The following is a 72089-nucleotide window of genomic DNA, read 5'->3' on the forward strand; positions in this document are numbered from 1 at the left end:
GCTTTTGTCTCATATTCACCCCCAAGCGTCAGCTTCACATAATTCTCCCAAACACTCCTCCCAGTGGCGTTTCCATTAGAGGTGCAGTGGAGAGGGAAGACAGGTCCTCTTGAAATGGAGCTTGCCAGAGAGACTCAGAAGTTCACTGTGGAGTTCCCTATAATCCCAATTGCAGGTAGGAAAGGTGTGTGGGCAGAAATACCTTCTCCAAGGCTCCATGTCTAATTCACCCTCCTCTTGACTCCTGGACATGATCCACTTCTGTTTTCCTGTGGCTGTCTCAGCTTCTACCCTCCTGGATAATATTCCTGCTACATTCTCCTCTCCTGATAAGTACTACTTCCCTGCTATGCGGATTAGGTTCCAAATCTGGATCAGAAGAGGAACATACCTCACTCTCCCATCCTGCAAGCAGCAATACCAATTTGACCATCAGGGATGAGAAGACAGAGAGGAGACAAATGTCTGTATTCCAGTTGAACAGAGTGGCTCTGGCTTGGAGCAAGTGGAGAAGAGATGCCTCCGAGGTAGTGCAGAAAGAGGGCAATCTCCAGCTTGGTTCATTTATCCAGTCCCCCACCCTTAACTTGCCCTTTGTTGGCATTTTTTTGCTCACACACTGCCCATATTTCAGTGAACACCCAACACTTCTACTATCCCCTGGTGGTCATGTCCTGCTGTCTGAACAATGATTGCCCCCACACAATTTTTGTCTCCTGTTTATTCCCTAGCAAGAGCAGAGAGGAAACAATTGGTTAAATACCTATTTAAAGTCCCTTCTCCTGCAGTATGTCTGCAGCAACAAGAAAGGGAATCACATGGGATCAAAACCCCATCAGTCCATGAATCATAAACTTTCTTAACAAAAATATAGAACCCGTACAAATGGAGAAAAAACCCCATAACCCAGCCTTCCCCACCCCTGAAAGAGAGATGGGAGGAATGAGAAAAAAAGAAAACAGTGCCAAGGAATATTTACATTGTCAAGAAAAAACAGAAAATGTAAAGCAGGAAAGAGAAATGAACAGGAGGGAGGAGAAAAACTCCCCTCCCACTCCCTTTCCTCCGTCCACATTTGGCACCACAGAGAGACCGGGGACACTGAGCATGGTATGGTAGTTATGGTCAGTGGTGGCCAGCCCACAGGCCTTTCCCTCTGTTAACCACTGTGTTTAGAACCATTACCTGGCAATATAAAACTGTAGAAAAAGAAACAGCAACAAAACTCCAATATAAACTGGAAAATGAAGATACCGTTTGTTCCTGCTGTTCCTGGCTTCCCTGAAGAGGAAAAGAGGGAAAGATTCAGGCAGCAGCACAGAGGTGGACAAACTCCCAAATCCTCTGGGAAAGTCAGCTTTATGTTACCGTGTCTATATAGTAGAAAATAGCAGGTGACCCCTCCCCATGCATGTAGTGCCTAACACCATGTGGAAATATCTTCCCTCCTCTCCCCTCGCAGCTCCCAGGCAGACAGACATGTCAGAGGGAGCAAAAGAAAAATGTTTCAAAGAGACTGAAGCACAGCTGTTGCCGTATGGGTTTAGGTCTGTATCCACAGAGCCTCACCATCTGTACCACAGCACAGCCCGTGTCCACAGAGCCACACCATCCATACCTGAGCACAGCCTGTGTCCACAGAGCCACACCATCCATACCACAGCACAGCCCGTTTCCACAGAGTCACAACATCCATATCACAGCACAGCCCGTGTCCACAGAGCCACACCATCCATACCTGAGCACAGCCCTTGTCCACAGAGCCACAGCATCCATACCTGAGCACAGCTCTTGTCCACAGTCACACCATCCATACCAGAGCACAGCTCATGTCCACAGAGCCACACCATCCATACCTGAGCACAGCCTGTGTCCACAGAGCCACACCATCCATACCAGAGCACAGCCTGTGTCCACAGAGTCACACCATCCATATCACAGCACAGCCTGTTTCCACAGAGTCACACCATCCATACCACAGCACAGCCCGTGTCCACAGAGCCACACCATCCATACCTGAGCACAGCCCTTGTCCACAGAGCCACACCATCCATACCTGAGCACAGCCCTTGTCCACAGTCACACCATCCATACCAGAGCACAGCTCGTGTCCACAGAGCCACACCATCCATACCTGAGCACATCCCTTGTCCACAGAGCCACACCATCCATACCAGAGCACAGCCTGTGTCCACAGAGTCACACCATCCATACCACAGCACAGCCCGTTTCCACAGAGCCACACCATCCGTACCAAAGCACAGCCCTTGTCCACAGAGCCACACCATCCATCACAGAGCATAGCCCATGTCCACAGAGCCACACCATCCATACCAGAGCACAGCCCATGTCCACAGAGCCACACCATCCATACCAGAGCACAGCCCGTGTCCACAGAGCCACACCATCCATACCAGAGCACAGCCTGTGTCCACAGAGTCACACCATCCATACCACAGCACAGCCCGTATCCACAGAGTCACACTATCCATACCAGACCACAGCCTGTGTCCACAGAGTCACACCATCCATATCACAGCACAGCTCTTGTCCACAAAGCCTCACCATCCATACCACAGTACAGTCCGTATCCACAGAGCCTTGGTTCTCATGTCAAAGAACTGTACAGTATTTATCCATATAGCTCATCCATCCTATTAGTGCAGTGGCTATATTCATACAGCCTTATCCTGTATATCAGTCATAATCTTTCTATCAGTGCAACCTATATCTGCACAGCCTTGTGCCCTGTTCAAAACAAACTCTGTATTCACATATCCCATGGATCAAAGCAGATTGTAGCCCCAAAACAACATACATTCTACCAAGATAGATCCTATCCATACAGCCATATCCCTGTCTCAAGCCATTGTTTGTATCTTGGGAGCCACATCCCAGCATCTGAGCAGTCTGAATCCAGAGCCAAACCTTTGTATCAAAAAGATTTAAAGTCCAGAGTTCCCTGAGCCCCCAGCATGCTGTCCAGAACAGGGGGCCATGGGATCAGTCCATGATGGTGGGCAAGGAGGGCTCTGACCTTGTCAAACACCTCCAGTCCTTTACTTCCCTTTTGTTAAAAATGAAAAGTCAGAATGACACGTGTGTCCGCCTGGGAACCTGGGAGAGGTTTTCCTGTCATTTCATTCTCCCTTCCCCTCTCCCATTTGGTAGTGCTGACGGATTCCTCACTGGCAGCATCAATTGTTTGCTTCCCCCTCCTCCTCATCAAAGGACTGCACCCCGGACGAGGTGACATCCGAGACCTTGCAGCTGAGTGCGGCATGGTCCAGCTCCTCCCGAGGTGACAGTGACTCCAGATCCCGGCATACAGCATCGTCCTCCTCTGGAGAGGCCTTCTTGTTTAGCAGCGGGGCCTTCTCCAGTAGTGGGTTCCCTTCCTCCTCTGTATGCACCCCCATGTATGTGCTGGATTCGGCCCCACCACCACCCACTGAGGCAGTCTGAGGGGGCCACATGTCAATAAGCCCTGGGTTCTGGAGCAGGGCCTGTGGTTGCTGCTGCTGCATCTGATGCTGCTGGATGAGGCTACTCTGAATCAATGTGCTCTCCTGCAGGTTGGACTGGGTCTCCTCAAAGTTCTGGCCTAGGTAGGAACCAGTAGCTGGGGAAGCAATGAGGGACTGGTCGCTGGTCTCCCAAGCATCAGAGGAGCCCAGGCAATACATGCCCTGAGAGACATAGGAATGAGGCCAGCTGTCATACTGTGCCTGGGCCATGTGATCTGCAGAAAGAGAAGGGGAGAGAAAAGGGGAGAGTGAAAGGGGGAAAGAAAGAGTGCAAAGGGAGGAATTGGAGAGAGAGAATGAGAAAGAGAGTGAGACAGAATAACAGAAACAGGAAGAGACAGAGGGGGGCAGTGGAGAACAGAGAGAGGGGTCAGGGAGGACAGGAAAAGAGAGAGAGGGCAAGATGGGAGCCATTGGAAATGGCAGACAGACAAATCTGCAGAACCTGCATATAACAGGTGATGCTGGCCTCCCCTGCTGTGCCCAGAAACCCAGGAGAATGGGGTCTGGAGCTTGTCTGCTGGGCCATGACTCTATGGGCAGCTCCATGAGTGGGGAATATTCCTCTCTCTGCCAGATCTCAACTCACGAGAAACGGCAATGGTGACCCCCACAGAGGATAAAGAAACTAGTAGGGATGGAAAAGAACCTGGCAGCAAGGATGGGGGAGGGCAGGGATGTCCCAGGACCAGCGGGAGGGGATAGGGCTCACCCTGGTTCTCCATCAGCTCCTGGTAGTTCTCACTGTAGTTGCTTGCTGGGTTCTCCTGGTTGGAGTTGACACTCACATCCTCACCATCCATGGAGGACCAGGCCATGAGAGTGGCCTCAGAGATGGCAAACTGCTCCATCACCCCTGCGCCAGAGAGAGACAGGGAGAGGCAGTGGAGACATGAGGAGCTCCCCACGTACCCCCACCTCACTGACACCCCTGAAACACTGAATCTACCCATTCCTGCCTCAAAGATATCCCCTGCTCTGACATGCGCCTCCTCGCCAAGCATATCTCCCAGTGAGTCCCCCCGGCCTTCATCTGAGCTGCACCTTCCTACCCCATTTGTGTGCATTCCCCAGCAATTCTCTTCTCCGGCTCTCAGGCTCCCCTTTCTCTCTCTGCTCTCAGACACCCCAGCACCCCAGTGTGGGGGAAGTCAGGACTACCTGCAAGGAATCGGGCCTCCTTCTCGCCATCGCTCAGGTCTGAGTAGGCATCAGCATCCTTGCGCACCGCCTCATGTGTATGCAGCTGTTGCTGGCTGTTACCTTTGTCCCATCCTTGCCACTCGATCATGTGAGCTACACGACCCTGTCCCATAGCCGTTGGCTTCGTGACGTGATCCTTCATGCTGCGGGATATCCCTAAGGGGCCAGACATCAGAAAACAAGCAGGGGCTATTACACAGCTCCACGGCTATTTGTCATTCTATTCACCCTTCCCTGGAAAGGGGCTTCTCCATCGTCCCCTGGACTCCTTCCCTTAGATGGTGCCCCCTCCCTCCCTTCCTGTGGGGCTCAAAAGGCCTATTAAGCAACTCCAGGAGTTGTAATTGCACTCCATACCCCTCCCTGATATGGTTTCCCATCATTTCATGGATGGGGTCCCACTGGGGGCACAGTAAGGAAAGGAGGAGAAACTCAGAAGTGAAAGAGCCTGGAGAAAGAATTCTCTTTTTTGCCCAGCACAGAGTTCGGTGTTAGGGGAACAGTGGGTACAAGAGGCAAATCCCAGAAATGGATGATCTAGGAGACTGAAAAAGGGTCTTGTCCCAGGACAGTCTTGAGGGAAAGAAATTGAAGAGGTCTGAGCATGGGGGCACAGTGAGAAGAGCCGGAGGGGTATGAGACAAACTTGAACTTTTAAGAGGCAACAACTGAGATAGGCCTGAGGCTAGGCAGTTGCGGATCAGAAAGGTCTCGAGTTGGGCAGATCAGTGAGGAGAGGACAAGGTTAAGGGGCAGCAATTAGAAGAGCAGTGAGGAGAGTCCTCAGATTAGGGGGCAGCAGTTGGGAGAGCAGCAAGTAGAAGAGGCCTCAGGTTACGGGGCAATGGTAAGGAGAGGTCTCAGGCTGAACAGAGAGAGAGGAGACACCTGGGTTTGTGAAGCAGCAGCAGCAGGGAAAACAGTGGAGAGAGGCCTAAGATCAAAGGGAGAGGAGCAGTGGCAAATAAACCCAGGTCAGAGGTTCTCACCAGAGAAAGACGACTTAGCCAGAGCCCCGATTCCATAAGCATTGGAGTTCCGCTTCAGCTTGGGGAGAATGGAGGTTGTGTCTTCCATGGAGAGCTGAAAAGAGAGAAAGCATGAAGGTGTGAAAGAGAGGGAAAGATGAAGGAAAAAGAAAACAAGAGAAGGAGAAGAAGGGGATGGAAATGAGAGATCAGTTGAAGAGTTCAGGAAGGCATATAAGGTGTCCATGAAAAGGTTATGATTTGCTAGTTATGATTATGCTATCTGTATGCATGATTCATTTTTGTATTTAGGATTATAGTTATTGGCTCTATACTGTCTGTAATTCAAACTTGTGTTATGCCTCTGGGTGACACTCCAGACAATTTGGCATCAGCACTGCCTAGCCTGCTTGATGGCCCATTAAGGTCCATCAGCTGTACAACTGACCCACTGAGAGAAGGCAGATACACCTTGTGACTCAGCAAGGTATGCAGGGATATGCCTATGGACAGAACTCTAAGGCTTTTCCATGCCATGTGCAGGGTGGCTTGTGCTTGGAACAAAGGAAGCACAAGCCACATGGCAAAAGGACTATAAAAGGCATCATCATCATCTCCATTTTGTCTTCAATCCTGCTTCTGATCTCTGGAGGAACTGTGCTTGAAACTGAAGCTCTTAACAAAGGACTGAACGACCCATCCCAGCTGTGGATGTACTCCAGAGACTTGATTTGAGTCTGCAGTTTATTCCATCACTGCTACAAGCCAGAACCAAGAACTTTGCCATTTCTATATGTAATTTAACCAGTTTTAACTTTCATCTATCTTTCTTTCTTCTTATGAATAAACCTTTAGATTTTAGATTCTAAAGGATTGGCAACAGCATGATTTGTGGGTAAGATCTAACTTGTATATTAACTTGGGTCTGGGGCTTGGTCCTTTGGGATCGGGAGAACCTGTTTTCTTTTACTAGGGCATTGGTTTTCATAACCATTTGTCCCCATAATGAGTGGCCCTGGTGGTGATACTGGGAAGCTGGAGTGTTTAAGGGAATTGCTTGTACGACTTATGGTTAGTCAGTGTGGTGAGACCGAAGTCCTCTCTGTCTGGCTTGTTTGGTTTGCTCAGAGGTGGAGAACAACCAGTCTGGGGCTGTGACAGCCCTGCTCTAAGCAATTTGTCCTGAACTGATACTCTCAGTTGTGTCCTGCCAGAGGCCGCATCGTTACAGGAAGTGACACAGCACAAAAGGTCAGGAGGCAAGAAGCAGTAATAACAGGGGAAGAATATGCTTTTGACCATTTTTTTCTCTCACGTTTTAAATAATCTGTATTGAAAAAAACAAAATGAAGAAGCATGTGTCAGTGATGATTCTCTCTTTATTCTGTCCATTCACAGCTATATATATATATATATGTATAAACAAACAAACAAAGAATAATAATGGTCTCATCCTTGTGACTCCCAGCCATTCCCTTCCCTATGCTCAGCCTCAACTCTAGAGAGAGGGGGACACTAAACCACCACATGAGCCAGGGGTTAATTGGTGTTTGTTTCTCCTAGGAATGCATTAATCCTTGATTAATCCTTCTTCCTTGAGAATGACAGGGTTTGAACTCCCCATGCTCCTCCACAAGAGCTAGTTGTTCCAGCTAAATCCACCAGGTTCCCTCATACATTCCAGCCAAAATTATCAGACTTTGGGGTTGCTTACAAAATTAGGCACCTATGGGCTGATTTTCACAGGGGATGAGCAACCACTGCTCCCACTCCCACCAATTACAGGTGAAGATATAGGTAAACAGCCCTTCTGAAAATCATAAGAGCATAAGAATGATGCTGGGTCAGACTAATAGTCCATCTAGCACAGTAACCTGGCTGTGCAAATGCTCCTTTGCTTCCTCTCATGAAAGGAGGAGGGCTTCAAGGTTTATACTCACATTAATACCATCCCAGGAGAAATCTGTCCGGGTTTGCTATGGAAGAGAAGAAAGAGAATATGTTAATATAACACATGGGTGTAGTGTGTGCGACCATGTATTTCTCTAGTGGCTGGTCCTAATGATTATAACAGCCTGCTACTTACTCACAGATAAAGGAGTTACTCCTTTAGCTCAAGTGGTATGGTCTTGTGCTTTTGGTTCTGAAGGTCCCGGCTTCATTCCCTCCTGATCACTGTGGTGTCTGCATGTATGCGGCCATGGTTAATGACATAAGGGATTGGGAATATACAAAGAAACAGAGAGGGAAAAACAGAGAGAGACAGACAATATATAACCCTCTGATAGGAACCCCCTGCATTCAGATTGCCTTCTTTTGCTGAACATTGTGCACTGGCAATGTCAGATATTTTCAAAGAGGATGAATTTGTCAGGTCCTTATTTCAGGGCAGTAACAAGTGCATAACCCTCTGTGGGAACAGCACTGCCCTCGGACTCACTCAAAGGTGAGTTAGAAAACTGGAATATTTCAGTCGAAAATGGTTCTATAACAGGCTACAAAGCCATTCACTCCTGAAATGGTTAAATGCATCCACACAAAACCAATCTTGCTTCCGCAAACGAGTTCCAAGTGTCCCCTTCTGCCCCTACAGTGCTTGTTCATTGAGGATCTCCTTGAGTTACTTATCTCCTGTTTGTGGCACAACTCCCTAAAACAGGAGTTTCTGGGAGTTACACTCCACAGTTGAAGAAATGCTGAATCAAGATGCAATTCTTATATATTGTTATTTTGTAATGTGTAAAATTGTATGTGCTTTGTACATTAACATGGCATGGCTATTGAATAAAAAGAGCTTTGATCTTCTTGTTTAATGTGAAAGGTCTTGTGACTGCATGCACTGGACATTACACAATGGAAAATTCATGTGTTAAATTACAGAAGCTGCATCATTCAAAACAAGAAATGAAGCAGCACCAGAGATCCTTCCCAATAATTTAACAGCAGTTAACTGTGAATAACCCCCTAAAAAACGTAACGAGAGACTAAAATGCTCTTTGTTTCCCCACAGCAGTATAGATCTGTTCTATGCCAGGGCCTCCCATCTAAGCCAGCACACAAGCAATTCAGATTGAAATGGTTTTCAGACTCGCCCTGAGCTACTTTTCATGTTCTACTCTGGTAACTGTAAATCAAAGCTTTCACTTCTGAAAATTGATGCCCCCAAGTCTCTAGTGCAAGTAAGACTTTTGTGCCTTTCCCAGCTGAGTTGATGACCCCAGACCCTTTATATGTATTCAGTGAGGTTGAGACTTTCCAGTCTTCTTCCCTTGGGCATAGGATGGGCACTCACCTCAGTGGAGGGTCGGTGGATGCTACTGCCATGCAATGAGCTGGTGCTGTCCATATTGATCTGGTCCACATCTTTCAGTCCCTTCCAGTCCACTGCAATCACCTCATTCCCTGCAGGGACAAAACATCCAGTCAGGATTTCTTGATTCCATCTCTTTAAACAGCGCTATAAGGGGTTCTGCTTCAGAATTGGGCAAAGGAAGGAGTGTGTGTCATAGATTCATGACGCTTAAAGCCATAACAGGCCATTAGATCATCTAGCCTGACCTCTGTATATAACAGACCATTCAGTTTCATCCACTGTATTGAGCCCAATAACTTGTGTTTGGTTAAAGCATATCTTTTAGACAGGTATCCAGCACTGATATGGGATGGAGAACCCACCACTGGTAGTTTATTCCAGTGGTTAATCACCCTCACTATTACAATTTTGTGCCTTATTTCTAATTTGAGTTTGTCTAGCTTCAACTTCCAGCCATTGGTTCTTGTTCTGTCTGTCTCTAGATTAAGGAGCCCTTCAGTACCCAGTATTTTTGTCATGTGAAGGTAGTTATCAACCATAATCATGTCACCACTCAGTCTTCTTTTTGATAAGCTCTCTCACTGCTAAATCTATCACTGTAAGGCATTTTCTCCAGCTCTCAGATTTGTGGCTCTTCTCTGCAGCCTCTCCAATTTTCCAACATCATTTTAAAAAATGTGGACACCAGAACTGGATACGGTATTCCAGTACTTATCTCATCAATGCCATGTACAGAGGTAAAACCACCTCTCTACCAGGGTTGGCAATTTCCAGGGAAAAACTAGTTTAGGACAGGGTAAATACTAGCTTAAACCTAGGTTAAACTGTGAAAAATAATGGCATCAGTGGCCAGCAAGTTCAGCAAGCACAGAATGAATCTTTTCAAACTTTGAATACATCCATTCAAAAATGAGGAATAGGTGCAATCTATCCACTACAAAGTTGGTCTTCTGCTATAGGATGTTGCATGGCCAAGTGGACCTGGACTAGTAGTTTGCAACTCTGCATGCTTCTGATTGCTTAATGCTTCAAGCCTGCAACTCTGCATTATTGTCATTTTCATATAATCAAATGTTTTTGAATTCTGTTTATATAATATTGAAAATTGAAATGAGTCATGATCTGTACAGCTTCCTTGAGAAAATACCAAACCAGAATGTATACAGACATTCCAATGTTCAGGATTATAATTATTTATATTAGTATTACACTCACTGCAGATTCACATTTTGTTTGTACAACTGTAAATCTACAGATCTACTGCTTTATGTTATGTCACTATAACTTGAATATGTAACTAAAACTAAGTGGAATGTAGTGTGCATTAATGAAACTGTTTTTAAAATAGAAAATGCCTTAAACTGGGACTAACTAGTTTCCCTCATGATTTTATCAGGTAAAACCCACTTCTGGTAAATACCATGCCATCTCTGCTCCCTGCTCCTACTCACTACTTCCCTGTTTATACATCCAAGAATTGCATGTCTTTTTTTCCCACAGCAAAAACAATCCATTGATCAGTTGTCACTTCCACTGATTTAGAATCTATAATTTACATTTAGAATCATGTTCAGTAGCTTGTACATTGTGATCTCTAAATCCTTTTTAGAGTCATTGCTTTAGAGGATATGGTCCCCCATTCTTCAGGTATGGCCAGCATTCCTTGTTCCTAGATGTATAATTTTGCATTTGGCTGTATTAAAACACATATTGCTTGAATTGGCCCAGTTTACCAAGTGATCCAGATTGCTCTGTATAACTGCCCTGCCCTCATCATTTACCACTCTGCCAATCATTGTGTCATCTGCAAATTTTATGAGCAATGATTTTATATTTACTTCCAGATCAGCGATGAAAATTTTGAAAAGTACTAGGCATAGTACCAATGTTGTAAAACCCCACTAAAAACACATGCCAATTTGATGATGATTCCCCATTAACTACTACTTTTTGAGATCTGTCAGTTAGCTAGTTCTTAATCCATTTAACACGTGCTTTGTTGACATTGTATAGTGCCGATTTTTTAATCAAAATGTTCTGTGGTATTAAATCAAATGCCTTACAAAAGTTTAAGAGCTTGTCTAAGTGCAGAATAAAGAAAGGTGTGAAATTGAAGTGCAATAGCTATTCCATACTAAGTTCCTGTGTGGACCTTCTTATAACACACTGAGGGTTTGGCTACACTTGCAGGTGTGCAGCGCTGAGAGTTAAAGCTGTCTTCACACAGCTGTGTAGGGAAAGCCCTGGAGTGTGGCCACACTGACAGCTACCAGTGCTGCAGTGTGGTCACATTTGCAGCATTTGCAACGGTGTTGGGAGTGGTGCATTATGGGTAGCTATCCCACAGAGCACCTCTTCCCATTCTGGCGCCATTGGTTGTGGGAAGGGGGCAGAGGTTGCGGGTCATTCTGCTTCCTGTCCCAACGTCCTGTGATGCATCGCTTCACATCCCAGCAATCCCTGTTTTTCCGTCCACGTTTGGCGCCATCTTGCCTCTTTCAACGGTTTCTGTGCAGCACGATTTCTGTGGGAAATGAAGCCCGAACTGCTGAGGAGTATGCTGACGAGTCTCGCCAGCACATCATGTTTGGCAGTTGAGCTATTCCTTAAGATCCAAAGTGACAGTGAGGAGTCCAACGATGATAGCGAGTCGCGTAATGCGTATGACATGAAATTGCTTGTGGCATTCACGGACATGCTCAGCACCGTGGAACACCACTTTTGGGCTTGGGAAACAAGCACTGAGTGGTGGGATCACATCGTCGTGGAAGTCTGGGATGACGAGCAGTGGCTGCAGAACTTTCAGATGAGAAAAGCCACTTTTATGGGACTGTGTGCTGAGCTCGCCCCCACCCTGAGGCGTAAGGACACAAGATTGAGAGCTGCCCTGCCAGTGGAGAAGAGGGTGGCTATTGCAATCTGGAAGCTGGCAACTCCAGACAACTACCAATCGGTCGGGAACCAGTTTGGAGTGGGAAAGTCGACTGTTGGAATCGTGTTGATGCAAGTTTGCAGGGCTATTAATCGCATCTTGCTAAGAAGAGCTGTGACTCTGGGGAACGTGCAGGACATTGTGGATGGCTTTGCACAAATGGGTTTCCCTAACTGTGGACGGGCGATAGATGGGACGCATATTCCTATTCGGGCACCACCCCACCTAGCATCCGAGTACGTTAATCGGAAGGGGTATTTCTCCATGGTTCTCCAGGAGCTTGTGGATCACCGTGGGCGTTTCATTGACATTAACACAGGCTGACCCGGAAAGGTGCATGATGCATGCATCTTTCGGAACACTGGCCTGTTCAGGAAGCTGCAGGCCGGGACTTTTTTCCCAGACTGGAAGATCACATTAGGGGACATCAAAATGCCCATTGTGATCCTTGGAGACCCCGCTTACCCATTAATGCTGTGGCTCATGAAACAGTACACAGGGAGCCTTGACAGCAGCAAGGAACGGTTCAACTACAGGCTGAGCTGGTGCTGAATGACTGTGGAGTGTGCTTTTGGCCGTTTAAAGGGGCACTGGTGATCTCTGTATGGGAAACTAGACTTGGGGGAAAGCAGCATCCCCGTGGTTATACCCGCATGCTGTACCCTCCATAATATTTGTGAAGGGAAGGGTGAATGATTCAGTCAGACATGGACCTCCGAGGTTCAACGCCTGGAGGCTGAATTTGCACAGCCAGAGAGCAGGGCTACTAGAGAGGCCCAGCACAGGGCTGCAAGGATTAGGGATGCCTTGAGGGAGGAATTTGAGGCTGAAAACCAACAGTAATGTTTGGTGCCTTGCACGGGAGTGAAGTGCAGTGGTTATAATGTTAGTAGGAATCTGTGTTTGCTAAGCTGATTTGCAGTGCCTGTTTCTTTCCTGGGCTAAGCTATCTTTGACTTTCTGCAATAATAAAGACTCTTTTCAAAGCCAAGAATTCATTTATTGAAAAGAAAATAACTTTATTGACAGACAGACACAAAAGTTTTTGGGAACCTAAAAGGGCAGGGGGTGTTTGGTGGGGAACTGTACAGTCACAGGTTTGTATATGTCCTGTCTGGAGTGCTGTGCAATGACTGCTGCACTTCAGGATGGCTATACTGCATGGTGAGGGGGATTGAGTGCAGAGGGTAAGGGTCGTAGTTCTCAGGGTTGGTTGGTGAACATACAGGTGTTGGAGGCAGCTGGTGATGGTGGTAAGAACCTGGATGCTGGGGAAGAGGGTTTTGAGCTAACATGGGGACACAAGGAAAGAGCTTTGGTACAAGGGCGGTGGGAAGGGGCGGGGGCGGGCACGGTAGTGCTCCGCCTGTATGGCTAAGAGCACCTGGATAGAGTCTGCTTGGTGCTCCAGGATGCTTATCAGCTGCTTTGTGCTTTTCTTCCTGTCCGCTGCATTTCTCTGGCGGATCCTGCTTTCCCTTTCCCTCCAGTCCTGCACTTTTTGATTCTCTGTGACAGAGTGCTGCATAACTGCTTGCACCATGTCTTGTTTGCTTTTTCGTGGCTTCTTCTGGAGGTTTTGTAGTCTCTCAGCTGTTGATAACATGAGCAACCGAGATCTCAAGGTTGCATATGTAAAGGCAAAAATGCAACACTTAATAGAGGCAGCATTGTTTATACTAGACAGTTATTCCCCAGCACTTAAGGAGGGTAACAGTCTTCACAATAGCATAATTTTCCCATCCCAAAGAGACCGCACATAACCCACGGTAGCCCCGAAATGGTGAGTAAGGGGGACTGATTATTTCAGGGCTGTACTGTCCTCGGGGTTTCTGTGCATTGGGGAAAGCAAACAGCTACAGGAGGCACCTTCACTGAACACTATCCCAGCATTTTCCACAGGAGTTTATCCTGGAAGATATCTCGCTGCTGCGGGTCACCTGGGAAGCACGGGAGGGTCTTCTACTGCAATGCGGATTCCGCCCTGGCCCCTATGCAGCTTGCCTGTGTCTTGCAATGGTCCCCCCACCCCTCGCGGCACAGTGGTGCGGATGCATTAGCCTGACTGGGACAAGGACCACAGTGGCTCTCCCAAGAAACCTGCGCAAGCACATTGCCCACGCTCTGGCTGAAACTTTTGAAGAAATTACAGAGGCTGATTACCGCGACATGATAGACCACATCAGTGCGCTGTTCCGCATCTAGGCATACATGCATGCAGCCCTAACCCTCCCTGCCCTCCTGAAAAATTTCAATCCTGAAAATAAAAGCCGCTTACCGGGAACCTGCTCCTGTGTTTGTCCTCCATCAGGTACCAGCTGCTGCGACTGGCTATCTTCCCCCTGGCTTGAGAAGAGCTCCTGGCTGCATGCCTCCTGGGACTCTGGGGTGTCTCCCCCCACCCCAGTACCCTCACTCTCGCTTTCCTCCTCCTCCTCCTCCCCCCGCTCTGAAGTGTCCATTGTGGTCCTCGGAGTGGAAGTGGGGTCACCCCCAAGTATTGCGTCCAGCACTGTAAAAACGGCAGGTCGTGGGGGCAGCGCCGGAGTGGTGGTTTCCCTCGCAGGCTTTGCAGTAGGCACTCCGCAGCTTCTTCACTTTAACCCTGCACTGCAGCATGTCCCGGTCATGGCCCTTTTCCAGCATGGCCCTTGATATCTGCTCATTGGTATCGTAATTCCTACGGCTGGAGTGCAGCTGGGACTGCACAGCTTCCTCCCCCCAAACACTGATGAGGTCCAGCAACTCGCCATTGCTCCATGCTGGGGCTCATTTGCCACGTGGAGCCATAGTCACCTGAAGGATTCACTGATTGCACTCTACACCTGGCTGAGCAAACAGGAAGGGAATTTTTAAAATTCCAGGGGCATTTAAAGGGAGGGTCTGACGCTTGATCACCTGAGGCCAGGGCAGTAGAGTTCAAACTGATGAGTAGAGTGGCTGAACAGACATTCTGGGATACCTCCGAATACCTGTGGAGGCCAATAACAGCGCTTTTGGTGGCTACACTGGTGGAGCAGTGCTGCATCGGCAGCGCTATGGTTGTTATTCCCCAGGTTGAGGTGGAGTACAACCAGCACTGTAGCCAGGCAAATACAGCGCTGTATGTGCCTTGCAAGTGTGGACGGTGACTGAGTTGCAGCGCTGTAAAGCCACCACCAGCGCTGCAACTCTCCAGTGTAGCCACGCCCTGAGAGTGTCTTATTTATGGTTTAGGTTTATCCACTGCCAAAGTGGATTAAACTAAACCACACAAAGGCAGAGTAAGAGTGTTCACACAGCAAACTATTTGAGGAATAGCTATTCAGCAATACCTATTGTGCAATATCTATTCCAGGTTCTTCCCTGTGTAGACACGCCCTAAGCATATTACAGTTACCATGCAGTTACTGTGCAGTTACTATGCAGTTACCTTTATCAATGCAACTTGCAATTTCATCAAAAAATTAAATGAGGTTTGTTTGACAATACTTATTTTCCATGATATCATGTTGACTGGCCTTAATTATATTCCTGTCCTTTAATTCTTTATCAGTTGAATCCTGTATCAGTTTTTTACACTATTTTCCCCAACCTGCAGTTATCTGGGTCATCTTGCTTGCTCTCTTTGAATATTGGCATAACCAGTCTTCCCCATATTCCAAACTGTATTAAAAATGAACATCAGCAGGCCAGAGGTCTTGTCAGCCAACTCTTTTTGGATTTTTGGGTGCACGTTATCTGGGCCTGTTGATTTAAAAATGTTTAACATCCTCCTTAATTAATAATGGCCTGGAAAGTACTTCATCATTCCCATGTGTTACGAGTCCATCATCTTGCTTCTTTTCAAATACAAAATAGAAATATTTATTGAACACTTCTGTCATTTCTGCATCTTTATTAACATTTTTACCACCACCGCATAGTAATGGATTAATTTCTAAGGTTTCTAGGAGTTCTTTGGTTCCTAATGTACTTTAAAAACTCTTGTTATCCTTAGCTCTGCCAGCCATGGATTTTTCCCTGATGTCTTTATCTTTCCTTATACATTTTCTCCACTTTATAGCTTCTAATTTATACTGATTGCTCTCTCATTCCCCTTTTTACCATTTGTTATATATTGTTCCTTTATTTCTAAATACTGCCATCACTTTACCACTGAACCCACCTTTTAGCCAAGTTGTCCTCTTCCTTGACTGTGGAATCATGTCTTTTTGGCCAGCTAAAAAAACTCTTCTTAAAAGCTCCCAATTTTCAGTCATATTTTTCTGTCTAAATTTTTCCTCACGATCAGTTTTGTTCATGAAGGCAGCAAGTGTAATTATAAATATCACAATTAAGAAAGATATATACACTGGTTGGGATTGTCTACTTTTCACAGGTTCATAGATTCTAAAGCTGGAAGGGATCATTGTGATCATTTAGTCTGACCTCCTGTGTTACACAGGTCATAGAACTTCCTGTGATGAGGTGCGCAGCCTACACAAGTGCTGACAGGGTTAATATGGGCCTAAGAGGCCAGTACTAGTACCCGGATGCACTTGGAAGGAGAGCCAGGCTTAATGGAGCCCAACTAGGCAGGAGCAGGCTGGTTAGTATAAAGGCAGGAAGTTGACAGCAGCAGAGGGCTTCAGAGAGGGGAGTTCGCAGTCACTCTCTGGGAACAAAGAGGTGGTGAGGAGGATACTCAGGGGAGAGGATAAGTCCTGGGATCCTAGCCCTGAAAGAAGGGTCAACCCAGAGAAGTTGCGGGGAAGAAAGAAGCCCAAAGAAACAGCAGCATGGAATGGAACTGGCAGAGCTTGGCTGCTGGTTCCAGGGTGGGAAGCCAGTGTAGAGGGAGGGCCTGGGTTTCCCAGTCAGCCACTGGGAAAGTGGCACTGGACCTGGAGATTTGGAATGGAAGACTGTCTAAGATAGTGTATGGTGGACTTTGTTATTCCAGAAGAAGAGGACTATATAGTGACCTGGACAGATGGCTGAGTCATGAAGATGGAGCATTCTGAATCACAAAGAGAGAAGGGCCACAGCCCGAGTAACCAGCAAAAGTGGGTGCTGGACAGGGTGAGTCTCATTCCCAGACCTATCTGAAAGGAGGTGCACTTGCAGTGTGTGAATCTCTTTACCCTTCCCCAAAATAATTCCTAGAGCAGATCTTTTTAAAAAAATCCAATCCTGATTTAAAAACTGTCAGTGATGGAGAATCCACCACAACTCTTAGTAAATTGTTCCAATGGTTAATTACACTCACTGTTAAAAAGGTACGTCTTATTTCCAGTCTGAATTTGTCTAGCTTCAACTTCCAGCCATTGGATGATGTTATACCTTTCTCCATTTGATTGAAGAGTTCTTTATTAAATATTTGTTCCCCATATAAGTTATAGATTGTAATCAAGTCACCCCTTGACAGTCTCTCTTCATTAAGCTAAAAAGACTGAGCTCCTTGACTCTATCACTATAGGGCAGATTTTCTAATCCTTTAATCATTCCTGTGGCTCTTCTCTGAACCCTCTCCAATTTACCAACATTCTTTTTGGATTGTAGACACCAGAACTGGACACAGTATTCCAGCAGTGATTGCATCAGTGCCCAGTTTGAATGTAATCAGGTCATGATCACTGGTCCCCATGGCAACCACAAAACTTCCAGTCCAGTGAGTAATTCATCTTTATCCATCATAATGAGGCCCAAAACAGTTACTTCATGTTGGGTGCAATACCTTTTGTGTTAGACAATTATCTATAATTTACAAAAGTGCTCCCTGCTTGTTAGCATATTGATCACTGTACATTCGAGATACTGTGCCTCTGACTTATCAATATCTCTAAATCAGGTAATGGTGTCTTTATAATATAGAGTGTCACTCCTCGCCTCTTTCACCTACTCTCTTTCCTGAACAGATTGTTATGTTCATGGCACGCACACAGCAAAGTTAAATAGAAACATAAAATACTCTTGCCAGAGGGTGGCAAAGTAACACTACTTTATTGCTTAACATTCAGAACAATAACACAAAAGAACCATGTAACAGAGAGAGACCAAGCAGGCTGCTCCCTAAGGCAGGGAGGCACAATTCACCCCACCTTACTGGCTCTTCGCTGTGTTGCCAACTCCACATACCAAGAAGACACCAGACAAACCCTGAGAAGTCGCTAGATGTAGCTATTTAAGCACTCAAAAGGAGCAAAAAAAGTCATTAAAAAAATGTCCAGAGAATTCAACAGAGAATTATATATCTATATATCTATATCTATATCTATATCTATATATAGATATAGATATAGAGATATAGATATAGATATAGATATCAGGTCTGTCAAGTGATTAAAAAAATTAATCGCGATTAATCATGCTGTTAAACAGTAATAGAATACCATTTATTTGCATATTTTTGGATGTTTTCTACATTTTCAAATACATTGATTTCAATTACAGCACACAATACAAAGCATAGTGTTCACTTTACGCTTATATTTTATTGCAAATATTTGCACTGTCAAAAACAAAAGAAATAGTATTTTTCAATTCACCTCATACAAGGACTGTAGCGCAATCTCTTTATCATGAAAATTGAACTTACAAATGTAGTATTATGTACAAAAAAAAGGCATTAAAAATAAAACAATGTAAAACTTTAAAGCCTACATATCCATTCAGACCTAATCCTTGTTCAGCCAGTTGCTCAGACAAACAAGTTTGTTTACATTTGCAGGAGTTAACGCTGCCGGCTTCTTGTTTACAATGTCACCTGAAAGTGAGAACAGCATGGCACTTTGGTAGTCGGCATAAGAAGCAGGCAGCATTATCTCCTACAAATTAAACAAACTTGTTTGTCTTAACAATTGGCTAAAGAAGAAGTAGGACTTGTAGACTCTAAAGTTTTACATTGTTTTGTTTCTGAGTGCAGTTATATAACAAAAAAATCTACATTTTTAAGTTGCACTTTCATGACAAAAAGAATGAGGAGTACTTGTGGCACCTTATACTAATACATTTATTTGGACATAAGCTTTCATAGGCTAAAACCCACTTCATCGGATGCATGCAGAGTACTCCTCATTCTTTCTGCTGATACAGACTAACATGGCTACCACTCTGAAACCTGTCACGACAAAGAGATTACATAACTGTCCTTGTATGAGGTGAACTGAAAAATACTATTTCTTTTGTTTATCATTTTTACGGTGCAAATATTTGTAATAACAATAATATAAAGTGATCACTGTACATTTTGTATTCTGTGTTGTAATAGAAATCAATATATTTGAAAATGTAAGAAAACATCCAAAAATATTTAATAAATTTCAATTGGTATTCTATTGTTTAACAATACGATTCATTAATCATGATTAATTTTTTGAGCTAATCACATGAGTTAACTGCGATTAATCAGTAGCCCTAACACACACACACACACACACGCACGCGCGCGCGAGCGCTCAGGCAAGTATAGTCACAGAATCATTCACAAGCAGTTCACTAGTGTTAATAAAATCCATTCCATGCTTTTCTTACTACATTCTGTTGCACACCAGAAGCAACTACAACAGTATGCTGTTATCATCAGGAGGGTGCCCTCTGCTCATTGAAAAGGAAACTGCAGCCCTCTGCTTATTGGGTAGGGTGCTCTGTACACTGCAGCTCTTGCCAGCCTGGATTTGAGCCAATTGGTTAGTGAAAGGGAGAGCCCAGAGCCAGAGGGAAGAGGACATTTGCCTCACCTGAGCTTGGTGCTGCATGGAGTCAAGAAAGTACCTCTTTCTCCCCAGGGTTTGATTTCTGAAAACAGGTGAGCAGCTAACCCCAGGCCAAGCCAGGGGAAGGAGTAAAGTGGAGATGAAATCAAGCTAGCTCCACCTTTGATTCTGTAGTAAGGGCTTCATCCCTGAAGGCATGGTGCCCCTGCCCCATTGGGGCACATGGCCCTGTCTCATCCCACCCCACCTTCCATCTGTGCAGCTCTCCTTACTGGCTAACTTGCCTCTCCCGCCCTGCCTGCTTCATTAGCCATCTTTCCCTGCATCACAAAGAACACATATGGATAAAAACAAGCCCTGGCTAATGTGCTGCTCTCTCCAAAGTGCGTCTGGCTTTAGCAAAGTATTTAATTAGCCTCCACAAACTACTTTTCCTTACCTTCAGATTATAGTGATCTTAGCCCAAGAAGCCCTGGAATATGATTCCTTCTGAGAACATGCTCAGTTGAGACGTAATGACATTGACTTGGGTGTGCAAAAGAATGTACACCTCTACCCCAATATAACATGATCCTTGGGAGCTAAAAAATCTTACCGTATCATAGGTGAAACCATGTTATATGGAACTCACTTTGGCCTCTAGCATTTCCATTATTAATAGTTAGCAAACATGCCTGGGCCCTCCCCCATCTGACCCTCCACCTACTTCCCACCCCCGACTGACCACTCAGAACCCCTGACCCATCCAACTCCCCCCCATTCCTTGTCCCCTAACTATCACCTCCAGGGACCCCCCCACTCCTAACCACCCTTCCCAAGACCCCACCCTCATCTAAGCCCCCCTGGTCCTTGTCCCCTGACCGCCCCTTCCAAAGCCAGAGACACCCCATTCTTAATCACCCCCAGGACTCCCACGCCCTATCCAATGCCCACCTTCCCTGTCCCCTGACCGCCCTGCCCCCAGAACCTCCAAACAATCCAACCCTCCCTCCCTTTTGCTCTCTGTTCCCCCCAAGATCCTATGCCCCTTATCCAACCCCTCAGCCCCAGCCCGGCACCCTTAACACGCCACTCAGAGCAGCGTGTCGGAGCCAGACACGCTGATGCACTGATCCACCGGAGCACGCAGCCCTGCCTCCCAGAGTGCTGCTTTACGACACTATATGCAAATTCTTGATACACGCTTTATTTGCCAATACTGCTGTTAGGCTCTGGCTCTCTTTGAAGGTGGTACAAACTTTACCATGCTCAAAGGAAACTCTAGGAGGCACAATGTCTCTCAGAGTTCAGTTGCGCAGCACAGGGGAAACATACCTGTTGTCAGGGGCGGCTCTAGACATTTCACTGCCCCAAGCAGGGTGGCATGCCACAGGGGGCGCTCTGCCAGTCACCGGGAGGGTGGCAGGCGGCTCCGGTGGACGGAGGGTCTGCTGGTTCCGTGGTCCGCTGGTCCCACGGCTTCGGGGTACCTCCTGCAGGCATGCCTGCAGGAGGTCCAATGGAGCCGCGGGACCAGCGGACCCTCCGCAGGGATGCCTGCAGGAAGTCCACCAGAGCCACCTGCTGCCCTCTCGGCGACCGGCAGAGCACCCGCTGTGCTGGGGCCTGGAGCCGCCCCTCCCTGTTGTAAAGTTCTTTGGATGCAATGGTGTTCTCCTTGTCAGCGGTTGCCTTGTTTTCTCCATTGAGGGCAATATCAGGGAGCAGTTGCTGAACTCAAGAGAGTGCAATAACTGCAAACATGCATGGCATAAGAGGGTAAAAGAGGGAAAGACTTTATAGACCTTCCTCAATTTATACAATGGCCATGAACAATCTGGCCCTGTGATGGCAGCAGCTGTGAATGGGAAAGAGCACAATCAATCTAGATAAAGCCTCTGCTCTCACTTCATCATGATGGCTTCAAATATTAGAATATAGAATATCAGGGCTGGAATGGACCTCAGGAGGCCATCTAGTCCAACCCCCTGCTCCTCTAAGGCTGAAACATCCTATGTTTTGTCTCAGTCCAAAGGTTAATGTTAATTGAGGGTTTTTTTTTAGGTTTGAGCTTAATTGATTTTCAGACCAGACATGTAGGAAACACGCAAACTTTCCTCACTAGGAAAAAAATGACTTTGCATGCAGAAAAACTCATAAGTGACCAAGCCATATATATATCTTTAAAACTTGTTGCCTTAAAAACCACACAAGTTACAAGGAATTAAAATTTTGTTTCACAAGCAATTTGTACAAAATATTAACATTAGATTACTAGGTATCTACAAAAATCCTTGGTAATCCCAAAAGCTTCATGCATTTTAACATAATTATTTATCTGCAAATTTGCACTAAAAAGTGCCTTATTTATCATTCATCATTCTCCTGATGACATATTTCAGACACTCAGTCATGGAACAGAAACAATAATATGTGACCAACTGCAAACTAGAAATAGTGAATAGTCAAAGTGAAAAGTTCACGAATGACCCAGAAGCTGAAAATTATTTGTCCAAATTATTCAGTGAACACTTGGGGAAAATGAACACACTGGAAGGAAATCATAATCAGTTTGTGAACATTTTAAAGCACAGAAATTAAATGCAAAAAATAGGGTTGCCAGTTTTGGTTCGAGACATTCCTGGAGGTTTCATCACATGATATAATCGTTAAAGATTAATCTTTAATTCCTGGAGACTCCAGGACAATCCTGTAGAGTTGGCAACTCTAAAATCTGTGTTTACAAACTGTTAATGCTAAGGAGGAAGAGAAGGTAACTTTTGCATCCAAACAGGGGCAGGCTTGGGGGTACCCCTCCTGCCCAAAGTCAGGAATAGTTTCAGATTTGCTTTCATGAGAAACAGCCAAAACAGCATTAAATCATAGACTTAAAGACCCAGCTTCAGCTCTCAAACATTGAACTTAATGGGGTTGCACAAAGGTACCTGGGAGGTGAATTTATCACATGATGTTGGATAAAGTTAATTTTCTATAAAAAGAAATTAGTGTTTGCCTTACAGTTGTGTTTTTTTAGCTTCTTTCCCTTCCTTCCTCAGACTTCACATTTCCTTCTCTATTTTCATGTATCTTTTCTTTCATCTCTTCCACCCTCAATGTTACATTTTTAAGTGCATGAGCTTTAACTTTTCCCTCTAAAACGTTCTTCTCCTTCAAGATGTTTTTCTTTTCTGATTTTACCTTTTTTCCCCTTCACTTGTTCTCTCTCTGTCTTCCTTACCCACCTTTACTCCAATCTCTACTAATCATTACCTCTCTAACCCATTGCTACTTCCATAATTGGTCTTCATTCCTCTCCCAGAACACAGGTCTTGCTCAAACTACATATAAAGTTGATGAGACCTTTTTAAAGGGTCAGTGGGTCACATAGTAATTTGAGGGTATCATCTTCCAAATGTGAGCAAGTTGATTGCCCTGTTAAAATGATAAGCAACCAGAAAATGAAAAGAAAATTGAGTTAATGACCTTTTTTGTTTCTGTATAATGTATAAGGAAGGGCTGAAAGGGTTGTCTTTTTGTTTTGGGGTTATTTGTTTTTTGTTGTAGCTGTTGTTTGTTTTAGAGTCTTCTTGAGGTTTTTTTTTACAGCAGTTTTTTACATTAGAAATTCTGATGTTTTCCTGGAAGACTCTACAGATGACGGGCAAACTAGTAGGATGTAGCATCACAGAAAAGGAAATGAAACCTGGGCAACTGAGATAGGAAAGTATTTTTAGTCAGAATGTTTATTTAAAGCTCTTTTTAGGAGGGAAGGGTGGGTTCTGTTTCTGTTTAACACAAATTAAACTCAAATATCTGACAAACAGTTTGGTAAAAAGATCTCTTTGTTAACAATTTAACACTACCATCCCTTCAACAACTAAAGGGCAGGAAAGCTTCAAGTCCTCTGGTCGTCCATCAAATCAGGAAAAGCCAAAGTGGTGATCCTAGTATTTCTAAGGGAAAGATCAAAGAGATTTTAAAAAAAATTAGACACCATAAAAAACCAAAACATAAAACAAAATAAAAATGGAGGTTGGGCATCACAAACACTTGTTTCCCTTTTCAGCCCACTTTTAAAGTAAAAGTTAAAGTTCCCAAAGCAATGTGAACTCACCCACATTGTGACAAATGTCATGGAACATCCAAGGGCTAGGCTGGATTTTTATATTACTGCCCATTTCTATTTCAGTGGCTCAGGCTGTCACATTTTGTCCCATATGTCCTGCCATGTCTTTCAGTTCTCCTAGACACATACAGGGATTTTCTTAGTGGGTCATTTTTTTTTTCTTTTTCTAGTGACTTTCTTCTATTTCTGTCTCTTTCTTGTGTCTTTTGTATTTTGTACGAAGAGTGTCTTGTTTTAAATTTCTCTTCTATCATAATGTTTACAAGTCCATTCTCCTTGGGTTTCCAATGGGCTGTATGTTTTCTCAGTTCCTATTTCCAGTCTGTAATCACTGATACTATATTTGGTAAGTCTGCCTGTGTTTTGTTCATTTGACTCTAATAAGGTCATCTGTATCAGGCCTGCTAACAATCTAGTTTGTTGTAATCTTTCACCTGCTCATACAATAGTCCTGATGCTGTCTTTTTTCTTATTTGGTTTAGAGTAAAGTACAATTTTTGAATGTTGTTTTGTCTCTTGGTCCTGGTTGTAAATATCATTGGGAGCTGGAGGTGATGCTACTGTACACCGGTATGGAGCGTGTACCTACCACATTTTTAGGTGTTTTGTGATTAAAGTTGGTCAAATAATACAAGAAGTGATTTGTAAATAAACATAGTGATTTCCCTCCACTGCTACTGGTAGTGTCATATTATTAATTCTTTACAAATAATCTCCTGTTTCTAAAGTGTCCATCATCCCATCAGGGAGCAAAAACACTGTAACGTAACTTAGCTGACCAATCACACACCCTGAATAATGAAATTCATTCATTTCTCCTCATAAACTTTTAGACAAACAATTAATACAGTCATGGAAGTACAGATAATTTTTTGAGTGATTCATGAATAGAAAAAGGTTAAATTTATAAAATAAGATATGCTTTCAGTGACTGAGGAAATGTATGTTGCTTTGACTGCAATGGCACCAGAAACAGAATATTCTCTTTTGAAGAGTAACTAGTGGAGACAATCATCTCAGTGCTACATTTCAGCCATTATTGGAAACATTCGTGTATTAAAAATGGGCCTGATTTTCCTCTCACTTATATTGGTAGAACTGCATTTATTTCATTGGTAATATTCCCGATCAAATATCAGGTTCATAGCATTTATTTGCAAATCTTCAGGTGTAGGTTTACTGGGGTTTTGTTCCATATGTTATAATCTTTGGTTAGTTTTGGGCCCTGGATATTTCCAACATATATAAAGTAAAATTGATTAAATGACATTACCTATTCATATATAATCCTGTGAGTGTAAAAATGGCAACTTTTGACTCCAAAGGTTTGTAGTAATTCACTCTTCTGCAGAGGATCAGCATAGGCACTATTGTCCTTAAAAGAGGGATTTAGTGGAACTGAAGTAGTACATACACACCTTGTGCTTAGGGTGACCAGATGTACTTATTTTATAGGGCCAGTCCTGATTTTGGGGTCTTTTTCTCACATAGGCATCTATTACTCCCCCACCTCCTGTCCTGATTTTTGATACTTGCTATCTGGTCAGCCTACTTGTGCTTATCTAACAGAGATGAATTTCAACCCCCATGTCTATTTAGAGTCCTAACTCATATCTTTAATGACAAAAATAAGTTTTTACTGCTCTTTTCTACATTTTAGCCCTGCAGAGATAGCACAGCTCTGAGAGTGCAAGGTGGGTACTTTTCCATTTTGGGCCTCATCAACAGAATTGTTTACCAAATGCCAATCAACGACCCCTGTGCAAACCCACTAAGAAGAAAAGAGACTGAGCAGGAGCTACAGAGGCACCAAGTGAAGGCAATGAGGTTGCACAAGAGTCAACACAGGCTTAATTTGGCCTGCATAACCTTGTTTACTTGTGATGATGTGGGAGGAGGAAAAAGCCCAGCTTGCCACTCAGAGCCCAAGCTGAGTCTGTTGGGCAGGTGGTTAGAGAGCATATCTGTGTAAACTGAATAGGGCTTGTTGGAAAATATAATTAATTAACAGTAACAATATATTTCCATTCCAACAACAAAATTTACCATTTTCTGTTCACAGATTCTAGATTCTGTTAAAAGATTCTAAGGACAGAAGGGACCATTAGATCATTTAGCTTGACCTCCTGTATAACAGGAGTAGTGGGACTCAGAGCAGTGGGGGCTAGCGCCCATGCAATGGAAATACTGTGGGGGGCTGGGTATCTGCCCCCAGCACATCATTCTGTGTAAACTGTGCATTTGTGAGGAGGGGCCAGAGGAGGAAGTGGAGGCAAAAGTGAGATCCACAGGGGCTGGAGAGGCCACTGCAGTGCTCAGGATCAGGCTGAGGATACAGTGACCAAGTGTCTGGTTTTGAACCAGAATACCCTGTCAAAATGGGATCCTGGTAGCTCTGGTCAGAACTGCTGACTGGGCTGTTGACTGTCCAGTTTGTGGCGGCACTGCACCGCACAGCGTGAGCGTGACTCGTGTGTGTTCAGCAGGCAGCAATTGAGGGTCACGTGGTGCACACCTCTCTCGCTGCTGCCTGGCCCTCTTCTCCTCACATCCTTCATGTGGCTGGGCTTGAGCTGCAGCGCGTGCCCTGCAACAAACTGCGGTCTGTCTGTCACTCCATTGCCAGCACCCAGGAGTTCGAGGTACGTGTATCCCCATCTCCAAGCGCTGGGAATGGGGTTGAGCCCCCATCCCCCTCACTGCATCCCTTTCTGTCCCCCCCCGGCCCCCATCCCCCTCACTGCATCCCTTCCCCATTCCATCCTGTCCTGACCCCACACCTTCCCATCCCAGCCCTGTACCCTTTACAGCGCTCTCCCACCCATCCTATCCACCTCCCAGAGCCACCACTCGCATGTCCCTCATTCCCCACAGCCCTGCACCCCATTCATTTCCATATACTGCTGCACTCCCATTATGTCCCTATACACCCCTGTGCCCCCACATCCTCAAGCACCTGTAGCCTTCTGCCTCCCCATTCACCCCACATACCCCCTACCCCCTCTCTCCTTCACTGACCCCTCTCACTCCCACCTTGCTCTCGTCTTTGGTCTCTTTCCCTCTCCATCCTCTCTCCTCCACCCCCAGCCCCACTCATCTTTTCCCCTCCAGCCCACCCTCCTCCCTTTCCAGCTGGGTGATTTAGGCAGGCCCTGGAAAAAGTGTATGAAAAAGTGTCTCTGTGTAGGTAAGTGTGTGCATGCATGCACTGTATGTGTGTAAGAGACTGTGTGTCTTTGTGTAGGGAGGTGTGTGTATTGCTGCATGTGTGTATACCTGTGTGAATAAAATTTGCAGCCTAACTCTTCGACTTTTATTTGTTTTGCTGGCTTACACACACAAAAAAATTGATGACATAAAATATCTGTGTATTCATTTCATAACAAGTTATTAAAAGAGACGGGAACTCTAAAAGAAATATATTATTTCTTAAGAAGTGAATGTTGTTGATTAGTAAGTGAAGAAGAGCCAGTGTATCATACATTTCTCCCCACCTTTGTTTAGCTACATTATGAACTCTTCGTTGCAGACTCTCTCTTTTTATGTGTATGTCCAGCACCTATCACCCTGCAAGCCCTGATCTTAGTTGGGGGTCTCTAAACACTGAACAACAATTGTAATATTAAGTAATGTGGAAGTACATGTGTTAGTGCATGCTAGATGTGTACACATGAATACACATGTGTATTTGCATGTAGGTGTGGGAGTCAGTTTCTACAGATTTATTTATATGGGTATCTGGACAGGTGTGCATTTCTGTGGTTGTGCTCTATGGATTTGTATTTGGGCTTCAGGAGTGGGCCTTTAATGGACCCATTGTAGCTGTGATAATGTGTGGTCCTAATTCCACACATAAAATTACAATAACTTTAGTGAACAAAAAAGATGGAGCTGGTCACAAAAAATGAGAAGAGGGGAGGGAAAGAATCATGAAAACCTCTGTGAAATTAATTTTTTTTAAATTACCCTTTTTAACTATTTTGCCACCAGCTCTAGCGTCCTGTAACAAATAAAACCTGAACTTAGCATAGTACATCTGTCAAAACTATAAACATGCCTGTTAGAGCCTTGCAGTGAAAATGAGCATGTGAGAGAGGACAGGGGAGAGCAAGCAATGGAGGAAGAGGAGAATGGAGTGAATGGGGGTAGGACCTTGGGAAGGGGTGAGGCAGGGCCTCAGGGAAGGGGTGGGGCAGTGGGCAAGGCAAGGGCGTTCAGTTTTCTGGAATTAGAAAGTTGGCAACCCTAGCTGAGGAGCAGGTAAGAAACACACTCCCCGCTGCCAGGTCTCACTAGCTCCCAGCACTCCCCTTGCAGAGCACCCACCCTGCTCCCTCTCCTATCTCTGAGACCTTGATCACTCACCTCCTTCTGCTGCCCTGACTCCACCCACTCCCCATTCAAAGTGAGCTTCACCACCTCTGCTACATAACATTGGCTATAACACTTCTCCAAAATAAATTCCTCCAACCAGCTGTAAAACCGAGCACATTTGATATGCGATTGCTAAGAGAGGATAAACCCAGTCAGAGCCCAAGAGCAGAGTGTAGACACACACTTTATTGGAAAGCAAAACACATCTAGTAGACACAATTATTTTTTTAACTTAAACTTTTAATCTGATGTGGATGAAAGGTGCCAGGGTGACAGTCCGAGACACTAAAGTCTCCTTTGGCCACAGGTGCAGCATAGACAGCAGCAGTGAGCTCATCCTCATGCTGTCCCCGCGGTAGCTCAGGCCAGCCACTTGAACATGTACCCACAGAATCAGGTGGTCTTAAATTTGGGAAGCTAGTCCAAGCCATCTTGGGCCAGAGTGGCCCAACTGCTATTTTTAGTGTGTTAGCTTGAGCAGAGCTAGCATGTTTCAGTTCATCTGTGCTGAGAAGCACCATCCCAGCTGGAGTGTAGACATACCCTTTGATGAGACTACAACTACAGACTTCATCCTTCTCCACTTAAATTAGTAGGAGTTTTGCCATTTAATCTTTCCCTAGAAGCCATCCTGCCTCCCCAATACCACCTCCTTCCGGCCTGGTCTACACTACGAGTTTATTTCGAATTTAGCAGTGTTAAACCGAATTAACCTTGCACCTGTCCACACAACAAAGCCCTTTATATCAATACAAAGGGCTCTTAATATCAATATCTGTATTCCTCCCCGATGAGGGGAGTAGCGCTGAAATCAGTATTGCCATTTCGGATTAGGGTTAGTGCAGCCGCAATTCGACGGTATTGGCCTCCGGGCGCTATCCCACAGTGCACCATTGTGATTGCTCTAGACAGCAATCTGAACTCGGATGCACTGGCCAGGTAGACAGGAAAAGCCCCGCAAACTTTTGAATTTCATTTCCTGTTTGCCCTGCGTAGAGCGCCGATCAGCACAGGAGACCATGCAGTCCCAGAATCAAGAAAGAGCTCCAGCATGGACCATATGGGAGATACTGAATCTGATCTCCGTATGGGGAGATGAATCTGTTCTATCAGAACTCCGTTCCAAAAGACGAAATGCCAAAGCATTTGAAAAAATCTCCAAGGCTATGATAGACAGAGGCCACAATAGGGACTCAACACAGTGCTGCGTGAAACTTAAGGAGCTGAGACAAGCGTAACAGAAAGCCAAATAATCAAATGGATGCTCACACAGGGAGGGAGGGCCAACTGACGACTGTAGCTATCCCACAGTTCCCACACTCTCTGAAAATCATTTGCATTCTTGGCTGAGCTCCCAAAGCCTGAACGGTCAAAAACATTGTCGCGGGTGGTTCAGGGTATATGTCATCAGCCCTGCCCCCCCAACCCCATGAAAGAAAAGGGAAAAAAATCATTTCTCACCTTTTTTCAATGTCACCGCATGTCTACTGGATGCTGCTGGCAGACACAGTGCTGCAGCGCTACACAGCAGCATCCCCGTCCCTTCCCTTCCCGATGGCAGATGGTGCAATATGAGTGGTATCTGTCATCGTTGTCGTTGTTGTCCCGTGAGTGCTCCTGGCTGGCCTCGGTGAGGTCGGCCAGGGGTGCCTGGGCAAAAATGGGAATGACTCCCAGTCATTCCCTTCTTTAAGCTTTGTCTAATGGAGATTCAGTCCTGCCTGGAATATCATAGCAGCTGGAGACTCCCTTCCCCCCCACCACACACACACCTTTTATCTCTGCTTGCAGAGGCAATAAAGTCCGTGCTGTTTCTTATTCCTGCATTCTTTATTACTTCACCACACAAATGGGGGGATAACTGCCATGGTAGCCCAGAAGGGGTGGAGGAGGAGGAAAGCAACAGGTGGCGTTGTTGCGGGGCACCCCCTAGAATGGCATGCAGCTCATCATTTCCGTGGGATGTCTGGGACTCTGACCCAGAGCAGCTGTTTTCCTCTCTGGTTCTTTAGTAGGCTTGCCTGATATTCTAGGCAGGACTGACTCTCCATTAGACAAAACTTATGACCTGGGGAGTCATTCCCATTTTTGTCCATGCGTCCCCAGCAGACCTCACCGAGGCCAGCCAGGAACACCCATGACAGCAGCAGATGGTACAATATGACTGGTAACCGTCTCTGCTAATTTGCAAAGGCAAGGGGATGCTGCTGTGTAGCACTGCAGTACCGCGTCTGTCAGCAGTATCCAGTAGACATACGGTGACAGTGAAAAAAGGCTAAACGAGCTCCATGGTTGCCACACTATGGTGTCTGCCAGGGCAATCCAGGGAAAAGGGCACAAAATGATTGCCTGCCGTTGCTTTCACGGAGGGAGGATTGACTGATGACATTTACCCAGAATCACCTGCGACACTGTTTTGCCCCATCATGCATTGTGATCTCAACCCAGAATTCCAATGGGCGGGGGAGACGGCAGGAACTATAGGATAGCTATGGGATAGCTACCCACAGTGCAATGCTCCGGAAATTGACGCTAGCCTCGGTACATGGATGCACACCGCCAAATTAATGTGCTTAGTGTGGCTGTGTGCACTCGACTTTATACAATCTGTTTCCAAAAACCGGTTTCTGTAAAATCAGAATAATCCTGTAGTGTAGACATACCCTCCCAGACATTCAAGCCACAATCTAGGTGTTACCTTTGACTCAGCCCTCTCTGTAGACTAGACCAGTCATCCAGGCTGTGTCTAAATCTTGCCACTACTTTCTACACAGCATCTCTAATACTTGACCTTTTCTTTCAGTCCACACAGCTAAACTCCAGTTCAGGCTCCCATCATCTTCCATCTTGACTACTGCAACTTTCTCCTTTTTGTCTTCAGCAAATTCACCCCTCAAGTCTATCCAAAACACTGCTGCTAAGATCATCTTTGTTTGCATCCCACCACTGATCCCACCCTCCCCCTGTATCAGACACAATTTGACTTTCCCTTTAAGACCCTTCATGGTTTAGTCCTACATAACTCTAATATGTTATTGAGCCATTGACTCCCACCTCTACCCTGCCAAAAATGCCAGTTTTCTCTCAGGCCCATTTGTACTTTCTCCCATTCTTCCCCTTATGCATGGGAGGCATGCTCCATAAACATCCACACAGCCTCCTTTGTCCACGATCCCCCTTAAAATCTCACCTTCAAATTCACCTCTTGTGTGATGCCTACAAAACTCTTGACAATAGCCATGCAGTTAGTGTGTTAATGACCACTGCTTACTATACTGAATATGATCGTTCCCACTGTTACTTGTCCCCTCCCTTTGTTAGTTTGTTATATGCTAAGATCATAAGCACATGGGGACAGGGTCTATCTGTATAACGTATGTACAGGGCCTAGAACAGGGGTAGGCAACCTATGGCATGGGTGCCGAAGGCGGCATGCGAGCTGATTTTCAGTGGCACTCATAGTGCCTGGATCCTGGCCACTGGTCTGGGGGGGCTCTGCATTTTATTTAATTTTAAATGAAGCTTCTTAAACATTTTAAAAACCTTATTTACTTTACATACAACAATAGTTTAGTTATATATTATAGACTTATAGAAAGAGACCTTCTAAGAACGTTAAAATGTATTACCGGCACACGTAACCTTAAATTAGAGTGAGTGAATGAATGAAGACTCGGCACAGCACTTCTGAAAGGTTGCCGACGCCTGGCCTAGAACAATGGTGTCTACTTTCCTGACTAGGGTTGCAATACAAATAATAAACAAACAATAATAATGATTATAATAGGAGTGGAATCGCACCCTAAGTGGCCCATTTGTGCGAGATGTGGAGATGATCTTTGATGAAGATATCATTTCATACACTCCACATCATGGTAATCTGTGTCAGAAGCAAACAGATCTAACATTATAATAAGGATAATATTTCACATTTCTATAACAGCTTTTCAGCCTAAAGGATTACCAGAGCACTGGAATGGAGACTCTATTTGTAGGGCTCACTTCCTCTCTCTTTGAAACACAGCCATCTTTGGGGTGGAAGAAAACAGCCATTTAACAGGACACCATACAGAAAGTGATTAATACCATATGCAATTAAAGCTGCTGGGAAAATTTTAAGCAGGTGAAATGTAGTTACTCAAATTAGAATTTAGCCATGACTCTGGGGTTATCATCCTACTCTTACAACAGAATGCCAATTTTATAATGGCCCAAGTTGTCAGAACCTCAGTTTTACATTTCATTCAAAAAGTGGCTCTTCCAGCAGCTCACCATCTTTTCCTACCATGCTGGGGCACTGGGTTAGTACTGCCTCTCACTGATAGAAGAGACTTACATACTAAGGCACGAACATCAGTTTCAATAGCTCCTGTGTTTTCCCGGGTTTTTCTTCTGTATTGAAAATTTCCTTTGTTTTTAATTTTTTGGGAATATTTTTCCAATCAGTTCAGGATGCTGTGGAAAATTCAAGTTTGCTGCAGATTTCAGCATGGATGCACCATAGAAATCAAAGTGGCTGCTGGAGAACTGGAGATGATGCTCTAGTGTCATCAGCAGTCTATTCTGTTTCAATCCAAACTGGGATTTAAGGAGGCTGTGTGAAGTGACACTAGCCAGCACAAACTGTGTTAGTCAATCTGGGAGCTGGACAAATGCAGAGACACACAGGGTCTGTCTTTGTCCAGCAATCTCAGGAAATGTCTTCACAGCTGTCTGGAATCAGGGCCTGCAGCAGAGCTAGTCACCAGGCAGTCTCATCAGAACAACTGGCCTGCAGCAGGCTGCTGGATTGGTCATGCAACGTGATTAGCTGCAGGAGCCAGCAGGCTGGCTTTTCGGCCAGCAGTTGCAGCAACTCCTTGGCTACTCCGTGCTCATGCCCACCACTGTGCCTGCTCCTGCTGCCCCTGCCTTGCACCCCTCCTTATCGTGCTGCCTTGCTCGCTGCAGTTCCTGTCCTCTGTCTTGTCTTTGGCTTCTGATTACAGACTCCAGCTTGACCGTTGGCTTCAGCTTCTGACTATTGACTCCAGGTCTGACCTTAATCCCTGGTTTCTGATGCCCGCTCTAACCACTAGGCTAGGTCACTCTCATACCAGTTGGATGACAGATTAAGCATCTCCTAAAATTAGGGCCAGGGATCCTCAGTGCAAGCATGAACCCTACTAGGTCCTAGTGGAACTGGTGGACACTGTTCAGAACTTTCAGGTACAAGTGACTGCCCTGCAATTAGAGAATGCTGCCCTACAGGAGCAGATTGCTCTGCTGGCTCCTCCTACTCCCTACTTCACCCTCCCTGGAACCATAGATTCTGCTGCCTGACAAATTTGACAGAGACTGGGACAAGTTTTGTGGGTTCCTGAACCAGTGTTAGCTCCTGTTCCTTCTACACTCCTGATCACTCCCCATGGACCAGGCCTGTGTGGTTGATTGGGAGTCCTTGCCTGGGATTCACACTTTAGGGAACAGTCCTGCCCCCTCTTGTGACAATTAGAGGAATTCAATCAAACCATGTCCCTTATCATGGATGACCGCAACCAGGTGTGGACCATTGAGCCAACCCTTCAGGCCTTATGTCAGAGATGCCGGCCCATTGCCAAGTACGCTGCTGAATTTCATCATTTGGCTTCTGGCACTGCATGGAATGAGACAGCACAGAGCCATCACTTCCATCTGTGGTTAAACGAGAATATCAAGGACAAGCTTATGTGGGTGGAGCCTCCATCCAGTTTGAACAATCTGTTTGACTTGTGCATCAGAATCAATTATACCTCACAGAGCTGCGTCTGAGTGTACCTCAATTTTCCAGAGGCTGCCATTCACCCCACCCATGACACCCCAAGCACACAGAGCTTCCCTGGCACCAGAGTTCTTGAAAGCTAACCAGGTTTGCCCGCACCTCTCTGACTCCGAGAAGCATAAGCCTAATGCCTGGCATTGGTACTTATATTGTGGGGAATCTGGCCATCTTGCCTTGACATATCCAGTGAAGACTCAGATAGAACCAGGGCTGGGAATGCCAGGTCCCAAGCCAGGAGGAATGGGTCCAGACAGAGATGGTCTTCTCTCACCTCTGGTAATTCCCAGCAGCACCCATGGGGCCACAATTGCACTTCAGGACCCTCAATCCAGTTTCCGATGCAGTTCCGAATACTTCTATTGATTTTACTACCAGTAAGCTTCAAGATTCACTTAGAGGTCCTAGCTGACTTCGGGGGCCTCAGGTAACTTTATGGACTTGAACTTTGTTAAGACTCATATGGTTCCCACCATATGCAAGGACTATCCAGATCTGGTTAAGACTCTTGCTGGGTCTCTTCTCTCCTTGGGACCAGTAACCCACCAGACCTTGCCAGTAATGGTTATCACCCTCTGGGGGCACTAGGAAATCGTACAATTTGGATTAATCCATGCCCCTTATGCTCCCATCACCCTAGGTATACCCTGGCTTACAACCCATGACCCCCACATTCACTGGCGGAAGGGGATCCTACACATCAACTCCAGATATTTCTGGTTATCCGGCCTTCCAGGATCTGAGAACGACTGGTATGTTATATGGTTCATGTCATGTGCTGGAAGACCCTCACCCTCAGACAGCAAAACCACTGGGACCCTTAGTGCCCCTGCAGCTCCATCTGCCACAGCCAAGATCTCCCACAAATACCGAGACTCTGTTGATGTTTTTGACAAGGTGAAGGCAGACATCCTGCCTCCGAATGGGACTTACAATTGGCTGATCAATCTCTAGCCCAAAAGCAAGATCCCATTTGGTAGACATATGCTCTCTCTGAACCCAAACTTGCAGAAGAAAATTCGGAAGAGTTTCATCTGCCCATCCACATCCCCAGTGGATTCTCTGGTCTTTTTGGTCATGAAGGACAGCTCTTTGCATGTGTGTGTTGACTACTGGGCCCTGAGCAAGGTGACCATATGAAACTGGTCCCTGCTCCCATTTATCAACAAGATATTAAATCATCTATGTGTGGCCAGTATTTTGATGAAGATTGAGATGTGTGGTGCCTATAATCTGGTGTGCATGCATGATGGGGATGAGTGGAAGACCACCTTTCATGTTCAATACAGCCACTATGAATATCTAGTCTTCCTATTTGGCCTATGCAGTGCTTCAGTAACGTTTCAACACTTTATGAATGATATATTCCAAGATATGCTGGACCACTTTGTCATTATGTACATTGATGACATTTTGATTTTCTCCAAAGACCCAGCTCTTCGTGACAAGCATTTGCATAGTGTTCTTGAAAGGCTATACCAGAATCATCTATATGCAAAGCTGGAGAAATGAGAGTTTGACTGGGACACTCTTGAATTTCTTGCATATATCATCTTACCTCAAAGACCGGTACCTTCTAGATGGTGCTAGGTTCCTGGTTCAAGTTCTGATGGATCATACAAACTTGCAGTACCTAAAACAGCCAGGCACCTGAACCAGCGACAGGCACCCTGGTCCCTCCACTTGATGTAATTCAAGTTTGTGGTCACCTACTAGCTGGGGACAAGGAATGGGAAGGCGGATGCATTGTCACAAAAGGATGAGTACTACAAACTGGGTGAAGAGACAATGTCCATGATTCCCAAGCCCTTCAAGGTCCTTTCTGGCACTGTAGCCTCTCACCTGTTATTCTCTGTCCACTCTGTTACCTAGAAATCACCTTGCCATCCAAACCTATCAAGCCTTACACCACAACCAGGACCAGGCCTTAACAGGAACTTGATGACCTGCTGTATGTACCTCTGTGGCATCCTATGTAGAGTCCTGTGACCTTTGCACCCAGACCAAGACTCCCATTCGTTCAAGACCACTGGGTCTCCTCCAGCCCTTACCCACTCCACCATGACTGTGGACCATCATTTCCGTGGACATTATCATGGAATTATCACCCTCCCAAAGCCATGCTTTCTAGTGGTGATCAACCACTTAACCAAGATAGCGTTTGTTCCATTGCAGGTCTCCTCCCTCTGCTCAGGAGACAGCCTGCTTGTTTGTGATCAACATCTTTCATCTCCACTGCATGCCTGCATGATAATGTCTGACTAAGGATCCCAATTTATTTTCTATTTCTATGCCACCTGAGTATCAATGTCCTAACCTCAGTGGCCTATCACCCAACGACCAATGGGCAGGCAGAGCAAGTCAGTCAAGCCCTTGAACTACATGGCTCCCTAAATCTATCATCAATATTACTGACTGTCCCTGATCCTTCATGCTGAGTTTGCTTACAGCAAAGCTATAGAGGTCTCCACCAAACAGACTCCCTTCTTTGCTCACTAATTATAGTTTCTATCTTTGTGCTCATCCAGAGATCCCCTCTGAATTATCAATGCCTGTTGCTACCAAACTCACAACGCACATCCAGCAGGCACTCCAAGAACCCTAGAAGAAATTAGAAGTCACCGGGGTAGCTTACAAATGTCATGTTGACCTATCCCGCCAGCTGACACCTGGCTTTGGGATAGAGAGCCAAGAAGAACATGTGCTTCAGCAGATTCTAGACTCTCATTGCGTCCAAGGGAAACTACAATATGTAATTGACTGGAATGGGTACATCCCAGACAAACATTCATGGGAATGTACAGAACACTTCCATGTCCCAGTTCTCCTGCATGCCTTTCAACATGCTTACCCTTAGAAACCAGGCCTCAGGGCTAGATGGAGAGGAGAGTGCTGTCTGGAATCAGGACCTGCAGCAGACCTAATCTCCAAGCAGTCTCATCAGGACAGCTGGTCAGCAGGTTGCCTGATTCACCATGCCACCTGATTGGCTGCAGGGGCAGCAGGCCAGCTCATAAGCCAGCAGCAGCAGCTCTCTGGCTGCTCAATGCTCATGCTCATCACTGTGCATGCTCCTGTGTTACCTTGTTTCTGCTGCCCGCCTTGCACCCAGCCTTGCCTCTGTATTGTCCTCTCCTTGCGTGCTACCCTGCTTGCTCCAGTTTCTGGCCTCCGGCTTGACCCTTCACTCTGGTATCCAGTTCCTGAGCTCTGGTTTGACCCTTGACTTTGGCTTCTCACTACTGACTCCAGCTCTGATCCTAGTCCTTGGTTCCTGATGCCTGCTCCAATCGCTTGGCCTGATGTCTGCTCCAACCACAAGACTAAACCGCCCTCATCCTGGCTGGCTGAAAACAGTGAAAGCAGGGTGTGAATGAGCTCTCCCCTGACATCTAGTGATGAACTGTGGAAGAACACTTTAGGAGCTGACCTCATTTGCATGGACACACCCACTCTGCCTTGGTGCTCAGCAGGATGGGATTGCTTGCCCAAATGATCACTTTTGGCTAGTGTTGGATCCTCAGGCTCCTTATTATTGAGGCAGGAGTAATAAGGAGTTGTAATCCATGGTATGTGCATCAAAGGCAGCAGAACTATGCTTGGCATACCCTGATTGAAGGACTCACCCTAATCTAAACAGCATTCATTAGGCAGGGGACATGGGTTCCAAAGGCCAGTGAGAGGTGAGAGGGTGGGGACAGGTATTTGTAGTTAGTGGTGTGGGTGCTGTTTAAGAGCTTTAGACACCATTTGATCCTTCTTCTTGCTACTGTGTAATAAAAGAACTAATTTAGGTTCAACTGAGAGTTGTCTTACACACTGAAGAGCTGAAATCTTTGATACATAGGTCTCAGCATTAGAACTGCTTTGGAACAGTGTCTCTGATGCAAGGGAATACCCAGTGTGCACCAGCAGTGAAGATCCCCCCCTAACAGCTTAAATCACTGACAGCTGTGTTAAGTGGTAGCACCTGAAGACATCCTGGCAAGTGGCCAGCAAGGTGGCCGGCGATGAGGAGTGGTGAATGAGTGCTAGGACTGTGAAACAAGCATGGTACCTTCTCCTCTACCTCTCTCCACCCAGGGTGGGAGGTGAACTCTGTGGATGTACTTCTGAACTCTGGGCCTGCACTGATACAGGACAACAACTGTGAGTGGGGGGTGGTGAAGGGATGGGCATGTTGAAGGGATTTTTGTTTGCTGGACTTAACCTGAGGGGAAAGGATACTGCCCAACTTACTTAGGTGGGGTAGAGTAGGTCTTTTGCTCATGGTTTATGTTTATGAACCCTGTTTGTGGCATTTTCCCAAATTAATGCCAGGTTACTTCTCTCCTTTCATTAGAAGTTTATTTGCTACACTCAGACTCTGCTTGCAAGAGGGGAAGTATTGCCTCTTCGAGGTGCCAGTGAGTGGTATGTAATTGTTCCAGGTCACTGAGTGGGGGCTTTAGCTGGTTTTGTGTTGTATTGTTGAAAAGAAACCCTGAGATACTGAACCCAGCCCTTGTTTCTGCCAACTCTGAATGGCAGAAGGGTTACAACAATGAAGATAACTTGAGTGTTACCCCTAACTTCACTCATGTCCACACAAAAAAACTCTAGCTTGAGTTAAGTAGTGCTTTTAACTCAAGATAGTTGGCCTATCATGGTGGTGAGCTGAAGCTTGAGAGATGCTGATGCTCAAGCTAGTGATGCAGTAGAAATGCCACAGCTTGAGATACAATTCATCAATAGCTAATCCAACCACTCTGTTAATCCAGTCATTCCATGCTGCTAATCAAATCAGTCTGTACAAACTTTTAAGCCACAAAGAGCTCTTCTTCAGAAGAAGAACTCTGTAGCTCAAAAGCGTGTGTCTCTCACCAACAGAAGTGGGTCTAATAAAATATATTATTTCACCCACCTTGTCTCTCTAATATCCTGGGACCAACATGGCTATAAATACACTGCATATAACTCCAGTGTTGTTTTGCAGTGTGGTAACTCTCACCCTAGCAAAGCTAGTGTGAGTTCAATAACTTAAGTTAATTGTTTCAGTGAAGACAAGTCATTAGTTAAGACTCCCATTTATACTCATTACAACTGAGCCCAGCCTACACTATAGGGACTATAGCAGCATAGCTATATCACTGCAGCTCTGCCAAGATAACACCTTAATGTAGATGCTGCCTACAGTGATGGGAAGGGGGTTTTCCATTGCTGTAGGAACTCCATCTCTCTGTGTGACAGTAATAGAAGCATTCTTCTGTTAACCTAGCTGTGTCTACACTGGAAGTTAGATCAGCATATCTGTCGCTCAGGGATGTGGATTTTTTACATCCCTAAGGACTGTAGCTATGTCAACTTATATATTAAATCTAGACTAGACCTGAGTCCTGCCTCTTCTATATCATGGGGGGCACTACATATCTTTCAGGAAATTATGGTCCTACTCACAGGTGGGCAACATTTTTCAACTGAAACTTTTTTCTGTTAAAATTATAGTTCAGGCAACACCAAAAAAATTCACGAATTCCTGTCAATTTCACTGAATTGTTTCAATCAAAAAATCAATATGTGTTGCTTAGACATTTTTGAAACAAAACAATCTAATTTTTTATTCAAAATAAATGTGTGTGAATTTTTTTTAGTTTTATCAAAACATAATTAAAAAGTGTTATTCTTGAAATCAAAATGAAACATTTCAGTTATTTTGGGAAATATTTTAGTCTTTTGAAAATGAAATTTCTTGTATTCTTTAATTTCCTAAAAAAAAGTTTAAAAATCATTTTCAGTTCAACCTGAAACCACACACACACACTTTATTGTTAGGAACTGATAGCAAACCCAAAAGTTCATTATTTGCCCAGCTCTAGTCCTGACTAGTAATACGCAGAACTGTCTTCCTTCCATCACTGCACATGCCATTGTCATCTCTGAGCCATTCCATGTCCTCATATAAGGTTGCAAGGTGTCATAAAATCCCATTTCATTTATATGCCTACTGAGCTGCTCAGTCATGAAGCTGCTCAATCACTCTCTCCAGGGAAAGGGAATGTGTCACTCTGTGTAATAACTGGAAAGAACCACTCAGCATGCATCACCCAGGATGGCACCTCATCTTCCACCCAGAAGAGACTGATTATACACCTCAGTCAAGGGAGATTGCACTGCCATTAGTTTTTACGAAACACATCATGCAGAGTAATTAACTACTTCCAAGATCTTATTGAGAAATCTTCACCTTCAACAAGGAGAGTGGTTCAACTGGCTCAAGAGAGATTGGCTTTAACATGACTGATCTTACTTCCTAGCGAACTGCCAGGAATCAGGGCCTGCCGCAGAGCCAATCTCTGGACACCCTAAACAGCAGAGCCGGCCTGTTTGCTGCCTGATTTGCTACACTGCCAGATTGGTGGGAAGAGTCATCAGACCAGCTGTTAAGCCCAGCAGTAAAAGTTTGGTGGCTGCTCAAAGCATTCACCCACAGCTGTGGTAGCTCCTGCCTCCTTCCCAGCCCTGCTCCACTTTGGCTTATTCCAGGTAACCCAGTTCTGACCCATGGTTCTGATTCCTGACTTCTGCTCTGACCTTGGGCGCCTATTCCTAGTGACTGATTCCTACTCCAACCAGCAGGCCTGGCCACCCACATCATGGTCGCTGACATGAAGAAGCTGTAAAACTGATCACCAACAAGTCTGCTTTACAGGAGGGAAGCCTTCACCACACTGACCAGCTCTGCAGGGTAATGTTCTGCCACATCTATAATCAAGGCAACTAACTTCTTTCATTGTCTGTACTGTAAATCCAGTATAGGGTTCCTTGTACAATGCGATTATGCAGTTGCATAAGAACCATTTTTTGTGGAAGTTGGCACATAACTGTGCTTCAGACTCCATGTTTTCATTTAAAAAAACTGAAATCTCTTGCTCTTACAGCTGGCTGGCAGCAGCCGTGGTCTGTGTGTTGTGTCTAACCATTACAACCAATCCATAAAGCATGTGAGTCTGTTACAGCCCCTCCTGTGGAACCTGGCACTTTAGCTTAAGCTGGCTTTCTGTTCTGGGTCCCTGATGTCAGCCACGATAGAGGCCGTCACACCGGCACAACCACTGTCCACGAGGTACCAGATCAGTACAGATCTTCAGTTCCCAATGCTGTAAATATGGCAGCTTTCACTGTCAATAAGTCAATTTAATCTTTTGTTCAAAGTTTGAAAACAATGTGGCAGTGTTACCAGACTAAGGGCTTTTCTATACAGCAAGTTAGTGTGCAGTAAGCCTGAGTGTGAATTTAAAGTGCACTAGCTACTCTGCACTAACTCCCCATGTGGACATTCTTACTGAGCACTAGGGATTTGTCTACACAGCGATAAAAGACCTGCAGCATGGCCGCAGCTGGCTCAGGTCAGCTGACTTGGGCTTGGGGGCCTTGGGCTGTGGGGCTAAAAATTGCTGTGGAGATGCCCAGGCTCTAGGACCTTCTCCCTCACAGGGGCCCAGAGGTTGGACTCCAGCCCAGGCCTGAATTTCTACAAAACAATTTTTCAGCCCCAAAGCCTGAGTCCCATGAGCTTGAGTCAGCTGACCTAGGTTAGCTAAGGCTTTTTTATCCCTGTGTACACGTACCCTAAGTGTGCCATCAGGCAATTTGGCTTAGTACACTTCCAAAGAGCATTAAGCTAATGTGCACAAGGGTTACTCTCCATGTGCAGTAAGTGTGTCCAGGTAGGCAGTTAGTGTAGAAGAGCTGCTGTGCACCAGCTCCTGTTAGCTTTTTCCCCATGCAGACAAGCCCTAATGCACTAAGATGGTCTGGAGCAGGGGTCCCCAACGCGGTGCCCATGTCCTGGCCGGCGGTGGAGCACCCGCCAAAATGCCACCGAATGTCTACGGTGTTTCGGGGGCGATGCCTCTTGATGATGTCACTTATCAACGGCAAGTGACATCATCGAGAGGCGTCGCCACCAAAATGCTGCAGAAATTCAGCGGCAAAGCCTCTCGATGATGCCACTTGCCGCTGACAAGTGACGTCATCAAGAGGTGTCACCACCAAAATGCCACAGAAATTTGGCAGCATTTCAGTGGGTGCTTCACTGCCGCCACAATCCTTCATCTGGCACCTGCCAGACAAAAAGTTTGGGGACCACTGGTCTGGACAAAGACACTCTGATGCTGAAATTCAGATTCATTAAAAAAAGCAAGAGCACCAAAAGGACAATCTTTTGTTCTGTGTCTATACAGTGCCTATCACAATGGGATTTTGGTCCATGACTGGGGCTCCTAGGCACTACCATAGTGCACATCATAAATATTACCACCATTATGCCAACTTGGTTACAGTGCCTGAAGGAAAGAGAGACAGAGAGAGACTCTCTCTAAGTAGCGAAATAGTGGATGCCATTATATCTACAAAATCCCTGACAAACAAACAGAAGTTGTCCTCAGTAGGTGGCTGAAACCCTTACAGCACAAAGGAATTCAAAAAGCAGTGAAGAGAGGTAGCTCAGTCAGCTCAGAGACATCTGGCTACTGAGGCAGATGGCCCACCAAGAGGATTTTCAAAGAAGGTCTTTCCTGAGAGTAATAAGTTAGGGCAAAGGGATATAACTAGGAGTCATGAAATGAAATTCAAGAAAGGAATATTTCAGGCTGCATATCAGCAAATATTTGCTAACTGTGAGATCTAATAGACTATGCAATAGTCTCCACAGGGAGATTGCAAACCTCCTAGGACAGGAACCAGGGTGGATACAAATCAAAGTTTCTTAAAAATAAATCTGATTTTTTAAATTTAAATTGGATTTTTTTGATAAAATGCTTTTTGGGGAATAAAACTAAGATACATTATAGCTCAAAGATATCTCATCATGGAATAAGGATTATAAATTCTAGTTCTATAGTATGAGACAATATAGTCATGTGATGTTTAAGAAACGTTTTGTAAATGAGTTCCAATAGTTCATGGATTAGGAACACAATCTTGTGGGGGTCCAGGGGCTTCTGTATAGATTATTTAGGTTACTCTTTCTATCTACCCAATGGGACTCAGTGCTCAGTCTAGAAGATACCATCAGAGATTCTTAGTTTTGCAGACTCAAACCGTGGATTTGTTTCTCCAGAGATAACATGCTTGTTAATCACAAAATGTTTTTAAATAAATAATATATAGAGGTGAGAAATAACAGACCTCAACCCTACTGTCCCACTGCAAATTTGTGTACACAGTGTCAATCCCTTAGCTCTCTCTAAAAGTGCAAAGTTTCAAAAAGTTCAGTGAATAGAAGATTGTTGGGGGCAGAATAGATCTGGACAAGAAGAAGTCTGGAGATAAATGTGAGAAGGGAGGGGCAGGCAATAGAAACAAAAGTGAAACTGTTTGAGCAGCATATTCCAGAAGTCTTGAGGTCTTTCTGAGTGTATTTCATTGATTTGAGATCTACCATACCATTCTCTCACTAGAAGGGAAAACCTATAATGGCAGCAGGTCATAAAAGAGACCCACTATGGGACTATTTTAATGAAATTCCTCTACCTGTAGGTAAGACAGGCATGCGTGCAAAATGCAAACAGTGCAACAAAGAAATGCAAGAATGAAACAACATCCTGAGAAGTGTTCCTTCTCAGGAGGAAGCTGCGTTGAAGAGGATGAAAGGAACATGTCTTAACATGTAGGATCTTCAGGTTGGTAAACTTTTTAATTTCATACTTCTTTCTTAAGGACTGCCTGTCTTCCTTCTGGACTATTCTTGAATTCTCATGTTTGAGCAAAAAATATAGTTGCCAATGGGAGTTACAAGCAGCCGTGCCTGTGGACGCTCAGGTAAACAAAATGTCTCACGGCCCACCTCGGGCTTACCCTGAACAAGCCACAAACCAAGTTTGGGAACCCCTGCTCTATTGTACTATCATTTTAGATCAGTTGTGATAAAAAATAAATAGCTGAAAATAGGCAGATCTTCCTTTTACAATTTGACCTTTAAAGTAATACTCAGTGTCAGTGAATGCAATGAGTAATACTAAATGAGCAGTATGGTAATAATTAAATGACTGCATTGACTTATTTTGTTTAGGAGAATCCATCCTCAACATAAAGGATTCTGAAGACTATCCACCTTCAAGATCACCATCATTTTCTATACAGTAACTCCTCATTTAATGTTGTAGTTATATTCCTGAAAAATGCGACTTTAAGTGAAATGATGTTAAGCAAATCCAATTTCCCCATAAGAATTAATGTAAATGAGGTGTGTGTATATATATATATATATATATATATATATACACACACACACACACACAGAGTATAAGTTTTAAATAAACAATTTATGGAATGGACAAAGCCCAGGAGCAATCTTAGGGAAAAATCCAGCAGTGGTGTATGAGAGACTAAATGTGATTTACTAGGTCTTTTCTATCACTAACTTCCATAATCCAAAGTCCTGAGTCAAAAACCATTCAAATTCAGAGATACAACCAGTACAGTATCATTGGTCCCTCTTCTAGCCCCACAAGCAGTTGATTTGAGTGATGGAACATGTAGACTCAATATTAAATCAATTCTGCAAGAAACAGGCCAGCAAGATTCATAGATTGCAAGGCCAGAAGGGACCATTGTGATCATCTAGTCTGACCTTTGGTATAACACAGGCCATAGAACTTCCCTGAAAAAATTCCTAGAGCAGATCTTTTAGACAAACATCCAATCTTGATTTAAAAATTGTAAGTGATGAAGAACCCACCATAACTCTTGTTACATTGTTCCACTGGATAATTGCTCTGACTGTTAAAAATGTACACCTTATTTCCAGTCTGAATATTTCTAGTTTCAACTTCCAACCATTGGATAATGTTATCTCTTTCTATGCAAGATTGAAGAGCCCATTATCAAATATTTATTCCCCATATACATACTTATAGATGGTGATCAACTCACCTCTTAACCTTCTCTTTGTTAAGCTAAATAGATTGAGCTCCTTGGGTCTGTCACTTGAAGGGATGTTGTCCAATCCTTTAATCATTCTAGCGGCTCTTCTCTGAAACCTTTACAATTTATCAACATTCTTCTTGAATTGTGGACACCAGAACTGGACACAGTAGTCCAGCAACAGTCACTTCAATGCCAAATATAGAGGAAATATAACCTCTCCACTCCTACTCGAGATTCCCCTGTTTATGCACTCTAGGATTGCATTAGCCCTTTTGACCATAGAGTAGCACTGAGAGTGTATGTACAGCTGATTGTACACCAGGACCCACAAATCAAGTGAGCCAGTGACCTCTTCCCTTCATTATTTACCACTTCCCCAATTTTTGTGTCATGTGCAAACTTTTTCTGTGATGGTTTTTTATGTTTTCTTCCAGGTCATTGATAAAAATGTTAAATAGTGTAGAACTAAGCCCAGCGGGACCTCACTAGAAACACACAGACACACACACAGACACACACACTATTCCTTGTTCACATTTGAGTCCTAACAGTTAGCCAGCTTTTAATTCGTTTAATGTATGCCATGTCATTTTATATAGTTCTAGTGTTTTAATCAAAGTGTCTCAGTGACACATCATGTCAGGGGCTAAGATCACAACCATGTCTTGCAGCTCAGAGGCCTATACCTCTCTGACCTGGTATTTAAAGGCATTAATTTCCTACACAGGCCATCTTCACAGTCCTGAAGAAGCCTCATAATGGGCGCCTATAAGATTGGATAGCACAGATTCTCCACTCCCAGCAGAATTCCTCCAGACAAACTTCCCCACTTTTCCCACCACCTCTGCGCAGTGTCTAGCTCCCTGACCCAGCACTCCAGAGAGCTATGGTCACTGATGAGCAAGAGCTGGGAACAGTGGGCACAGGTGGTAGGCATCAGACAGAATTACTAGGCAGATCTCTCTCTCTCACACACACACTAGAACCCTGGTTCTATAGCTCCCAAAACACAGGTCTCTATCATATGAGGTAAAGGCAATTTCTTTCAGCTAACACAATTAGTAGATATCTTATTTTCTTTGTGGGACCAACGTTATAGGATAATGCCCCTTATACATATAAAAGCCAATATATTACAACAGGTCTAACAACACCTTGGAATATTATGGACCCTATTTTTAAAAGTTATGGTATAGGTGCACTTGCACATGCAAGTTGCAGTTAGTTATCATCAGGCAGACAGATGGACATTTAGTCACCTAAATGACCATGTCCACACATTGTTACCTGCAAATGCAGGTGACTAGTTACACAGACTTTTTGCAATGCAGAATTCAGGCCTCCAGTCATAAAAATGTAGTCCTATGTTTAAAAAAAAAAATCTGTGTGGGTAAAGATGAGCAGCTCAGTACAGTTCTAGCCAACTGGGAGTGGGTGTCACTGAAGATGTTTGTTATTCTCTGATGGGGGTGTGTGATGGGGGGAAGGGGGTCAGTTACGTTTAGTTCAGAGACCACACTCATAAGGCAACACGGCAGGATAGATAAATAATGTCCTGGGCACAGTGTTCACTCAGCCTGGGGGAATGAGGCATGAGGAAGGGCAGTGTGGCTGACTTGCTACAGGGAAAGGGTCCAGGTGCCATCATGCTGGGAAAGAAGTATCCTAGAGAAAGTGTTTAGTGTTCTCTGATGTTGTGAGGTATTAGATAGGACACTACCTTCTTCCTGGATGTGGTGGGAGATGAAGGGTGGATGTGGGGTAGAAACCTTCAGGTAAGGGTGTATGCTTGTTACTCTGAGGGTACATTGGTGACACAGTGAGAAGATGTTCCCAGGAGTGTTCTCTTGATGTGTAGAGGGAGGGGGAAGTTCTCAGCAGCAGGGGAAAGCTGGGTTTCTTATCCTCTGATCAGGCACAGGTGTCACAGGCAGAGGAACACATCTTTTGAAAAGTCTTCCCTCAGTGTGCTTTTTAGGGGAAGTGGTTCACCTCCCACAGCCGTAGGTGATTGGTTCTGTTCTCAGGGGGTTGTACAGGGTTTGTGTAGTTTGGGAAAGGTCTTGGAGTGGGAGGTACTGGTGAGCTGGATGAGGTGTGTGTGTGACATATATCCCTTGGGGGTGGGTGTGTGACATATATCCCTTGGGGGTGGTGTGTGAGAATGTGGGCAGCAGAGGTGGATGGGTGGACAGTGTCCCAGGGGATGTGTGAGAGACAAGGTGGGTGAGGTCCTATCTGTTAATAGACCCTCTTCTGTTGGTGAAAGAGACCAGCGTTTGAGCTACACAGAGCTCTTCTTCAGGTTATGTGAGATGTGTTATTCTGAGGCGATATGCCTAAGTGTGGGTATAGTGAGGAGGTCCCTTGGCAGGATGGGGTTTGTCACAGAGGCTGCGAAGTAGGTGCACAGCAGAAAGGGGTTGCCTTGGTATGTCTCTGTGAGGTGGGAGGGACTCTCTGGGTGTTGTTATTCTCGGATGAGGCGTGTGTGGGGGGGGGGGAGATGTGCAGCTCTCACTGCAGTGATATGGATAGTCCGATCATAACAATAACCCTCCCATTAGGAGGAGGAGAAGGTGCGGCTGGCCCCTGATTCAGATCTCAGAGCCCTCCCCCGTCTCAGGAGCATGCCCGCACCTCGGGACCCCCGAGCCGCACCGCAGGGGCTCGCCCCGCAGCAGGGAGAGCAGGGTGCCCAGCAAAGAACAGGGAGCTGTAACACACCGTGCACACCCAGTGGCGTTGAGAGACTGGGGGCAGGGAAAGAGGGCGAGAGAGAAAAGTCCTTTACCTGTCCATCCCCCTTCAGCCACGGAAGGCTCGCTACAAGCAAAGGGAAAGGCAGCCGGAGAGATGAGCAGCAGCAGCTCCCTGGAGCCTCCTCCCCCACTTCCCTCCCCGGCTCCTTACCTACAGTCCTGGATCCTATGCAGCCCATCACTCTAGCAGGTCCTCGCGGAGGAGGCAGCAGCCGCCGCAGTGAGGAGGAGGGAAGTGGGCGAAGGTGTCGGAGGAGGGGGTGGGGTGGGGGAGCTCCAGTTATGCTGAATGTCCAGCGTGGCCCAGCCTGCGCCGGCGGAGGGGCATGGTCCGGGCTGAGCGCGCCTTGCCCGCCCCGGAGAGAGGCAGTGAGGGAGGCAGGAGATGCTCCGGTCCAAGCCCTCCGGCCAAGATGCTCTAACCGGCCACACCTCTCCTGCCACAGCGCTGCCTCCTCTCCCTCTGCGCTCGTGCCTCTTTCCCTCGCTCCTCTCTCCGCCCTCGCTCGCTCTTCCAGGCTTGGCTGCTCCAAGGATCTTCGCAGGAGGAGGAGGGGGAGGGCTGAGCTTGGGTAAACAGCTCAGGTCCCGAGCGCGGGGCTGCCATTGGCTGAGCCCGCGCCGCGGCTGCAGGAGGCAGGGAAGAGGGAGCAAGGAGCCCGCCCGATGCCGAGCGCGCCGGCCGCACGCACCCACCCGCGGGCTGGAGAGGCTGCCTGGCCCTGGGACCGCGGGGAGGGCGGGAAGCAGGCGAGGAGGTGATCCATTCGCCTGCCCAGCGGAAGACAAAGGGAGCAATGGAGAGGGGGCGCTCCCAGGGACGGGGCCATTTTGAGGCTGAGAGAGACAGACGGACAGAGGCGGCGAGGGAGTGGGAGAGAGGGGCACGGGACAGGGGCTGCTGGCAGCAGGGCAGCTGGCCGGAGAGGCCGAGCCGTCACCCGTCAGGAGCAAATGTGGAGCGAGCTGTTCCACTGAGAAGCTCTTCCCCCGGGACTAAGAGGCGCTGGAAGGAGGGAGGGGAGGTGGAGAGACACGGAGCAGGGGGAGAGGGAAAGAGAGAGGCACTAAGAGCAAGTGGCCGGAGGTCAGAAGCCGGGCAGCGCAGTCCCCTCCGTACACACACAGTTGCAGGCAGCACGCCAAGGGGAGGAGAGGGGCAGAGAAACGATTGCTGGGAGAGGGCCCGGGCTCCCGCACCGTCCGCCTCCTGAGCGAGGGAGGGAGATGCTGCTTGTCACACGCTTCCATCTGGCCAGAGCATCCCATCTCCAAAGCTCATTTGCTAATCAAGCTGCAGCACTGTGAGGGCTGGGCCCAGCCAGCGCCGGGGAGCTGCACTGCACAGCCGTGGTATGAATCACCAACGGGGGCAGTGGGAGAGACGGGGAGGGTGTGCAAGGGAGACAGGAGGAAAGAGATGAGGTGAGAAGGCAACAAAATGGGCAGGGGGGGGGGGCAGAACAGGTGAGAAGGGCAGGGGTGGAGGGGAGATAGAAAAGAGAAAGGAGGAGGGCTGGAGAGAAAACTTAGAAAGAGAAGGTCAACCAGAGGAAAAGCATGGTCAAAGAGGAAGGAAAGAGGACGATCACTCCGAGAGACTGAAGGAGGATGGAGACTGGAGAGAGAACCAGAGAGCAGGAACAGGCAAGTGGGTGGCATGGCAGCCGTCAGGAAGCTGTCTCGGTAACTACACTTCTAAACTGGATCCAATTAAAAGGAAAGACTCTCTGGTGGCCGGAGGCGGCAGCAGCAGCTGGATCCCATGGGGTGGGTCTGGTCACAGGTACTGGCTCTTAATTGAGCTACAGGTCCAGGAGCAGTTATTTCACGCAAAGGACAATCCCAAGTACCCCTGGCCCTACACTGCACTGCCTCACGCAGTGCCGGTGATGCTCATGAACCAGGAGAGCTCACAACACTAGGCTCTTACAGTGTGGTTTTACTCTGGAAAGAGTCTAAAATATTGGCTGCTTTATGCTCACAGACCTGTCCCCTGTATTATCCAGAGTCCTAGCTGCTGGTCTTGAGTTATAGCTTTACTATATTATACACTATTAGTTCAGCAGAGCCAACACTGCTCAGAGACAGGAACCGTTCTTCTTGTGTATCAAGAGAATTGTTTACCAAGTTCTTCTAATCAGTTACTACTGTGTAGACCCTTTGAAGGCCAATGGAGCTGCACAGGTCACTGAGAAATGAGTTTGTACTGTAGAACCATTATTAGAGGGAAAGGGCCCTACTTGACTCTCAGATCCCAGGCTGAGCCTGCAGGATTGGCAACTATGGAACATTCCCTCCTTCCCCACAGAATACATGTGAACCTGAAAATAAAATCTGGCCTCCTTCAGGAGTTTCCTTGCATACCCCATGAAACAGCATTTGTGCCTTACCTTAACCATGGTAGACAGGTGTTGCAGGCACAGCTAAGGCTGAATTTCAGTTCTGCACACTCTTTTCTGAGCCCATTTCTCCTTTCAGACTTCTCATGTGCTCTAATCCAACTCTTTGTCATTTATATCTTCATACCTCAAATCTGACCCCTTTTCTCTCCCTGACTGGTATCTTCTCTGGTTTTCTCTTTAAGTGATTTTAGAGTGTGGGCTGATGAGACCATTGAACCTCTGTGCTCTGTCTTCTTATTCTCCATCCTTGCCTCAATCTTAGTTTATCATCTCACCCAACCCAACTCATGGCCATATTCTTACTCTCATCATAAGCAACTTTCTCTCTCCCCTTTCCTATTCCATCTACAGTGTAACTTGTACCATTCTCTCCTTGTTTATGACAAAGCCTCTATCCTTCAACCTTCAGAGGATTTTTTTTCTTGCCTCACCATTATCTCAAATGTCTTGATACTACCAGGCCTCTCCATCCTCATCTGTAATAATGATCTCTTATTTCCTTCACTTCCAACAGTACTTTGTTTTGTTATATTTAACCCTGTCCTGTCCACTGCCCTTAACCTAATTCACTTAATCACAGAATCCATACTCTTCTCTGTACCTGTAGTTCTTCCTGATAGACTAATTAGTTATGGACCCTCACACTCATAAATCTAAGTTTTAAAAATCATCTCTGTGGTTATTAAAAGTTCTGGAGATCTCATCATATACTCAGTGTTTCTCAAACTGGATTGGGCCCTACATGTGGAGCATAGTGAGTCTTTAGGGACCTCATGATATGTAACTGATTACAATTTTAAAATGGGGAAACTTTCCATTTTTCTAATAAATTGAAAGCTAACAGATAATTCAACAGGACAGAAAATGGTTTCCATTATCAAGCAAGGATTTACAAACAGTTATATGCAGTGGCATCAGAAATACAACACTTAATCTAGCCGCATCTCAGACAGTAGCGTGATAACTGCTAGTAAATACTGACTTAAAATGGCTACCACTATAGCTCTTATTTTCTGGAAGACAAAGGCCAACCATAATTGCATAATGACTTAGTAAAAGAAAGAGGGATCCCTGCTTGTCAAGTTGATAGTCAAAATAAATGTGGAACATGGCCACAGGAACACCATTAGGGATCTGCTGACCTTTAGTGCTGTAATATCTTTTAAGCCTAGCCTGAGAGGACTCTGCTAGGTTTGGAACCATGACTTCTACTTGTACACTCCCAGCACCATATCTGATTTTCATTGTGTGCTTTTTCCCTCTGCATTTTTCTCATGTGAAAATCCTATGACTTTCTACCCTGATAAATCTGGATTTGCCTTGTTTTGTTTTGTTCCAGAAGAAAAATAAACCAGAGAAATTAAGATATAAGAACTTCGGTTAGTGTTATGTTAAAGACTATGAATTTAAATAAGCCCTCTACATTCAGGAAATACCAAAGTGAAGATTCAGCCAATAACCTTAAATCTTCTCCTCTCTACAAATGCAATACAATTTTTAATTAGATGATTGTGTTATATTTCTCAAGTAATACATTATACCATACAGTTTTTTACAGCTTTAGATACACAGTTAAGAGCTTTTTTACTTTTGAATATTTACATTAATTTAGAGATTTTTTTATGATCAATTATTTTCTCAATAATCACAGAAGTTAGAGAAGGAAAAAGCAAAATAGCTCATCAAGTTCATTGCACCACTAAAGCAGGATTAGAGGAATTTACAGACTGACAGATGTACTTTTTGCTTTGTAAACAAATACAATCAGAAAAGTTACTTATTTTAGTAACTCAAACTGGTTCTCAGTAAATTTATTTATAATGTAATAATTGTGTGTATTTTAAAATATTTCTTGTATTATTATATCTTTTAATTATTATATCTTTATAGTTATTTGCATTCATCATAAAACCTATCCTCAAACTTTCTTAATATAGTTAAAGTATTATTTGTAGGACTCATTGAATATTTTTCTTCAAATCTGTTTTTCAAAAAACAAACATAAAAAGAAAGTGTTTTCTATGGAAAATTTCAAGTTTTCATCAAAAAAATTTCAACCAAAAATTTAAATTTTTGGCTTTTTTCTTTTAAAGTTGAACTTCTCTGCAGATAATTTCACCAACTTTTTTTTCATTTTCATCAGAACTGTCTAAAGAAAAAAATACACTTTCTGACCAACTCTAAATATTTGCTCTAAGTATTGGAAGCACTCTTTAAAACCACTCTGAAGCTGTTTTTTCATATAAGCATGTATACACAAAATGTGTATTTGTACACCACTGATCTGAAAGTTAAACTGAAATATCTTGACAAGTATGAGTGCTCAGATACTACAATGATGGGAGGATATAAATACATAAAGAGACAAGAATACAGATACTGTACATAGATTTATAGATAGATACTGCAGAGTGAAGGACTGATGGAACCCAATTCTCTGTTCTACTGCTGCATAATAAAGGAAATTATAGTGGGCAGAACTGTCCCTTGGGAATATCCTCTGTGTTAGAGGTGTGCTGGGTGTGAGAGGGAAAGGGCATAGGTGGAGCATGCTGAATTCTGGCTATCTTTGGCTGTTGCCACAGCCCAAAGGGGGCTTTTGCAGCAGAGTGAGAATTAGAACAGCTTAAGATGTGCTCTAATTTATATACCAGCGGGGTCAGGAATGCAGGAAGTGCAAAGGTGGCATAAAGCCCCTTGTTTCCTCCACTATTCCTGTACTTATCTGAGGAATAGAGCAAAAGGGAACTGAGCTCAGAAGCTGTAGTTAGAATCATAGAATATTAGGATTGGAAGAAACCTCAGGAGATCATCTAGTCCAATTCCCTGCTCAAAGCAGGACCAACATCAACTAAATCATCCTAGCCAGGGCTTTGTCAAGCTGAGCCTTAAAAACCTCTAAGGATGGAGATTCCACCACTTCCCTAGGTAACCCATTCCAGTGCTTCACCACTGTCCTAGTGAAATAGTGTTTCCTAATATCCAACCTAGGCCTCCCCCACTGCAGCTTGAGGCCATTGCTTCTTGTTCTGTCATCTGCCACCACTGAGAACAGCCAAGCTCCATCCTCTTTGGAACCTCCTTGAGGTAGTTGAAGGCTGATATCAAATCCCCCCTCACTCTTCTCTTCTGCAGACTAAATAACCCTAGTTCCCTCAGCCTCTCCTTGTAAGTCATGTGCCCCAGCCCCCTAATCATTTCATTGCGCTCTGCTGGACTCTTTTAGTGTGGGGACCAAAGTTGGATACTATACTCCAGGTGTGGCCTCACCAGTGCTGAATAGAGGGGAATAATCACTTCCCTCAATCTGCTGGCAGTGCTCCTACTAATACAGCCCAATATGCTGTTGGCCTTCTTGGCAATAAGGGCAACAACTGATGACTCATATCCAGCTTCTCATCCACTATAATCCCCAGGTGCTTTTCTGCAGAACTGCTGCTTAGCCAGTTGGTTCCCAGCCTGTAGCAGTGCATGGGATTCTTCCTTCCTAAGCGCAGGACTCTGCACTTATCCTTGTTGAACCTCATCAGATTGTCTGCTTTTCTGAAGTCCAGGGTCTGTATTTTGCTACTCTCCTTTCTTCCTTTTGTCAGGATATTGACTACGTTAGATAGTGTTATACCACAGGTAAATACTGCAGACTGATAAAGTTTAAAAGAAAAAAGATCAGACATGTTTCACATGATGTACATCTTTCAAACCATTGTTGAATCACAGCTATGAAACTGTATTCTTCCAAATGTTCCATCAATCTATCCATAAATATCACCCCAAGATCTTTTCCTAATATAGATGTTACATGTACAGAGCTGTAATTTTTCAGCCTCCTTCCTAGAACCTATCCTTGTAACAAAGGAGCTATAGTCACTGTTTCCCAGCAACCTGATACCTATATACATTTATGTAATTAATTCATTTATTTAAATGTATACCAATTATATCACAATAATTAAAGAGCTCTAGTCCTGTGCCCTCGGTGCCCTTAATGGCCACTTAAAAATACAAATATAAACCCAGCAGCGTGATCTCCCACTCTCAGCTAAAAATATCCAGCCAGAAAGATAATTTAAAATGTCACTATAACACCCACCCTAATCCTTGGCTTGGATGCAGCCTCTCACAGCCTTTGGGCAGCCTCTCACAGCCTGCCCAAAAGCCCACAAAAAGACTTGCTATGAAATAATTGTTCACCTCTTTGATCTCCTCTGCATTACTACCTGCTGCTTTGTTCACTTTAATTTTATCTAAATTCTTGTGGCCAGATCACCTCCTCCCATGGAAAAACCTACAGGAGGAAGGTCCCCTTGCAGTTTCCTGAGAGGCATATATTCAGATCTGGAAGACATACAGAGGGCTAGGAGTTGAGGCCTCCTAACCCCATGCAGGAAAAAGAGCCTCCAGATCTATGGAGGCAGGAACCCATTCTACAAAGATGCTCCTCTGTGCAGTTCTGGTGGTCTTCTGCCATTGACAGTATCGCTTCTTCAGTAAGTGTCTGAGTCCCCTGTGATTGCTTAATCACAGTCATGGAGGAGACACCACAGGAATTAATGAGACATCAACTTGCATTAGCACCTGATAGGTTTTTCCTGTGGACTGGAAAGGAGATGGTGCTGCAGAGTGTCTGATGCCATTCTCTACCTCTTCCTGTCTGGATAAGGTGACCAGATGTCCTATTTTTAAAGGGACAGTCCTGTTTTTTTGGATTTTTTCTTATATAGACACCTATTACCCCCCACCCCCTGTCCCTTTTTTTCATATTTACTATCTGGTGTCCTGTCTCTGGAGCTCCTTCTGTGCAGAGGTTACACAGAGAACATTTTGTGGGGACCCAAGGAATAAAGGAAGGAACCCTAAATGTAACATTGTACCTTCTTCTGCTTTGTAATGGGGATTCCCTCCCATTCTAAGTTCCCTCTGCTCAGGTAAGGAGGAGGGTCTATCTTAGGTTTACTCAATACATTTTCAGTAATCTCAATCTCTTCCAATTTGACCTCATTGGAACCCACAAACCTATCTGCCACAGGATACATTTTTAATTCTTGATTTCTCTCACATTCCATTAATAATGCCACTGCTTTTCTCTCTTTTAGTCCTCTAATATTATATGTGAACTGCAAGGCATTACCTATAAAGTTGTCCGAGTGTTTCCATTATAAGTGTGAGGAGGCAGATTTAACTATAGCATTTCTTCTCTTTTGAGTACTTCACTTGTCTAAGATACTTTTCTCATATGGATTATTTAAAGGATCTCCAGTTTTTATCTCAATATTTTTATCTCTGTGTACTTCATTTCCCCTTTTTTCTGATACCCTTTTCATCCCTGACATAACCTTATTCCCAGATTTTGGACCTTAGCGTCCAAAATATGGGGGTTAGCATGAAAACCTCCAAGCTTAGTTACCAGCTTGGACCTGGTACTGCTGCCACCACCCAAAAAATTAGAGTGTTTGGGGCACTCTGGTCCCACTGAAAAACCTTCCCTGGGGACCCCAAGACCCAAATCCCTTGAGTCTCACAACAAAGGGAAATAATCCTTTTTCCCTTCCCCCCTCCAGATGCTCCTGGAGAGATACACAGACACAAGCTCTGTGAAACTACGCAGAGTGATTCCCCCTCTCCGTTCCCAATCCTGGAACAAAAGTACTTTCCTATTCCCCCAGAGGGAATGCAAAATCAGGCTAGCAATCCAACACACAGAACTCCCCTGATTTCTTCCTCCCACCAATTCCCTGGTGAGTACAGACTCAATTTCCCTGAAGTAAAGAAAAACTCCAACAGGTCTTAAAAGAAAGCTTTATATAAAAAGAAAGAAAAATACAAACAAATGCGCTCTCTGTATTAGATGATACAACACAGGGTCAATTGCTTAAAAGAATATTGAATAAACAGCCTTATTCAAAAAGAATACAAATCAAAGCACTCCAGCACTGATATTCATGCAAATACCAAAGAAAAGAAACCATAGAACTTACTATCTGATCTCTTTGTCCTTACACTTAGAAACAGAAGACTAGAAAATAGAACTACTTCTCCAAAGCTCAGAGGAAACAGGCAGACAGACAAAAGACTCTTACACAAACTTCCCTCCACCCAAAGTTGAAAAAATCCGGTTTCCTGATTGGTTCTCTGGTCAGGTGTTTCAGGTGAAAGAGACATTAACCCTTAGCTATCTGTTTATGACACGCCCCCCAAATTGCAGACAGTGGGGAAGCTCACTGGCGGCAATTTCCTTCTAGAACTTGAAAATAAACAGATCAATACAACACATGCACCTTTACATATACTACTAAGTATATAACTAACAGACTTTTACATTTTTAAGAACACTTTTTAACTACTGGATTCTGGGAAACTCTCACGGGAGAGTGCATCAGCAACTTTGTTAGAAGCTCCTGTGATGTGTTGAATGTCAAAATCAAAATCTTGGAGAGCTAAACTCCAACGAAGAAGTTTCTTGTTGTTCCCCTTGGCAGTATGAAGCCACTTTAGTGCAGCATGGTCAGTTTGTAGTTTGAACCGCCGTCCCCAAACATATGGGCGTAGCTTTTCCAGGGCGTACACAATGGCATAGCATTCCTTTTCACTGACTGACCAGTGACTTTCCCTCTCAGACAGTTTCTTGCTGAGAAACACGACAGGATGGAAGTTGTGATCTGTTGCTTCCTGCATGAGCACTGCTCCTATACCACGCTCAGATGCATCTGTGGTTACTAGGAATGGCTTGTCAAAGTCCGGGGCCCTGAGCACAGGGTCAGACATGAGCATCGCCTTAAGCTGGGTAAAGGCCTTTTGACACTCATTAGTCCACTTAACGGCATTTGGCTGGGTCTTTTTGGTTAGGTCGGTCAATGGGGCAGCGATTTGGCTGTAGTGTGGTACAAATCGCCTGTAGTATCCGGCCAAGCCTAAGAAGGATTGGACCTGTTTCTTTGACCTTGGGACAGGCCACTTTTGGATAGCATCCACCTTGGCCTGTAGGGGGTTTATGGTTCCTCGACCCACCTGGTGCCCCAGGTAAGTCACTCTGTTTTGGCCTATTTGACACTTTTTGGCCTTAACAGTTAGTCCTGCCTGCCTGATGCGCTCAAAGACCTTCTTCAGGTGGAGTAGGTGTTCGGGCCAGGAGTCTGAAAAAATGGCCACATCATCGAGGTAGGCAACTGCAAATTCTCCCAGTCCAGCTAGTAGACCGTCTACCAGCCTCTGGAAGGTGGCGGGTGCATTTCGAAGGCCGAAAGGAAGGACATTGAATTCATACACCCCCGCATGGGTGACGAATGCTGACCTCTCCTTGGCAGGTTCATCTAGCGGTACTTGCCAGTACCCCTTGGTTAAGTCTATTGTAGAGATGAACTGGGCACGTCCCAACTTTTCCAATAGCTCATCAGTACGTGGCATTGGATAGTTGTCCGGACGAGTTACAGCATTTAGCTTACGGTAGTCCACGCAAAAGCGTATTTCCCCATCTGGTTTGGGTACCAGAACCACTGGAGATGCCCATGCACTGGTAGATGGGCGGATTATACCCATCTGTAGCATGTTCTGGATCTCCCGTTCTATAGCAGCTTGGGCATGAGGAGACACCCGGTAGGGTGGGGTTCTGATTGGGTGAGCATTACCTGTATCAATGGAGTGGTATGCCCGTTCAGTCCGTCCTGGGGTGGCTGAGAACAATGGGTCGAAGCTAGTGCACAGCTCCTTGATTTGTTGCCGCTGCAGACGTTTCAGGGTGGTTGAGAGGTTCACCTCTTCCACGCCACCGTCTTTTTTTCCGTCGTAGTAGACACCGTCAGGCCACTCAGCATCATCTCCCTGGACTGTAAACTGACAAACCTGTAAGTCTCTGGAATAGAAAGGCTTGAGAGAATTAACATGGTACACTTTAGGCTTTAGTGAGGAATTGGGAAATGCTATGAGGTAGTTTACAGCTCCCAGGCGCTCTTGGACCGTGAATGGCCCTTCCCATGATGCTTCCATCTTATGGGCCTGTTGCGCCTTCAAGACCATAACCTGGTCTCCTACCTTGAAGGAACGTTCTCTGGCATGTCTGTCATACCAGGCCTTTTGCTCTTCTTGAGCATCCTTTAGGTTCTCTCTAGCAAGGGCTAAAGAGTGTCGGAGGGTGCTTTGTAGGTTGCTTACAAAGTCCAGAATGTTAGTTCCTGGAGGAGGCGTAAACCCCTCCCATTGCTGCTTCACCAACTGTAATGGCCCCTTAACCTCGTGACCATACACAAGTTCAAATGGTGAAAACCCTAAACTGGGATGTGGTACAGCCCTGTAGGCAAACAGCAACTGCTGCAACACTAGGTCCCAATTATTGGAGAATTCGTTGATGAATTTTCTTATCATGGCCCCCAAAGTTCCATTGAACCTTTCCACCAGGCCATTGGTTTGATGGTGGTACGGGGTGGCAACCAAGTGATTCACCCCATGAGTTTCCCACAGTTTTTCCATGGTCCCTGCCAGGAAATTAGACCCTGAATCTGTAAGGATGTCGGAGGGCCAACCTACCCTGGCAAAGATGTCTGTTAGGGCCAGGCACACAGTGTTAGCCCTGGTGTTGCCTAGAGCTACTGCTTCTGGCCATCGGGTAGCAAAGTCCACTAAAGTCAGTACGTACTGCTTTCCTCTGGGCGTCTTTTTTGGGAAAGGGCCCAGAATATCCACAGCTACTCGCTGAAATGGGACCTCAATTATGGGGAGTGGCTGGAGAGGGGCCTTGACCTGGTCTTGAGGCTTTCCCACTTTTTGGCATACCTCACAAGACCGGACATACTTGGCAACGTCCTTGCCCATCCCCTCCCAGTGGAAGGACTTTCCCAACCGGTCCTTGGTTCTGTTCACCCCAGCATGGCCACTGGGATGATCATGGGCTAAGCTTAAGAGCTTCCCCCGGTACTTAGTTGGAACCACCAACTGTTTTTGCGGCTGCCATTCTTCCCGGTGTCCACCAGAAAGAATTTCCTTGTATAAAAGTCCTTGGTCTATAACAAACCGGGATCGATTAGAAGAGCTGAGAGGCGGTGGGGTGCTCCGTGCCGCCACCCACGCTTTCTGAAGGCTGTCATCTGCTTCCTGCTCAGCCTGGAACTGTTCCCTTGAGGCTGGGGTCACCAGTTCTTCCTCAGACTGGGGACTTGGGCTTGGTCCCTCTGGAAGCGATGTAGGTGATGGGGTTGTTTCCGTTGCTGGTGAACCGCTCTCCGCTGGTGCACCTGAGGGTATTTCAGGCTCTGGCTGAGCCTTTTGGGTATGGCTGTCTTTTGCTTCTGCCAGTTCTGGCTTGCTGGCGCCCTCTGGCGTTGAGTTTGAAGATGTGGTTGCACTTGCTGGTGCTGGTTGCGGTTCCAGTTCCGGGCCTGGGACTGGAGATGCTGTGGCTGTTTCAGTGGTAGGCATGGAATCCGGGTCCACTGCCTCTGTCTGGGTCTCTGGTAACACAGACGGGGCTTCTGTGGACGGCTCAGGAACAGGAATGGGTCTGGAAGCTTGCCTGGTTTGGCTACGGGTAACCATTCCCACTCTCTTGGCCCGCCTCACCTGGTTGGCCAAGTCTTCCCCCAGTAGCATGGGGATAGGATAATTGTCATAGACTGCAAAAGTCCACATTCCTGACCAGCCTTTGTACTGGACAGGCAGTTGAGCTGTAGGCAAGTCTACAGCTTGTGACATGAAGGGGTAAATTGTAACTTTGGCCTTTGGGTTGATGAATTTGGGGTCAACGAAGGATTGGTGGATAGCTGACACTTGTGCCCCCGTGTCTCTCCACGCAGTAACCTTCTTTCCGCCCACTCTCAAATTTTCCCTTTGCTCCAAGGGTATTTGAGAGGCATCTGGGCCTGGGGATCTTTGGGGTGATGGTGGTGTAATGAATTGCACTCGCATGGTGTTCTTGGGACAGTTGGCCTTGATATGTCCCAGTTCATTACACTTAAAGCATCTTCCATCTGATGGGTCACTGGGCCGAGGTGAGTTACTGGAGACTGGTGAGGTTGAAGAGTAGGGTATCTGTGGCTTTACTTGGGTGGTATGTAGGGTCTTTGGCTGTCCTCGGTTGTAGGGTTTATGGTCTGTGTGCCCCCTGGGGTAATCGTTCCCCTTGACAGTAGCTTTTTTGCTTTCTGCCAGTTCCATCCATTTGGCTCCAATCTCCCCCGCCTCAGCGATAGTTTTGGGATTTCTATCTTGTATGTACCGTGTGATGTCTTCAGGAACACCATCCAAGAACTGCTCCATTTGTATGAGGAGGTTCACTTCTTCCAAGGTTTGAATGTTGTTTCCTGTTAACCAGGCCTCATAGTTTTTTGCAATGTAGTAGGCGTGTTTGGGAAATGACACCTCTGGTTTCCACTTTTGGGTTCTGAAGCGCCGACGGGCATGATCTGGGGTTATCCCCATCCGGTATCTGGCCTTGGTTTGAAAAAGTTTATAGTCATTCATTTGCGGCTTGGGCATTTCAGCTGCCACCTCTGCTAAAGGTCCACTGAGGTGTGGCCTTAATTCTACCATGTACTGGTCTTCGGGGATGCTGTACCCAAGACAGGCTCTTTCAAAATTTTCCAAGAAGGCCTCGGTGTCATCACCTGCCTTGTAGGTGGGAAATTTTCTGTGCTGTGGAGCAATAATTGGCGCCGGGTTGTTAGGGGTGGCTGGCACATGCAGCCCAGCTTTTGCCAACTCCAGTTCATGTTTCCTCTGTTTTTCCTTCTCTTCATTTTCTTTTTCCATTTGTTTTTGTTGTTTTTCCATTTCTTTTTGGTGTTTTTCCATGTCTCGGCGGTGGGCCGCCTCATCTTCTGCTTGTTTCCTTCGGTAGGCCACCTCTTCTTCTTCTAGTTTTCTTTTGTGTGCTGCCTCTTGGGCTGCCTGTTCTCTTTGGAAGGCTGCCAGTTTCATGTTTTCTTCCTTTTCTTTTATCTCCATCTCTTTTTGTTTTATTTCTAGTTCCTGTTTGTGTTTTTCCATCTCTCGCCTGTGTTCAGCTTCTTTGAATTGGTCTTTGGCCTCCATTTTTGTCCTGGTAGACATGGTTCCTGTTTTCTTTTGTTGGGGTGCCCTCCGGTGTTTCTCTTTTGAACTGCAGGCTCTGTTGCCTCCTGAAGTCTGCCTAGCAACAGTGTTTTTTTCCCTTTCTCTCTCTAGCTAATGTTCAATTAAGGGAAACCAGAAAAACCACTTTATTTGCATGCATATAAGTGCTGGTACTTGCCACCTAATGGGAGGGCTATTGCATGACAAAAGACCCTCAACAGTCTTCTCGCTTAACATGCAAACCACAAACTGCTAGAGAGAGCAGAAAAAAAAAAATTCTCTCTGGTTCCCTTTTAAAACCAAACTGTTTCTCTCTGCTAAAAAGCCCTTAGCAGAGAAAAGAAAAATATAATATTCCTACTGGCTTCTGGATTCTGTCTAGATCCCACCGCTGCTACACCATGACATAACCTTATTCCCAGATTTTGGACCTTAGCGTCCAAAATATGGGGGTTAGCATGAAAACCTCCAAGCTTAGTTACCAGCTTGGACCTGGTACTGCTGCCACCACCCAAAAAATTAGAGTGTTTTGGGGCACTCTGGTCCCACTGAAAAACCTTCCCTGGGGACCCCAAGACCCAAATCCCTTGAGTCTCACAACAAAGGGAAATAATCCTTTTTCCCTTCCCCCCTCCAGATGCTCCTGGAGAGATACACAGACACAAGCTCTGTGAAACTACGCAGAGTGATTCCCCCTCTCCGTTCCCAATCCTGGAACAAAAGTACTTTCCTATTCCCCCAGAGGGAATGCAAAATCAGGCTAGCAATCCAACACACAGAACTCCCCTGATTTCTTCCTCCCACCAATTCCCTGGTGAGTACAGACTCAATTTCCCTGAAGTAAAGAAAAACTCCAACAGGTCTTAAAAGAAAGCTTTATATAAAAAAGAAAGAAAAATACAAACAAATGCGCTCTCTGTATTAGATGATACAACACAGGGTCAATTGCTTAAAAGAATATTGAATAAACAGCCTTATTCAAAAAGAATACAAATCAAAGCACTCCAGCACTGATATTCATGCAAATACCAAAGAAAAGAAACCATAGAACTTACTATCTGATCTCTTTGTCCTTACACTTAGAAACAGAAGACTAAAAAATAGAACTACTTCTCCAAAGCTCAGAGGAAACAGGCAGACAGACAAAAGACTCTTACACAAACTTCCCTCCACCCAAAGTTGAAAAAATCCGGTTTCCTGATTGGTTCTCTGGTCAGGTGTTTCAGGTGAAAGAGACATTAACCCTTAGCTATCTGTTTATGACAATCCCCTCTGTCTTTTTTATAACCCTCTGTGGCTGTAAAGCAATCTTGAGCTCCCTCTAGTTTTTAGATCTCACTTTATACTCACAATTAATATGAACAGTATATCTTTCACTCACACTGGCTTCAAAATTTGATGTTTAGTTTAACATAGTAATACACACTCCCCTTGAATCAGCTCTGTGACGTCTGTAACCTTTAGCTAATCGTTGCCTGCAGTACTTCTTTTCTAAGAAACATTATTAATATTTCTCTCTTCATTTAATCAAACTGGCCATTTACTAGAGTGACCATATGTCCTGTTTTGGCTGGGACAGTCACTCTTTTAAACTCTGGTGGTCCCAACTTTTTTTTCCAAAAGGAGGCATTTGTCCCATTTGCCCTTGCTGACTTGATCAGTTGACAAGAGGAAACAGGACAAACATCCACTTTTGTCAAAAAAGTGGGTGCGGTGCAGATGGGGCAGGCGGAAATGCCAGCCCCCCACAGGGGAGAGGCAAGGCTGGGGGGGGAGCAGCATTCCAACATGCCTGGCTCCTGCAGGGTTCCAGTGACCGAACAATAGCCTGGCATGGGGTGCGGGGGCAGGGTTCCAGCAACCAGCAACAGCATGTGCAGGGAGCCCTTGGGCAAGGGCTAGGGTAGCCCCGTTTTCTCTTTGGAAAATATGGTCACTCCACTGTTTACCTATAGTTAGATATCTCCAATAGTTAAAATTTGAACCTTATTTCCAAAACTACCCTTTATAGTCACTTTATTTACCATGTCTTCAACATTCACTAACATCTCTAGATATCAGAGACAATATAGTCTAGTGCATAAGGCAAGGAGATCAGTTTTGTCCTTGACTCTGCCATAGACTTCTCATGTGATCTTAGGCAAGTCCCCTAGACAGAAATTTTCAAAACTAGCCACTAATTTGGGGTGCTTCAATTTTTAGGTGTCCAATTTGGTGCACTTTGGGCCTGATTATGAGAGATCCTGATCATTCTCATCTCCCATTTATTTTAGCTGGGAGTTCTGAGTTCTCATAAGTCCTGAAAATCAGGTCTTAGGTGTCTCAAAAATGGAAGCACCCAAAATTAGTGGACAATAATGAAAATATGGTCTTAATCTTTCTATGGTTCAGCTTCCCACCTACATGTTAGGAATAATGATACTTGCCCATTTTTGTAAAACTCTTTGAGGTCTACAGATGATCACTAAGAATTATTATTAACTCTTATTTAGTTTCAAATGCTTTTTTGCCATTTCTGTGACTGTACCCAATTTTTAACTTTTTGTAACAATTTAGTAAAGGGTTTTGTCAGAGATGACAAGCATGAAAATTATTATTTTTTTTAGTTTACTATAGTTGAGAACTAATGGTTTTCTAGCGCCACAAAACCTCGCAACTCAGTAATATTGGATGGGAACGCTAAAGCACCATCATTTGCCCTTTAACTGGGAAACTCCTGCCGAAACTATGTTGTGATGGGTTGGACTCCCCCTTCCAGGGTCCCACCTGATGCACTGGGGTCCCGCTGAGCCAGCCTGTTCCACCAGCCTGGCCTCCCTCACTCTGTTCCTCTGTGCCAGGCCCTCAAGCCTTCTTCCGCACACACACACACAGGTAGGGACACACTCAGCTGCAAATGGACACAGTGACACTGAGATCAGCACTGTGTGGGAGGAATCAGCTTGGGGATTGCCCAGCACTCAAGTGCACACCTCCTTTGGGATGCAAACTCAAAATTATATTGTCTTGCTCTGTATAGAGATCTATATAGTGTAAGCTCATACATTTGCCCCCTCCCTCAAAGTGGAGGAAAATATGCACAGCTCTTTGCCTCTCCCCCAGTTTTGAATTGCACAAACTGGGTTTTAGAAAACAAAAGAAGTTTGTTAACTACAAAAAGTAAATTTTAAGTGACTATAAGAGATAGGAAACAACAAAGCAGATTACTGAGCAAATAAAACAAAACACTCAAACTAGATTGGATACATTAAAGAAATTGGCTACAAATAGTAATTTCTGATCCTAATTGTTGTTTAAGCAGGTTGCAGAGTTTCTTGAAGGTAAACTGCACTGCTTGCAGCTTAAATCTCCTGGATCAGCCCCCTACCCCACCCACCAAGCTTAGTTCTTTTGCTTCTTCAGGTGTTTTCAGCAGTCTTCCTTCTTGGGTGGGGAAGGCAGTGGCGAAGAGTCAAGATTAATTCACTCCCCACCCTTAGATAGGATTTACATATGGTGGGAATCTTTTGTTTCCTAGCCCACCCCCTTCCAGTGGAAAAATACTAGCACAAGGCGGGACCCTCTACCAGGTGACATGATCACAAGACCTTGTAGTGTCAATGCAGCATCCCAGGAAGCTTCTCAGGAAGGTGGGAAATTAGTATCTTCAAAATTCTATTGCCCTTCTTAATGACCTATCCAGGCTGATTGCCTACTTTCTGGTGCGTTCCCCCAAGTACATACACAGTTGTAATTGCTACATAGTCAATATTCCTAACTTCAGATACAGAAATGATAGTGCATACAAACTGGATAAGCACATTCAGTAAATCAGAACCTTTCCAATAAAAACAACGAGGAGTCCTCGTGGCACGTTAGAGACTAACATATTTATTTGGGCATAAGATTTCATGGGCTATAACCCACTTCATCAGATGCGTGGAGTGAAAAATACAGTAAGCAGGTATAAATATACAGCACATGAAAAGATGGGAGTTGCCTTACCAAGTGGGGGGTCTGTGCTAATGAGGCCCATTCAATTAGGGTGTTGGCCTTGTTAGCACTACAAAAAGTAATTTTCCCTCTGTTGATATTCACCCTTCTTGTCAGCTGTTGGGAATAGGCCACATCCACCCTAACTGAATTGGCCTCATTAGCACTGACCTCCCACTTGGTAAGGCAACTCCCATCTTTTCATGTGCTGTATATTTGTATCCGCTTACTGTGTTTTCCACTCCATGCATCTGATGAAGTGGATTATAGCCCACAAAAGCTTATACCCAAATAAATGTGTTAGTCTCTAAGGTGCCACAAGGACTCCTCATTGTTTTTGCTGATACAGACTAACACGTCTACTCCTCCGAAACCTGTCAACCTTTCCAGTGATACCTCACATGACCCATCTTGCATAAAACATATCTTAGTTATGTCATATTCATATTATAACAATATTTTTATGAAGAATATGGGGTGCAGTGTCACATATGTATCCTAAGAAAAGGATACCACCCTGAAAACATGAGTGCTTTGTTTTCTTTATTCTCAACCACAGTCTTGCAGTTTGTAGAGCTTCCTGGTTAGAGGAATGCATTGCTGAGAGGTCCCCTTAGCTATAATACTGACCTGATAACATTTTGGTCCCTGCAATATCTGGTCCATAATGCAGTGAAAAAACACTCTGGCACTAGTCATATCATAGGGTAACCAGTTATAGTGGAATAATGTTTTCAATAAACTAAGCCCAAAGAATTGGTTAGGTTTCAGTATCCAGAGCCAATTTTAATGATATGATTCCCTCATGCCATCACTGAATTACAAATCCAATGTCTTAGGAATGAGACGTTACACTACCTCAAAGCAAGGATGCCACTTCATAACCTCAGCACATTTTTTACTACTGTAGATGCAAGGCCTACTCGTTATGAGTCAGAGAGAAGATTGCACAGTCAAGGCCTGATCCAACTCCCACTGAAGTCTATTCAAAGACTTCCATGGACTTCAATGGCAATTGGATAAGTCCTTCATTTTCTAGTTCTTTGGCTTCTGAATCTCAGTATCTCTCAGTGGACATAGCACTGGTCTAGTTTTATAGAGTTTAGGAATGGGCTTTCTCTGAAACATAGAGGTTTGATTCATTTCCTTTAACCAAACCCATTTCTAATTTAAATATGGGGTGTATTTCACATACAACTATCAGGCTCAAGCTGGTTAACTCTTCACCACTTTTAACTTAGCTTCTCACCCTAACTTCAGCTCAACAGAGCAGAACCTTTGTTATTTAATATTGAGAGTGTTACAGTTTCAACCTATAATGCTCCCTCCCCGTCCCGGTCAGAGGGAGGTCACTCAGGCTAGTCTTATGGGGTCAGGAGCAGAGTCTGTAAGACAGGCAAATAGTTAATACTGGGCTTTAACATGGACTGGGTCACCTCAGGTAGTCAGCCCTTGTCTACAGTCTATCAGGAGTAGCTTGGCCTGGGTGGAGCTCAGGCAGCTACCAAGCAAACAGTCTTTCAGGGCCAGGCTTTAGCCTGAGTGGAGCTCAGGCAGCCAGCAAACACACAGTCTTTCAGCGGAGTGGTGAAGGAGCTCCTATTCTGGGCTAGAGCCTCCTTGCACTGGGTATGAGGTCTGACACCCGGGGTGGGGTGGCAGGGGGATGTGGGCCCACCTTACTCCACCACGTCCCAGCCCAGGGCCCTGGCAGGGGTAGGACTGGCTGCCCCTGAGTCAGCAGGGATCCAGCTGCAACACGTTAACTGAGCCATGCCAGGCTCTGCAGCCAGCTGCTCTGTGGCTGTCCCTGGGCTACTTCCTGCCTCCTCGGGGTTTGGTACCTGTGGCCTCCAGGCCTCTTTTCATAGATTCATAGACTTAAGGTCAGAAGGGATCATTATGATCATCTAGTCTGACCTCCTGCACAATGCAGGACACAGAATCTTACCCACCCACACCTGTATCAAACCCCTAACCTATGTCTCAGCTATTGAAGTCCTCAAATCATGGTTTAAAGACTTCAAGGTGCAGGGAATCCTCCAGCAAGTGACCCGTGCCCCATGCTGCAGAGGAAGGTGAAAACCTCCAGGGCCTCTGCCAATCTCCCCTTGAGGAAAATTCCTTCCTGACCACAAATATGGCGATCAGCTAAACCCTGAGCATGTCGGCAAGACTCATCAGCCAGCACCCAGGAAAGAATTCTCTGTAGTAACTCAGATCCCACCCTATCTAACATCCCATCAAAGACCACTGGGCATATTTACCTGCTAATAATCAAAGATCAGTTAATTGCCAATATTAGGCTATCCCATTATACTATCCCCTCCATAAACTTATCAAGCTTAGTCTTGAAGCCAGATATGTCTTTTGCCCCCAGCTATTCCCCTTGGAAGGCTGTTCCAGAACTTCACTCCTCCAATGGTTAGAAACCTTCATCTAATTTCAAGTCTAAACTTCCTAGTGTCCAGTTTATATCCATTTGTTCTTGTGTCCACATTGGTACTGAGCTTAAATAATTCCTCTCCCTCCCTGATATTTATCCCTCTGATATATTTATAAAGAGCAATCATATCTCCCCTCAGCCTTCTTTTGGTGAGGCTAAACAAGCCAAGCTCTTTGAGTCTCTTTTCATAAGACAGGTTTTCCATTCCTCGGATCATCTTAGAAGCCCTTCTCTGTACCTGTTCCAGTTTGAATTCATTCTTCTTAAACATGGGAGACCAGAACTGCACACAGTATTCCAGATGAGGTCTCATCAATGCCTTGTATAATGGTTCTAACACCTCCTTTATCTTTACTGGAAATACCTCGCCTGATGCATCTCAAAACCGCATTAGCTTTTTTAACGGCCATATCGCATTGGCGGCTCATCCTGTGATCAACCAATACTCCAAGGTCCTTCTCCTCCTCTGTTACTTCCAACTGATGAGTCCCCAGCATATAACCAAAATTCTTGTTATTAATCCCTAAATGCATGACCTTGCACTTTTCACTATTAAATTTCATCCTATTACTCTTACTCCAGTTTACAAGGTCATCCAGATCTTCCTGTATGATATCCCAGTCCTTCTCTGTGTTAGCAATACCTCCCAGCTTTGTGTCATCTGCAAACTTTATTAACACATTCCCACTTTTTGTGCTAAGGTCAGTAATAAAAATATTAAATAAGATTGGTCCCCAAACCGATCCCTGAGGAATTCCACTAGTAACCTCCTTCCAGCCTGACAGTTCACTTTTCAGTACGACCCATTGTAGTCTCGCCTTTAACCAGTTCCTTATCCACCTTTCAATTTTCATATTGATCCCCATATTTTCCAATTTATCTAATAATTCCCCATGTGGAACCATATCAAATGCCTCACAGAAATCAAGGTAAATTAGGTCCACTGTGTTTTCTTTGTCTAAAAAATCCGTTACCTTCTCAAAGAAGGAAATCAGGTTAGTTTGGCACAATCTACCTTTTGTTGTATTTTGTCCCAATTACCATTGACCTCAATGTCCTTAACTACTTTCTCCTTCAAAATTTTTTCCAAGACCTTGTATACTACAGATGTCAAACTAACAGGGCTATAGTTACTCAGATCACTTTTTTTCCCTTTCTTAAAAATAGGAACTATGTTAGCAATTCTCCAGTCGTATGGTACAACCCCTGAGTTTACAGATTCATTACAAATTCTTGCTAATGGGCTTGCAATTTCCTATGCCGGTTCCTTTAGTATTCTTGGATGAAGATTATGTGGGCCCTCCGATTTCATCCCATTAAGCTGTTTGAGTTTGGCTTGTACCTCGGATGTGGTAATGTCTACCGCCATATCTTCATTCCCATTTGTCATCCTACCATTATCCCTAAGCTCCTCATTAGCCTCATTAAAGACCAGGGCAAAGTATTTGTTTAGATATTGGGCCATGCCTAGATTATCCTTAATCTGCGCAGAGGGAGTCCACTCAGCCTCACTACACCACCTCATGCTGATGCTTCACTTTCATTAACTTTCCCACAGTTCTTCTAGTTATTGTGTTTTCAGAACAACATTGCTGTGTTATAACTTAGTTTTTCAGAAATAACAGCTATTGCTCTTCCAGCATCTATGTCCATTCTGATCTTCACTCTTTGCCACAAAGGATTGCCAGATATGATTAATGCTATATTTATAACAGAGTCTCATATCAATATTGTCATTCCTACAGTTCCCATTTCAAGATTTTGGGTGTATGGAGGATTACCAGAAAGCAATCCACCATCTGGAACTATGGTTAGATAGGTTGTCTTGTTAACATTTCTAACAACTGGCCTAGTTTGTGTGATTGTATCTCTCTCTAGTGGCTGGCTGGCAGTGACTATAACATCCAGCCACTTAGCTACAGTTAACAGATGTATTGTGTTAGCACAAGTGGTGGGAGTTTGTGCATTTGGTGCTGAACATCTAGAGTTCATTCCCCAGTGATGACCATAGTTTTTGTCTGCCTGGTCTCAGGGGTGGCTGCTGTGATGGCAGTCACATTTTGTCTTTTGTATTCGTATGTTCCCATTTTGGATGCTGTCAGCACTGGAATTCTTTAAATCTGCATCTCTCTGCAATAAATGTCTGATCCTCAAACAGTGAAACAAACAGAAGCTAGTTTGAGGCTTTGCACATGACAACCTGTGGTTCACTGTGAATTGAATTCTTAAAAGTAATCTGCAAATAAAACAATAAATAAATGAATAAAATTAAAAAACTTTTTTTGCTTCTGTTTGATGTATAAAAAAGTCAGAACATTTCTTCTTTCTAAATAATTTGTTTTTCAGATTGTTTTTTATTTTAGGAATATCAAGTCTGGTCTTCCTTCCTGTGATGCTCTGTACTTCAGGGGAACACCCAGCACCCCCATGTTCATCTTTATAAAATGATTGTGGTATCCAATGCAAAGTTTGTCATGTTGGGTGTCTTCGGAAGGCTCATGATACATTGAGCATGGTTGTTATAGTGATGTTATAGTAATTGTTACAGTGATGCCATAGGTTATAATTTCATGTATATATTTAAGAGGCGGAAAATGTATCCTCATGGCTTAAAGCAAGCCCAGACAAAAACTCTCCAGAAGCACAGGGGCAATCCATACCTCATCAGGGCATGGATGGGACAAACCCAGCCCAGCCTCACAGGAACAAAGGGCGCTGGCCTAAGCCTAGTTGCAGAAACTATCAGAGGCATCGCAAGAAACGAGATTGGTTTGGCATGATCTACCTTTTGTAAAATCATGTTGTATTTTGTCCCAATTACCACTGACCTCAATGTCCTTAACTACTTTCTCCTTCACATTTTTTTCCAAGACCCTGCATACTACAGATGTAGAAGCTGATCTTCTTCTTTGAGAAGCTGACAGATCTTTTAGACAAAGGAAATGCAATGAATCTAATTTACCCCGATTTCAGTAAGGCATTTGACATGGTTCCACATGGGGAATTATTAGATAAATTGGAAAACATGAGGATCAATATGAAAATAGAAAGGTGGATAAGGAACTGGTTGAAGGGGAGACTACAGCGGGTCATACTGAAAGGTGAACTGTCAGATTGGAAAGAGGTTACTAGTGGAGTTCCTCGGGGATCAGTTTTGGGACTAATCTTAATCTTTTTATTACTGACCTTAGCACAAAAAGTGGGAATGTGTTAATAAAGTTTGCGGATGACACAATACTGGGAGGTATTGCTAACACGAGAAGGACCGGGTTATAATACAGGAAGATCTGGTGACCTTATAAACTGGAGTAATAGTAATAGGATGAAATTTAATAGTGAAAAGTGCAAGGTCATGCATTTAGGGATTAATAACAAGAGTTTTGGTTATATGCTGGGGACTCATCAGTTGGAAGTAACAGAGGAAGAGAAGGACCTTGGAGTATTGATTGATCACAGGATGACTATGAGCTGCCAATGCGATATGGCCGTTAAAAAAGCTAATACGGTTTTGAGATGCATCAGGCGAGGTATTTCCAGTAAAGATAAAGGAGGTGTTAGAACCATTATACAAGGCATTGATGAGACCTCATCTGGAATACTGTGTGCAGTTCTGGTCTCCCATGTTTAAGAAGAATGAATTCAAACTGGAACAGGTACAGAGAAGGGCTTCTAAGATGATCCGAGGAATGGAAAACCTGTCTTATGAAAAGAGACTCAAAGAGCTTGGCTTGTTTAGCCTCACCAAAAGAAGGCTGAGGGGAGATATGATTGCTCTTTATAAATATATCAGAGGGATAAATATCAGGGAGGGAGAGGAATTATTTAAGCTCAGTACCAATGTGGACACAAGAACAAATGGATATAAACTGGACACTAGGAAGTTTAGACTTGAAATTAGATGAAGGTTTCTAACCATTGGAGGAGTGAAGTTCTGGAACAGCCTTCCAAGGGGAATAGCTGGGGGCAAAAGACATATCTGGCTTCAAGACTAAGCTTGATAAGTTTATGGAGGGGATAGTATAATGGGATAGCCTAATATTGGCAATTAACTGATCTTTGATTATTAGCAGGTAAATATGCCCAGTGGTCTGTGATGGGATGTTAGATGGAGTAGGATCTGAGTTAATACAGAGAATTCTTTCCTGGGTGTCTGATTGGTGAGTCTTGTCCACATACTCAGGGTTTAGCTGATCGCCATATTTGGGGTCGGGAAGGAATTTTCCTCCAGGGCAGATTGGCAGAGACCCTGGGGTTTTTTTTTGCCTTCCTCTGCAGCATGGGGCATGGGTCACTTGCTGGAGGATTCTCTGCCCCTTGAAGTCTTTAAACCATGATTTGAGGACTTCAATAGCTGAGACATAGGTTAGGGGTTTGATACAGGTGTGGGTGGGTGAGATTCTATGGCCTGTGTTGTGCAGGAGGTCAGACTAGATGATCATAATGGTCCCTTCTGACCTTACAGTCTATGATTCTATTAAAAGAGAGTCACCCCCTCTTCCTTTGGTCAGTTTGGAACTGCGATAAGGTAATTCTCACTTGACTCTGAAGCGGGGGTGAGGGGGCAAGGCCAAGAGGGAAGAAAGAACATGATAAAAGGGAGAGACATTTGCTCTGCTCTCTCTCTCTATTCCACCTACATCTACACACACCACATCAAGTGACTG

General features: G+C 44.9%; 1 protein-coding gene and 1 long non-coding RNA gene across 5 annotated transcripts; both read right to left on the minus strand.

The window, feature by feature from the left end:
• Nucleotides 1-1867: 1867 nt before the first annotated feature.
• FAM131B (family with sequence similarity 131 member B) lies at nucleotides 1868-48200 on the minus strand. 4 transcript variants are annotated; one of them, XM_030536396.1, is made up of 7 exons: nucleotides 47717-48200; nucleotides 8991-9100; nucleotides 7639-7674; nucleotides 5720-5813; nucleotides 4689-4895; nucleotides 4240-4383; nucleotides 1868-3742 (listed from the first exon to the last, which is right to left on the minus strand). In XM_030536396.1, exons 1-7 carry the CDS (start codon nucleotides 47742-47744, stop codon nucleotides 3198-3200), a joined length of 1164 nt encoding a protein of 387 aa, XP_030392256.1. In that variant the 5' UTR covers nucleotides 47745-48200; the 3' UTR covers nucleotides 1868-3197. The 4 variants fall into 4 exon arrangements, with proteins under 4 accessions (XP_030392256.1, XP_030392250.1, XP_030392271.1 ...); XM_030536390.1 differs by lacking the exon at nucleotides 47717-48200 and adding an exon at nucleotides 16091-16145 and having other exon boundaries at nucleotides 4689-4886; XM_030536411.1 differs by lacking the exon at nucleotides 47717-48200 and adding an exon at nucleotides 14222-14315.
• Nucleotides 23324-23838, minus strand: LOC115636397. Its single transcript, XR_003996911.1, has 2 exons — nucleotides 23713-23838; nucleotides 23324-23551 (listed from the first exon to the last, which is right to left on the minus strand). It is a non-coding gene; the product is annotated as an uncharacterized LOC115636397 (long non-coding RNA).
• Nucleotides 48201-72089: the final 23889 nt, after the last annotated feature.

This window comes from Gopherus evgoodei, chromosome 1 (genome assembly GCF_007399415.2).
Source record: "Gopherus evgoodei ecotype Sinaloan lineage chromosome 1, rGopEvg1_v1.p, whole genome shotgun sequence".
NCBI lineage: Eukaryota > Metazoa > Chordata > Testudines > Testudinidae > Gopherus > Gopherus evgoodei.

What these genes read in the sequence shown, in the direction of transcription:
- FAM131B (XM_030536390.1), bottom strand. Translation starts at nt 16,130, where the DNA reads ATGATTCCACAGTCAAGGAAGAGGACAACTTGGCTAAAAG. An exon ending in GAGGACAACTTGGCTAAAAG is followed by an intron (nt 9,101 to 16,090) that starts GTGGGTTCAGTG and finishes TTGTCCCTGCAG; the next exon opens with GGAATGAGGTGATTGCAGTG. An exon ending in GGAGCTGATGGAGAACCAGG is followed by an intron (nt 3,743 to 4,239) that starts GTGAGCCCTATC and finishes CTCTTTCTGCAG; the next exon opens with ATCACATGGCCCAGGCACAG.